Source organism: Ovis aries, chromosome 16 (genome assembly GCF_016772045.2).
Source record: "Ovis aries strain OAR_USU_Benz2616 breed Rambouillet chromosome 16, ARS-UI_Ramb_v3.0, whole genome shotgun sequence".
Taxonomy (NCBI): domain Eukaryota; kingdom Metazoa; phylum Chordata; class Mammalia; order Artiodactyla; family Bovidae; genus Ovis; species Ovis aries.
The window spans coordinates 8306351-8378439 of record NC_056069.1 but is presented as its reverse complement, the minus strand read 5'-3'; the positions used below and the strand labels follow the sequence as shown (position 1 = coordinate 8378439).

The following is a 72089-nucleotide window of genomic DNA, read 5'->3' as shown; positions in this document are numbered from 1 at the left end:
GGGCATGGCAACCCACTCGAGTATTCTTGCCTGGAGAATCCCATGGACAGAGGACCCTGGCAGGCTACAGTCCCCGGGGTCGCAAAGAGCTGGACATGACTGAAGCAACTGAGCACGCTGGCATGCACACAACACCGTGAAAGGAATAAAGTACGAGCTCAGAAAACTGATCATCAGACACACCTACCCAAGGTACTCCAGTTAGCCAGGGACAAAATTAATAGAAGAACATTCTGGGTCATTTTCGCCAAGCCTTTCCAGTATCCCTGTTTAGAAGCTGGCTCAGGCAGAAAAACCCAGAATGAATACAAAATAAAACAAAAATGAAAGAAATCCCCAAAGAGCCCCTAATTTTAAAATATCTCCTAGGAGGCAGTCAGCCACACATAACACTCCCGATGCTCCCAGCCTCACTGCCCTTGTGGTTCTCATTGCACACGAGTTTATAGTCTTGGATCGTGCCCAAAATTGTAGATGGTCATCAGTTTTAAGAACATTCATGTATTCTGAACAGTGAAACTGTTAATGGTTACGGTGTTTATAGCTTGGGTTTAAATAGGAAACTAATAAAGATAAAATCTCTGTTTGATAAGGTGCTCAAACCCCAGTCAATGGAAAGCTTCCTGCTGCACAGTGCGTTCTTTGAGTCTGTCATTGAGCCCTGGGTCCAGCCTCAGAAAACGCAATTAGGAGGGAGTTAAAACTCACAGAGCTAATGTGCTTTTCTTAGAACTAATATTGACGTGGTAAATGCTACTTTTGGACAATAATGAGTGAGTGAGTGACTGAGTGGGTCTGCTTTTTGTTAGGCACGAGCCCTATAGGGTTTGTTTGGGTTTCCTGTTTACTTTGAAAGAGCAAGCAGAATCTCTAGGGCCAAAACTGCTCTGACAGAAACCTCAGTTGATGACCTTGGCTTGAGTTGGGCAAACCCTCGCAAATAAAGTCTCCTCTTTGCTCCAGAGGTAGTAAAGTTGTAATGTATGCAGTCTTTTAGGAGTAATCATCTACAGCAGGGAACTTGGCAGAAAGAAAGCTTGAGTTTGTTTCTTAGAAGTCATTCGCATTAAAGTCTAAAATGGACTGCAAAGCACATACCCATCTGCAATAGATGTTGCTACAGGTGTAGGATGTTGTGGTTTCTAACATCTTACATGTGTTCTCTAAACAATACCTCAAGTGTCTTTTTGTTTCTGGGCTCTGTGGTTTCCTGTATTTCTGGCAGATGATCCCCTATGTAGAAAGACAGCTGCCTGCAAAGTTTACTGAAAATTACGTATAAAGACACACATGCACAAAATGGTGTTGGCTCTGAAAGAAGCTTGGAGCAAGAGCAGGATGGAGCCTGCGGCACTTGTCCAAGTAGCTGAAATAAGCAGTATCATTGACGTCCAAGCCTGAGCAGCTTCCCTGTACCTTCAGGAATTCCTCCAGTTCCCAAGCTCTTGAGCCGTGCAACAGACTGAGTAATAGAAATCTGAATTCAAAACACAGGAGCACGCTGGGGGGAAAAGATAAAGGAAGGCCCCATTAGATGAGAACTCTTGCCAACACTCCATACCCAAGCAGGAATGTCAAGAAGTTTTTGTGTGAATCATCCAAATCATACATCAAGCAAGCCTCAGCTCTGGAGCCAGAGATATGGCTGGAACACAGCTATTAAATATCGAAAGTTGACAAATGCCCAGGGTGTGCAGCTTAAGATACTAGACAGCCAGGTCTATTTTTATTTTTTTGTTGTTGTGTTTTTGGCCTTGCCATGTGGCATGCAGGATCTTAGTTCCCCAACCAGGGATCAAACCTATGCCCCCTGCAGTGGAAGCACAGAGTTTTACCCACTGGACTGCCAGGGAAGTCCCTAGGTGGTACTTTAAAAAGCAGACGTATAGGCAATCCTGAGGCCTGTCTATATAGTCAGTGCACTCAGACTTTCATCCCATGCTTGCCAAGCCAAGGGTCCTCCCTTCCCCCATCCCATGAACACTGTCTTGAGATTATGGAATTCCCACTTTGAGGATTCTCTCCCATTACAGGCTTGCCTGGTACTCATGTAGTTCTCATTTGCCCTACATAAAAGCATTAAGGGGAGTGTGTGTGTATGTCTGCATGTATATGTAAGTATCAATAGATAGTTGGAAGCCCCACATGTAAACTCACCTACAAAGAATTGACCCTATTGAGAGCTCTTGGCTTAAAAATCTTTTAAATGTTCTTCTTCTTTCTCCCCTTCCAAAGAAGTAATGCAAATGGGAGGCAGATAAGCTGCTTCCTTGCAGCCATGTCTTTATCCACTGGGTTTCCGAGAATAGTGACCTGGCAGAATCTAGCTCCTGATTCCATGGACTGGGCAGTCCTTCATGGACTACTGAAACGTGTGCTTCTCCTTCTGTCCTGGAGCTGTGAAGGTGACCAGGGAAAAGACAGGTCAAGAAGAGCAGCTGGAGGGGCAAACTCATGGCTATGCCATAGGGAGGGGAAGTAGTGCATTTCTTAGAGTTTCAGGCCCTCCTCTCCCATCCCTGTTGCTGCTGCTGCTGCTGCTAAGTCACTTCAGTCGTGTCTGACTCTGTGCGACCCCATAGACGGCAGCCCACCAGGCTCCCCTGTCCCTGGGATTCTCCAGGCAAGAACACTGGAATGGGTTGCCATTTCCTTCTCCAATGCATGGAAGTGAAAAGTGAAAGTGAAGTCGCTCAGTCGCTCTGACTCTTCGAGACCCCAGGGACTGCAGCCCACCAGGCTCCTCTGTCCATGGGATTTTCTAGGCAAGAGTACTGGAGTGGGGTGCCATTGCCTTCTCCGCCCATCCCTGTTATTACCCAGTAATTGGCTGCAGATGAAAAGAATGGCATGCTAAAATGAGAGGCTGAAATCCTTTCTAAGATTCTTGTATTGTTAGTATAGGCCCAATGGTGTGGGGCTGCCACAGGACTTCTGGCCAACATGGCAGGGATGTGAATCAAGGATGCAACCTACAGATCAGATATTAGAGAGAACTGATAAAGATATTATTTTCTATTTCACTTAGCAATGTATGGTAAGCCCTAGATTCTATACATGTCAGGCACAAAAGGGAACCTTTCTCTGTAGAACATTACTTCTATTTTTCTTTAATAAATATATCAGATTACTGAGTGAACTTCCAGTTAAAGGTAGCTGGTTAGATACACATTTGCCTCCACTTCCTCCATAAATTCCACTAAAGTGACAACTAAGGAATCAAACAAACAAAAAACAAAAGGTAAACGAAGAGAGGAGGTGAAACAATAACAAGTGCTTTTAGCAGCTGAAAAGCACTTGCAAGAGTGGCAATGACTTAGCAGACCCAAGAAATTAGGGAAGCCCAAGAATACTGGAGTGGGTAGTCTATCCCTTCTCCAGGGGATCTTCCCGACCCAGGAATCGAACCGGGGCCTCCTGCAGAGCAGGCAGATTCTTTACCAACTGAGATATCAGGGAAGCCCAAGGAAAAGCTGAGAGGTGTGAAATCCCCAATAGGTTTAAGAACTGGCAGTACCAGTTACTTCTGGAAGTGGGGATAATGATGGGGCTAATATCCAGAAGGCTGGGTGAGCTTGAGAAGCAGTGAGACCAACCCCACACCACGCCTCCTCCAATATTTAGAAAGAAGATATAAATGTTTTCTCTAAAGAGGATAAGACAAAGGATCTGCTGGGCTGAGGAACACCAAGAAATCAAGGTGGAAAATGTGTCCAAAGAGAGTGAATAAGTGAAAGCGGACACACTGAATGTTGAAATTAATCCCACAGTATTTTGACATCCTAATTAGAAGAGACTCCTTTAATAAATCTGGTCAGCCTAGGAGAAAAGACCTAGAAACTGACATCAAGGATTCACCTATGAAATGGCCTACCCAGATCACCCCAGAGTGAGGTGAAGCTCAGAGTTTGACAAGCCCTGCTTTGCATACAGAACTTCCTTTCAACTTTGTAGCATCCTACTCTTACATACCAATAGATGGCAAGATTACCAACAGTTGAGAAAGAATTCTAATAAGAAAAAAGAGGCCAAATCAACAATCAGGCAAATATACAACAACTTGGAAGAAAATAATGTAGGGAGATGAAACCTTTAACAAATGACTGTTACATACATGAAACAAGAACAAGATATTACATTAAAAAGGGGGGAATTAAATATAAGAAATAAAAATGAAAATCTCAATAAAAGTTTTGAAAATGAAATTGAAAACATATCCCTGAGGGTAAAGTAAGGAGACAGAAAAATAGGAGAATAGTAAGAAATTTTGAGGACCAGCCCTATACATTTATCATTGATGAGTAGGAGTTCCAGAAAGAGACAAAAAAAAAAACAGATAAGGGGGTAGATCATCCAATAACTCATTAAAATTGGCAGAGTTAATTACCTACCAGGTTCTGGCCAAAGTGGATACAAATAGATTCACACCTCAGCTCATCATTATGAAATTTTAACACTCTATGACAAAGAGAAGATCCTAAAAATTAGGTACAAAGTACCAGGAATTGAAATAGCATCTGACCTCTCAACAGCAATGCTAGAAATATAAAAGCCAAGAAGAAATGTCTCCCATTCCTGAGGGAAAATTATTTCCAACCTAGAATTTTATACCCAGCCCCAGAACTAATCAAGTGGGGTGGTAGAATAGAGATATTTTCAGAAATGCAATTATCAAAACATTATCACCATTTACCCCTTCTCAGAAAACTCCTGGAGGATGTGTTCCATCAAAACAATTGAATAAACCAAGAAAGAGGAAGACATGATATCTGAGAAACAGAGAATTCAACATAAGACAGAGGCCAAGGTAACTTTCAAGATAGTAATGAAGGGAAAACCCAAGACAACAGATATGTAACAAGCCTAAAGACAAAGTAATCAAGATTGGAAGGGTTTAGAAGGCTTTGGGGGTGACATCTAATGGACTATCTAAAGTGTTTGAGCTTATTAAGAGATGAGTTTCATAACTGGAAGAGAGTTTGGGCTCATTTGGTGATAAATATATAGAAAACCAAGCAAAAAAGCAGTAAGGCAATTACTGATGCCAGGGAAAACAGTAAGTTGTGGAGAAAAGAAAAAGCTATCATAGTGTACTACATAGCTCAGCTGACAATAGCATTTTAAATGGTCATAAAATGGAAAAAAATATATATATATATAAAACTAAAAGCATGTAGAAGTATTTGGGAGTGCAGGGTTGGAGACTGATGGATCATGTGAATATGGGCGATCGAAGGGGCTGAAAAAGAGTGTTTGATCCTTGTAGTCTGCTCTAGGAAGTCAAAAGATAATAGTTAAGAGTGAAAGCTCAAAAAGTAGCAATAATTTCACTTAATTTGGAGGTAAATCATCAGATGTGAATATCAAATAAATAATTGTTTGGAAAAATAGAGTGGGTTTGTCTCCAGAAAGTGAGAATGAGGAGAGACAGAGAGCCCAGGCTTTTCTTTTTCATGCAAGCCTTTTAGCAACTCCTTGCCTCTTTACAAGTGTGCACAGGTACCTTTGGTAAAACGACATCATCACAGGGCTTCTGCATAGCACATTCTTGAAGGCTGTTGGCTTTGAACACAGACTGATAGATGCTGCTTTCTAGAAGCCTTGGTGGTCTCACACACCCATTTGTTTTAATTCTAGTGGGAAACTTCAAGGGTAATTCTTGGTTTCCTAACCCAGCATGACACTCCTCAGAATCACCTCCGCAAGGTGAGGCTGATTAATTAGATGTAGAACTGGAAGCTACAGCACTCCCTCTCTTTTCAGAAAAGCGAGAGAAAGCCTCTTCAGGAGAAAAGAGAAGACAGTGACAAGAGTGGTTGATAATATCAGACCCAGAATGTTTAGGAATTCTTTTACTTTCCATGTTTAGCTATGAATACTCTGACATTTAGTAATCTTACCCTCAAAATCAGTCTAAGAATTAGGGCTATTTATGGCTTCCCTGGAAGCTTCCCTGGTGGCTTAGCTAGTAAAGAATCTGCCCACAATGCGGGAGACATGGGTTCAATCCCTGGGTTGGGAAGATCCCCTGGAGGAGGGCATGGCAACCCCCTCTAATATTCCTGCCTGGAGAATCCCCATGGACAGAGGAGTCTGGTGAGCTACAGTCCATGGGGTCGCAAAGAGTTGGACACAATCGAACAATTAACATACAGGCATGTCTTTTGCAAGCATTGTCAACTAATGTCAGCAGTCCAAAACAGTTCACTCAGAAGCACAGTCCCTGTGAAATTTTCCAGTGTGAGTTGCACAGACAATACAAGTCAGACATTGTCCAGACGACAACGTGGTGAGGGCTCCAAGAATGGACATTCCAGATTTGTTTCTGGTTCTCTTGTGAGGAAGCAGTCACTGAAAAGCCTCCACAAGGGGAAACACGTCTTTCCACGAAGTGGGAGCAATAGAGGATCCATGAGAGGATCCCAGTTTAAAAGGAAGGACTTGGGACAAACTGAGGGAGCACTTTTCCCCTCTTCTTTAAAGAGGAAAGTTTCGAGAGAATACATAAAAACAGAACCAGAATAAAAACATATTTTCTTTAAGATGTTTTGAAGGGAAACGTTATGCCATTTTCCAAACAAAGTTTGCAAATCCTATCTTCTTGACAAAATCTTCCTGACACTAATTTTGTCCAAGGCATTGTGCTAATTGCTATGGGAAATATAAAAGGAACTTAAGAGGGGCTTGCCTTAAGAATTTTACCACCTCTGACACTCTTATGACTACCTACCTCGGATCATAGATTTTCTCTCTTGAGAAAAATCCTGTCTCTTTTTAGGTAATTAATTTAATTGTGTGTATTTTGCATAGGAATCTGTGTCATTGCTGTCTTCTTTGGGCTATAAATTCAGTCTGATACCAGCAATGCTTAAAATATAATAATTAAGTTTGAATGAACTTTGTTGGTTTGGGAGATGTGAAGATGATTATGACCATGTAAAACAATACTTTTTACAGTGTACTAAAGAAAAAGATGAAGCCATTATTCTTCAACTGCCCGTGCTATAATTTACATCTCTATAAACTAGTAGAGTTTTGCAGGATTATTTCTGTAAACTAGCCTCTAATTTCTCCCATTGTCCTTCTGAAGGCTACTCTGTAATGCTATACAGTTGAAATGATTTCAGTTGATCACTTTTGTTCTAAATTTCAAGTCTACTGAACTACTCTCCCTCTCAGTTAAAATGAATTTTCACATTCACATCCTTATTTTTCATTAGGTGGTTAGAGACTGATTATAACATACACAGTATAAGCCAGAGATGCATGAACAAACCTCAGACTTGCTGTTCTTTGTAAGGACATGACACAACACTGTGCTGTTTGGGGGTCTAATTTGCAAAGGCAGAGCCTTTGAATATATGGGTCAGATTCTATTCTTCTGCATGTTTATCTTTCCAGGATATCTCTAACTTTGTGACCTGATGAGCAGGCAGTACAGAGTAAAAGCATCTAGGCTGATTCATCTACAAATGACAAGTGAAAAAAAAATAAAAATAAAAAACTCTGGCTGGGATATTTCCTGTGAAAACCAACAGTGTAGAGGAAAAGAGGGTTTCCTCCGTGTTCACAGAAATTTTCTCTTACAGCCTCCACCACCTACTCTCAGAAAGGACGGCTCTGCTCATCCCCAGCTCTGTGCCACCTGTGCCTCCAAATTATAAACGAAATGCTACTCCACCAGAAAGGTCTGGAGCATAGACTGGGACCTTCAGTTCCCAGGCCACGGTCATTATTGCTGTCTTCAATTTTAAAAGACCAGACGAATTCTTTGGTTTTGCTTTGTCCTCTCTCTGTGCAGTTTGAACACAAGTTTTCCTCTTCAGGAATCCAAACAAGTATTAGTCTGGATTTGTTAAACAAAATTTGTCGAGTTATTTACATTTTTAACTCACCAGTTGAAGATGTGTACCACATATCATCAGAGCGGGGAAAATGTAAGAAAATAGCATATATACTTAGGAGTAATTCAGCATTCACTCCTCATTTTAAATGATTTCTTTAAGTCTCAAGCCTCTAACTCCATCTTGTTCTTTTGCCTAAGAGGCATTTTAATCTTCTAACTGCCAGGGCTGTTTCTGAAGGACCGGAAGTTGTTTTACTAGAGTTTCTCCCCAGGTGCTATGAAAGTGAGCTGGGTTTTTACTCTCCCCAAAGCTGATGAGTTTAGGGAACTCACTTCTGCTTAGCAAGGAAGACCTGTGTGGAATTTTCTGCTGATGTGTATTTCTAATCTGATGTTAAAGTTTAAGAGCTATCAGAAAAAAAATTTTATTAAGTGTTAACAGCAGTGCTGTGGGGTTGAACTCTCAGAAAGGAATTTTTCAAAACATGCAGTAGGAAGCTCGCAGGAAGTTCTTCAAGTGGACCCAGCAGTTAAGCAGCACTGACTTGGTCAGGATACAGATCAGGATACAGGCAAGAAGCTCAGGCAGAGGCATCCAGGACAAGGCTCCTGAAAGTACCCACAGCAACACGCCTGCACAAATACCAGTTTTCTTCGGGAAGCTCACGAGCAGTGCCAGTTAATATTTAAACCAACTCATGTTATTTGATGTTGGGTGCTTTTTTGCAGAGATGTTATTTGTGTTAATCACACTCAACCTGAGACCTCCCGGACAATCTTAAGAGTTAGAGAAGACTAGAGGACTTCCTACTCCATCATAAGCAAAACAAACATCCAAACTGGAGGGAAGCATCTCCCAAGGTGGTCCCCCACCTCCCTTTTGACATGGTTCTGCTTCATTCTCATGCATGCATTCACTCATTCGTCAAACACTTCTAAAGCATCTGTCAGATTCCAGACACCATATTAGGACTGGCATTCAGCGGTGATCAAAACAGGCTCAAACTCCTGCCCATAGGGCACTTAGACTCCAGTAGCATGGACTCAGAGAATATCAGAGCTGGGGTCTAGCATTTCAGAAGTTATGAACTCAAACGGCTCCAAGGGCCAGACTGGGAATAAAAATGCGCAAAGGGTAGGAATGGGTGGTGGCTTCAGACAAGCAGAGAAAGTGTGCCCCAAAGGCATCCGCATGCAGTCTTTTGGAACAGTGCGCTGTCTAAACAAATCGGAGTCCTCTCAGTTGCTATTCAACTCTCCAATGTCCTCAGACCAAAAATAAGGTCCAAAAGGGATACGTGCCTTGCTCAGGGTCACACAGCCAGTAGTGGCCAAGCCAAGGCCGGAACTCAGCTGCCCTGGCCTTGGCCCAGAGCTTTTCTACTACCCTGTACTTCTTCTGGGGCTTCCCTGCTGGCTCAGATGGTAATGAATCTGCCTGCAATGCAGGAGACCAGGGTTCAATCCCTGGGTCAGGATGATCCCCCGGAGAAGGAAATGGATTCCCACTCCAGTATTCTTACCTGGAGAAGTCCATGGGCAGAGGAATCTGGCAGGCTACAGTCCTATGGGGTCACAAAGAGTCAGAAACAACTGAGTGACTAAAAAATACTTTCACTTTTCCTTCATACTCCCTCTGGGCCCAGAGGGAGTATGAAAGCAAAAACAATACCCAGCTGTGGATGTGACTAGTGATAGAAGCAAGGTCCGATGCTATAAAGAGCATATTGCATAGGAACCTGGAATGTCAGGTCCATGAATCAAGGCAAATTGGAAGTGGTCAAACAGGAGATGGCAAGAGTAAACGTCGACATTCTAGGAATCAGTGAGCTAAAATGGACTGGAATGGGTGAATTTAACTCAGATGACCATTATATCTACTGCTGCGGGCAGGAATCCCTCAGAAGAAATGGAGTAGCCATCATGGTCAACAAAAGAGCCCGAAATGCAGTACTTGGATGCAATCTCAAAAACGACAGAATAATCTCTGTTCGTTTCCAATCAAACCATTCAATATCACAGTATTCCAAGTCTATGCCCCAACCAGTAACGCTGAAGAAGCTGAAGTTGAACAGTTCTATGAAGACCTACAAGACCTTTCAGAACTAACACCCAAAAAGATGTCCTTTTCATTACAGGGGACTGGAATGCAAAAGTAGGAAGTCAAGAAACACCTGGAGTAACAGGCAAATTTGGCCTTGGAATGCGGAATGAAGCAGGGCAAAGACTAATAGAGTTTTGCCAAGAAAATGCACTGGTCATAGCAAACACCCTCTTCCAACAACACAAGAGGAGACTCTACACATGGACATCACCAGATGGTCAACACTGAAATCAGACTGATTATATTATCTGCAGCCAAAGATGGAGAAGCTCTATACAGTCAACAAAAACAAGACCAGGAGCTGACTGTGGCTCAGATCATGAACTCCTTATTGCCAAATTCAGACTTAAATTAAAGAAAGTAGGGAAAATCGCTAGACTATTCAGGTATGACCTAAATCAAATCCCTTATGATTATACAGTAGAAGTGAGAAATAGATTTAAGGGCCTAGATCTGATAGACAGAGTGCCTGATGAACTATGGAATGAGGTTCGTGAGATTGTACAGGAGAGAGGGATCAACACCATCCCCATGGAAAAGAAATGCAAAAAAGCAAAATGGCTGTCTGGGGAGGCCTTACAAATAGCTGTGGAAAGAAGAAAAGCGAAAAGCAAAGGAGAAAAGGAAAGATATAAGCATCTGAATGCAGAGTTCCAAAGAATAGCAAGAAGCGATAAGAAAGCCTTCTTCAGTGATCACTGCAAAGAAATAGAGGAAAACAACAGAATGGGAAAGACTAGAGATCTCTTCAAGAAAATTAGAGATACCAAGGGAACATTTCATGCAAAGATGGGCTCGATAAAGGACAGAAATGGTCTGGGCCTAACAGAAGCAGAAGATATTAAGAAGAGGTGGCAAGAATACACAGAAGAACTGTACAAAAAAGATAGTCATGACCTGGATAATCACGATGGTGTGGTCACTCATCTAGAGCCAGACATCCTGGAATGTGAAGTCAAGTGGGCCTTAGAAAGCATCACTACAAACAAAGCTAGTGGAGGTGATGGCATTCCAGTTGAGCTATTTCAAATCCTGAAAGATGACGCTGTCAAAGTGCTACACTCAATATGCCAGCAAATTTGGAGAACTCAGCAGTGGCCACAGGACTGGAAAAGGTCAGTTTTCATTCCAATCCCCAAGAAACGAAATGCCAAAGAATGCTCAAACTTCTGCACAATTGCACTCATCTCACATGCCAGTAAAGTAATGCTCACAATTCTCCAAGACAGGCTTCAGCAATACATGAACCATGAACTTCCTGATGTTCAAGCTGGTTTTAGAAAAGGCAGAGGAACCAGAGATCAAATTGCCAACATCTGCTGGATCATGGGAAAGCAAGAGAGTTCCAGAAAAACATCTACTTCTGCTTTATTGACTATGCCAAAGCCTTTGACTGTGTGGATCATAATCAACTGTGGAAAATTCTGAGAGAGATGGGAATACCAGACCACCTGACCTGCCTCTTGAGAAATCTGTATGCATGTCAGGAAGCAACAGTTAAAACTGGACGTGGAACAACCGACTGGTTCCAAATAGGAAAAAGAGGATGTCCAGGCTGTATATTGTCACCCTGCTTATTTAACTTCTATGCAGAGTACATCATGAGAAACGCTGGACTGGAAGAAACACAAGCTGGAATCAAGATTGCTGGGAGAAATATCAATAACCTCAGGAATGCAGATGACACCACCCTTATGGCAGAAAGTGAAGAGGAACTAAAAGCCTCTTGATGAAAGTGAAAATGTTGGCTTAAAGCTCAACATTCAGAAAACGAAGATCATGGCATCCAGTCCCATCACTTCATGGGAAATAGATGGGGAAACAGTGGAAACAGTGGCTGACTTTATTTTTGGGGGCTCCAAAATCACTGCAGATGGTGACTGCAGCCATGAAATTAAAAGACGCCTACTCCTTGGAAGAAAAGTTATGACCAACCTAGATAGCATATTCAAAAGCAGAGACATTACTTTGCCGACTAAGGTCCGTCTAGTCAAGGCTATGGTTTTTCCTGTGGTCATGTATGGATGTGAGAGTTGGACTGTGAAGAAGGCTGAGTGCCAAAGAATTGATGCGTTTGAACTGTGGTGTTGGAGAGGACTCTTGAGGGCCCCTTGGACTGCAAGGAGATCCAAGCAATCCATTCTGAAGGAGATCAGCCCTGGGATTTCTTTGGAAGGAATGATGCTAAAGCTGAAACTCCAGTACTTTGGCCACCTCATGCGAAGAGTTGACTCATTGGAAAAGACCCTGATGCTGGGAGGGATTGGGGGCAGGAGGAGAAGGGGACGACAGAGGATGAGATGGCTGGATGGCATCACGGACTTGATGGACGTGAGTCTGAGTAAACTCCGGGAGTTGGTGATGGACAGGGAGGCCTGGCGTGCTGCGATTCATGGGGTCGCCAAGAGTCGGACACACCTGAGCGACTGAACCGAACTGAACTGGGCCCAAAGTTCAGCTCCTTGAGGTATCTCAGAAAATTTCTGACATGAACTTGGTGAACAGCTCATTCATTCTCTCAATGATTGTTTATAAGGCTCTGTCATGTGCTGAACACCAAAGAAAGCTTGAGTGTTGAATAAGACCAATGTCAGGTGCTTCCCTAGTGGTCCAGCGGTTAAGAATCCCCCTTGCAAAGCAGGGGACGCTGGTTTGATCCCTGGTCTCGGAAGATCTCACATGCCACAGGGCAACTGAGCCCATGCACCACAACTGCTGAGCCTGAGCACCTACAGCCTGCGCTCTGCAACAGGAGAAGCCACCGGGAGAAGCCCACACACCACAACGAGAGAGTGGCCCCTGCTCTTGGCAATTAGAGAAAGTCTGCACACAGCAATGAGGACCCAGCACAGCCATAAACAGATAAATATAGAACTAATCCCTTTACGTAAAAAAAAGACTAATGTTAGAAATGGGCTTTAACCTCCCAGAGCTTAATAGTGTATCACTTCAGCAATCTATATATTTAATTAGTAGGAAACAATAAATTCCTTTTTTCCCCTTTGAGCACTTCTGAGGCAGTAGTTACGACTCCAGGCTTGGATATACACATGAGCTTAACCTGAACAAGAAATAGATGTAATGAGATATAATTAGTGTCATGTGTCCTTAAAATTAGCTTAGCTCCACAATGGTATAAAAAGGTTACTGTGGAATAGGAACTGGGTACGTAGTAGCTGATCCATACAGTCTTGTTGGATGTAAGTGGTCATGTGCTAAGCAATCTCAGCTGCTGGGCAGATGTGTGAACTTCTGCATCAGGATACTTGCTAACAGGCTCAGCAGTAGCATGGTCCAGGTTATCCATCCATTGCACTACCATGTGTAAGGCTGTGTTACAGTGCGTACGTAAGTGCTGCAGTATTCAAGGTCAGTGTTTATGAACCAAGGCAAGCTGGAAACCACTTTTTGCTAAGACTTTCCCAGGAGTGTGGTGGAATCCTTTGGAAATGGCCAAAGTTAGCTCTCCCAGGTTATCAGCTCACCGAGTACCACTTACCATAGCTGGAAGGAGAGGTGGGCAGAGGTGTGATCGCAGTGATTCATGGGTTATGGCTAGTGGTGTGACTGAATGGTCTGGGACTTGGACGGAACATGATTAAAAATTGAAGTCAAGGACAAGGAAACAGTATGTGGATAACTTCTCTGAATGGGCATGGAGTGTGAGATATTTGTGTCTCACGTGAATGCTTACAGAAAGGTGACTTCAGGGGGAGAGGCAGACCCTTCTGTGGCAATCAATCAGCATCCTTCTCTAACTACTCTTGGCTTTGCCCAATGGGCTCATGAACAAAGTGTCCGTGGTAGGGATAAAGATTATGCATGGACTCAGCAGCATGAACTTCCAGTCTAGGCTGATCTGGCTACAGCCACTGCTGAGTGCCCAAACTCCCAATAGGCTTTGCATTTCTAATATGGCACATTCCCCAGGGGGATTAGCCAGCCACTTGGTGACAAATTGATTATATTTGATTATTTTCAAAATAAAAAGGGCAGAACTTTGTTCTTACTGGAATGGAGGCGTTCAGTTCTTCCCTTCCTTGTCTGCCATGTTTCTTCCTAAACAATTATCCATTTAGACTTATAGAACCTAGATAGCATATTCAAAAGCAGGGACATTACTTTGCCGACTAAGGTCCGTCTAGTCAAGGCTATGGTTTTTCCTGTGGTCATGTATGGATGTGAGAGTTGGACTGTGAAGAAGGCTGAGCGCCGAAGAATTGATGCTTTTGAACTGTGGTGCTGGAGAAGACTCTTGAGAGTCCCTTGGACTGCAAGGAGATCCAACCAGTCCATTCTGAAGGAGATCAACCCTGGGATTTCTTTGGAGGGAATGATGCTGAAGCTGAAACTCCAGTACTTTGGCCACCTCATGTGAAGAGTTGACTCATTGGAAAAAACTCTGATGCTGGGAAGGATTGGGGGCAGTAGGAGAAAGGGACGACCAAGGATGAGATGGCTGGATGGCATCACGGACTCGATGGACGTGAGTCTGAGTGAACTCCGGGAGATGGTGATGGACAGGGAGGCCTGGCGTGCTGCAATTCATGGGGTCGCAAAGAGTCGGACATGACTGAGCGACTGAACTGAACTGAACTGAATGCCTATCCACTATCATGGTATTCTAAAAACAGCATTGTTTCTGAAAGGAATTCATTTTACAGCAAAGAAGTTGCAATAGTGGGCCCATGCCCATAAATTTTATGCTCCCCATCATCTCAAAGCAGCTGACTTGATATAATTATGGAATAGCCTTTTGAAAACTCATTTGGGTGCCAGCTAGGTGACAATGCCTTGAAGGGCTGGGGCAATGTCCTCTAGGATATGCATCAAACTGATGTCCAATATATGGTGGGTTTTCTCCTATAGCCTGGACTTATGGGTGTGGGAATCAAGGGGAGGACATGGAGTTGACTCTTATCACTAATTACCCCCTAGTGATTCACTAGCAACATAGCAACATTTTTTATTCCCATCCCTGCAACTGACTCTGCTGGTTTAAAAATGTTAGCTTCAAAAGGAACTAAAGGTGGAAAATGCTTCCACCAAGGGATACAGCAATGATCCCACTGAACTGGAAGCTGAGGTTGCCACCTGCACACTGTTCTTGCCAGTGAATCAATGAGCAGGGAAGAGGATCTGGTCCTGGCTCTGGGGATTGACCCTGATAATCGTGGGGAAATTGGAATTACTACACAATAGGGCTAAGGAACAATGGATCTGGAGTGCAGGAGATTCTCTGGGCCACCTCTTACTATCTCTATTTCCTAGAATTAAAGTCCATGGGAAACTACAACAACCCAATTGAGGCAGAATCACGAATAACCCAGACCCTTGAGGAGCGAATATTTGAGTCCTCCCACCAAACCATAAGCAACTGAAGTGCTTGCTTAGGGTAAAGGGAATGGGTGGTAGAGGGAAGGAATGCTGGATGCCAGCAGTGATCATGTGACCATCGTGTAAATGAGGACGGTCAGAGTTTCTTTCGCATGTTAATATTTATATGTTTATATATAATATGTATATTAACCAACAATTTTTGTTTTCTTTCCCTTCTAATCCCCATGTTACCTAACCCAAAAGGTTTTATATAGTAACTAGCTTTATACAAATATTCAAAGCACAGAGATTGTGAATCAGTTAGAAGAAAAACTAACATCAACAATCAAAAAAAAAAACTGACCTTGTATCCTCTTCTGGGGAAAGAGTCACTGTGTTTTTTGGTTGTATGTGTGATGGTTGCATCCCATCTGGCTGAAGCACAACTGTATCATGGTTTTGGAGATAAAATATGGTTTAAGCAACCGTGGATAATGTAAGCTGACAAGGGTTGACTGTGGTGGCCTTGTCATGTGTCAGCATAGCTAGGCTGAATTCTATTTCCCAGAATGTTACTGCCTGTATGTTTCCAGTTAGAATGCATCACAAGAGAGATTCTCACGTGAGATTTGGAAGGCCGAAGAGAAGCGGCAGCTGCTGCTGCTGATCTCCTGAGGTTCACCCTGATGGTGTGACGTGGGAGTCCGGCCTGAGCTACTCCTCCTTCTCCTGGATTTGCTTTCGGCTTCTCTGACTCCTGAGCCGGTGCGTGTTAGGTCTGTGATGAAGGATGTCAGCTTCTTCTGAAGACGCTCATACCATCGAGGGCAGAAACAGCCACAGCTCCAGCCGGTGCTGATGGGTTCCGCTTTATTCTTGCTCTACCCTGTTTTGCCCCCACCTTCCCTCCCCACTGCCTGCCGCGCAGACTTCGATTTCTAGCGTCAGTCACAGAGCCAAGTCTAACAGAAACTGTTCCACCAGCTACCCCAATTGCTTAAGATAAAAATCTCTGTAACAGATCCCTTATCACATTATATTTCCTTGTGTTTTTGCTTCTCCGAATGAACCCTGATTGATGCAATGGCTTAAAAAATCGGGGAGTTTATTTCCCTCTCAGTTCAAAGGTGAGCAACAGCTCCGCTCCATACGAACAGGGACCCAAGTTCCTTTCACTGTGTTGTACCACCATCCTAGGGCATTGTCTTTACCAGCTGGGCAAAGCTGAGTCTCCACATCCAAACTCCAGCAGAAGGATATGAGGGGGACTTCCCTGGTGGTCCAGTGGTTAAGGCTTCGCATTCCAATGCAGGAGGTGGGAGTTCGACCCCTAGTCAGGCAGCTAAGATCCCACATGCCTCAAGGTCAAAAGAAAAAAAAAATCCCAAAGCAATGTTGTAACAAATTCAATAAAGACTTTTAAAATGGTCCACATCAAAAAAACAAAAATCTAAAAAAAAGGGGAAGTGGGTATGGAGGAGATATATTTCACGTGGAAAGCCTGGCCCTAGAAGAGGCAGCCAGTACTTCTGTTCACGTTCTGCAGATGAGAATATGGCCTTACCCAACTTCAAGTATGATCATTAATCTGTTCTAGTGTGCAGCCATATGCCCAAAGGGAAAAGGCATTTTAGTGAACAACTAGCTGCCTCAGCCACACATATACAGACTAGTTTTAATAGTGTGAATATGACTATGTATAATATATAATATTATATGTTACTATAAAATAATATATAATGTTATATATTATATATGCTATATAATACATATACAGACTACATGTCATGCTAGATATAACTATAGTGTAATATAAAGTAGGTAATATTATATACTATGATGCTGCTCCCAAAGTCCTAAAAATAGCAAACAGAACCAAAAAAATGAGCTGAGTTACCCTGCAAACCAAAGCCAGAAGCAGCCCGTGCAATGAAAAATTGAATTGAATGCTTCCAGATTTAAGAAAATTTTTGTGCCAATAAATAAATAAATAAACTACTACTGTAACAACAAACCCCAGGAACTTCCCCAACTAAAAATTATAATTGATTACAAGCTGTTGCCTACAGTATTGAGTTACATTTTGCCTTACCAACTAAATGCTTCAGTAGTTAAAATGATTTTGTTTGAGATTCACATGGATTAAATAGCCTAGAACATATCCACCCTAGACTTAATCTAAGAGAGAGGAGATTTGGTTCAAATGTTGCTTCTCAGCATGTCAGGAAATGTTTTCTTCAATTAAGTAATCTTATTTTAGAGTTAACTCTGTGCCAAGAAAATAAACAATATATCTTTCATGAACACATCCACTCTGTTGTATAAAAACTTTTATTTTCTGGGAGGCTGCTCTTGGAATTTGTACATATAATGAGATCAGAGCTGGAAAAATCCTGTTTTCTTTAGCATTTAATGGCTTTGGAAACTATAACGGAGCCATGTGACACAGTATAATGACAGAGCTCTGTGAACAAGTGGATATCAAAGATCAACAGATAACCTCCCCCACCCCCCACAAAACCCTGCAGTTTTACAGGAACCCTGCATTAAGTACAGAGGGATGTTTCCACTCAGTCTTGAGCTGCGTAAAAATTAGTTGCAAGAGAGTCTGTTGCTGATCACAGACCAAATGCCGTTATGCTTTCAACACATTTTAAGGGATTAGGCATTACGGCTATGTACTTCCAAGATGGAGCTGCAATAATGGGAAGTCAGGCAAAAATCCCGAAGAGCCCAGCGCTTGGCTGTCTAAAGGACAGTATCATAGAAGGTAGAACGCCAGAGGGCTCTTTTTTGGAGGTCTCTGCCCATGCTCACCCCCAGAGGGTGGCTCTGGATGGAGGCTTGGAGCACCCCGGGTTGTGCTCCAGCAAGACCAAGTGCTCCCACTCTCTACCATGAGAGAGCAGTGCTCTGCTCTCTACCATGATTTTGCGTGTGCAGGTTTCCACCCCTTACACTCCTACCAGACCACTTCCAGCACCACCTCTCCTATGAAGCCCAGTTAATTACTCTGTTTCCCACTAAGTTTTCTTCTTACTCTTTTCCCTGGTGGTGAGCTTCTTGAAAGCAAGAAGACATATTAATATTGTCTATCTTACATTTCTGTTGCCTAACAAACCCAGATTCATGGTGAGTACATGAACATCTTTGTGAAATAAAGAAATAAATGTCAAATCTAAAAAAGGTGGGATAAGGAAACTTTCTATTGGCCAATTTTAGCTCCCTTTCTGACATATTAAGGGGCCAGTCCCACAGTTCAGTGAGAAAGAAAGGAAGAGGAACTCCTCTGGTCTTTCACATTGTCCCCTCAATCTGTACCTGAGCCAACCAAGACCAACAGTTCACTTCCAGTGGCCAAAAGACCGCTGTGCTCCTTCTATTTCCCGATCATTCATGGAACGCATGGACGAACATTTGCCAGTAGGGATGACATGGTAGATTCTCCACCCTTAGAACCTCGGTGGCACAATCCCTTTCTGGATGGATACTGCGGCAAACACCAAACGAAGTAGCACACTGGAGACTTCCTCAGATCTGCATGGAAGAGCTTTCATCTCTTCAAAAGGAAGAGCTGACTTTGCTCTGCTTTTGTGAGCAGAGTGTAGATGGACACTGGGGTACAGCATGGGGGTTGGGGGGCTTCCCTGAGGGCTCAGACGGTAAAAAAATCTGCCTGCGGAGCAAGAGACCTGGGTTCCGTTGTGGGTTGGGAAGATCTCCTGGAGAAGGGAGTGGCTAGCTACTCTAGGATTCTTGCCTGGAGAATCCCAGGGACAGAGGAGCCTGGCGGTCTACAGTCCATGTGGTCACAAAGAGTCGGACACGACTGAGCAACTAACACTTTCGCTTTTACTTTCACATGGGGGTCCAGCCTTAATAGATTCGTCAGACTCACATATACTGTTTCATCACTCCCAACAGTTAATCCATGGGCCTTTCCCGGGCACAGAGACCAAGATGAACAAAGAACCCTGGGGTGGGAATCAGACTGGTGCCTAAGGCCTGCCTCTGCCTCTGTTCGTGAAGCCTTCTACAATCCTTTTAAATGCTTGAGCCTCAGTTTTCTTACCTTTTAATACTGTGGGCTACAATATCCACCCAAGCACTTTACCACAAAGTCCTAAGCTTTGAAAAAGTTAGTTTCCACAAAATCTTTTAAAAGCGGTTAGTGCAACGCTCACCTTATCTGCCTCTGCTCCCTTGTGAGTATTCTACCCGTCAGCCCACCAGGACTGCTCACAAGTCCACAAACACACCTTGCTCACACAGACCCTTTTCACCAGTGGGTCAACTTCCCTCATTAAAATTCTCCTTCTTGGCTGCGATGTCTTGTGGATGTCGGGTACTCCCTGACATAGTGTGATAACAAGGGCACTTCTCTGTGATTCCCCTCAAACCCATAGTCTAGCCTAACCATGAGAAAAACATCACACAAATCCAGATTGGGGGACATGCTTTGGGTTACATGGCCACTGCTCAAGACTGTCAAGGTCATGGAGACAACCCAAGACTGAGACCCTGTTGTAGGCCAGGGGAGTCTGAGAAGCCATGAAAAGCAAACGCAGTGTGGTTCCCCGGAAAGGATCCTGAAACAGCGAAAGAACCTTCATGGGAAAACTGGCGACGCCCCCAAAGGGTGGAGTATGGTTAATAGTAACGCATCGATGTTGGTTTTCCTTTTAACAAGTGTTCTGTGGGAATGTGAGGTGTTGAGAATGGGGGAAACCAAGTGAGAAATACATGGCAATGCTCTAACATTTTAAAAACTGTGTATATATCTAAACTTATTTCTTGGCTATGATGTTCTGTGGATTTGGGGTACTCCCTGACATAGTGTGATAACAAGGGCATTTCTCTGTGATTCCCGCACCCCCAGAACCATAAGTCTAATACTTTGGCCACCTGATACGAAGAACTGACTCATTGGAGAAGACCCTGATGCTGGGAAAGATTGAAGGCAGGAGGAGAAGGGGACGACAGAGGATGAGATGGTTGGATGGCATCACCGACTCAATGGACATGAGTCTGAGCAATCTCCAGGAGATGGTGAAGGACAGGGAAGCCTGGTGTGCTGCAGTCCATGGGGTCGCAAAGAGTCGGACATGACTGAGTGACTGGACAACAACAAAACTTATTTCAAAATTTAAAAACATATTAAATAAGATTCTGCTTTCCCTTCAAGCTTCATCCAAAGACCACCTCTTCTGTGATGCCTTTCTGAATCTTCCAGTTAGCATTTTCCTTCTTCTAAACCTTCCTAGCACTTTGCTTCCTCCTTAAGACACGTAGTAATTGTGTACTGTTCAACCCTGTCAAATACATGCATATGCACACACTGGTATCTGAGCAACCTGGAGGTGATTGATGCCTTTACTCTGCAGGTGCTAGTCAAGTTACTGACGTATGATAAGTATCTAACGAGCCTCTCTGAATGGGTGAATGAATGGGCTGCTGCAGCCTGTGCTATCACAGTGTGGAGTTGCTGCAACATGTTTACCCTCTCCAGGCTTAGCGGGCCAAGACATTTTCCCCAAAGAGAATTTATCCTGTGGGCTGAGGCAATGTCTGTTACTAGAGGCATTGCCGTATGTTTGCAAAAGACCTTGCATATCTAGATTTTTAAAGCGGTTTAGAAACCACGACTTCTTAATCTTCACACCCCCCTCACATGAAATGCTTTTGGCATAATTTAGTAATTCAAACTCTACATACCACAGGAGATTTGAAAAGTGCCTAATTAAAGACACAATGCTATCCTCACCTTATCCTGGGCTAAATCCACTGAAATTAGTGGGCATTTGAATTCAGAGGAGAATTGAGGCATTTTTATAGCTATGGATTTGAAAGGATTGGAGGCATCAGTACACTAGGCTTGAATAAGAAAACTAGGCTAAAAATCTGGACTAAATAAGATGGTTGTAAGCCATACAGGATGTCAGAATTAAGAAAAATTGTAAAAGACTGAAACTGAACTGCTAAATGAAGGGTATGGGAAAGGCCAGTGGGGGTGGGGTGGGGCAGTTTGAAAGAAATGTAGGAAATGTCTTAGCCCTATTTTCTTCTTTCTAAAAAAGAGCTTTTTGAGACTTGTGTTTGCATGGAGGTAGTTTACTTTCAGAAGTGAAGTCAAGCCGTAAGAATGGAGAACTGGGGAGTAAGGACTGGTTCAAGTTTTCAGTGGGGAGAGAACTGAATTTTAAATACAAGCTGTAGGAACTGGGAAAGCCCATGCTTCCCAGGTGGTGCTGGAGGTAAAGAATCCACCTGCCAGTGCAGGAGACACAGGAGACTCAGGTTCAATCCTTGGGTGGGGAAGATCCCCTGGAGGAGAGCATGGCAACCCACACCAGTATTCTTGCCTGGAGAGTCCCATGGACAGAGGAGCCTAGTGGGCTACAGTCCATAGGGTTGCAAATAGTCGGACATGACTGAAGCAACTTAGCACACATGATTACGATAAGCTGCTATCGTATTGATAGAAATAGTAACAGTTAATCATGGTTTAGCTAAATTTTGCATATTTCAAGGAAAATTCTCAAAAGCAAATTTTGTAAGTTTGAAAACCCTATGACAATGAGTGGATGGAAAGCCACCCTTACTAATTCACTTTTCCAGGTTAATTACTGCTACTTTAAAAGTTTATGTATCTATAGACCTATAAGGGCTTCCCAGGTGGCTCAGTGGTAAAGAATCTGCTTGCCAATGCAGGAGACACAAGTGATCCGAGTTTGATCCTGGGTCAGGAAGATCCCCTAGAGAAGGAAATGGCAACCCACTCTAATATTCTTGCCTGGAAAATCCCATGGTCAGAGGAGCCTGGCAAGGAGTCCCTGAAGCCACAAGAGCCTGACACCGCTTAATGACTAAACATCAACAATCTATAGACCAAACAGATCCAAAGGCTGTAACTACTTCTATAAAAAGCATCATTTTCTTTATTTCTAAACCAACTAAATGAAAGCACAACCTTTGGTAAAATAGCAATTCCGACGACTATCGTGTTAGTGGAAGGGGATTCATTTGTCTCCCCAAATTCCCGTGACAGTGCCCTCCTCTTCCACACATATAGGACTGTAATCATTTGAATATGTACTGCTTCAGCCTCCTTCTCTGAGCTGTTCATCCAAATGTAGTCAGATTAAGAAGCTGGAGGTTTCTGAGGTCAGAAAAGAACTCCAAGTGTAGGAAATAGAACTCTTTGGGAGGTAGCAAGTCTGGACCTCAAATAGCATCACTGCTATTGTTTCTGTGGTATGGCAATCACCTCTCTCTTTGTTTCCCCTTTGCTGTCTGCCACTGTGGTCTTGGTGTGGAGTGATTTGAAAAAGGTGCTGTGAATAAGTTCTCTGTATTCAAAACCCCAAGCCAGTTCAGAAATACAGCCGCAAGATACACGCTTCAGGCCTTCAAGGCTACAGGAGTTAACACCGCTGTGCCTCAGAGACCCACTTCCTCTCCCCTGAACCTTTCCAGACTTAGAGTTCACCCAAGCGGCACACTTTGTAAAGAAGACTGCCCTTGGACCTCAGGTGATTCACAATTTCCCCAGACCTCAGTTTCCTCATCTATAAAATGTGAGTGGAAGAATAGAAGGTCTTTCAGCTCCAAGATGTTATAATGTAAAAATCCTGCCAAGGCAAATCTTGTCTTGCATTTCCACATCTCCCCCCTATACTGGACCTGCATGTGGAAAATATGTGCTGACTCACCCCTCCACACCCTCACCAGACACTTGACAAAGTTGGGAACGTTTCTTTTAAAAAGAGCTTGAGCTATACTTTCTATACTTTGGGCTCCTCTTTGCCAGTAAAAATCCATGACACCACTTCAAAACACAGAAACGAAGCATTACATTAGAAAGAGCGCACATTCTCATTCCGGTTCCTTCGGTCTGGTATCAAATTTGTCTGTTTCACATGTCTTTTTCTCTGTCATTCAGGAGGTGGGCGCCAGTCTAGATATTCATCCTGACTCATACCAAGAGGATTGAAGTAGGATGTCTCTCATGAGGGAAAAAATGGGTTTTGAGAATTCCTTTGCCTATTCCGATCCAACAGAATTCCAGTTGACAACCTCTGGGCAGAGTTGCAAACCTACATTTTTTATTTTCATAAATGCTGTTCATCATCAGCAAGTTATAGAGAGTTGACTGGGAGGATGGTACTTAAAGGGGCTGCTCTGGTGGCTCAGCAGTAAAGAATCCTCCTGCAGTGCAGGAGACATAAGAGATACCAGTTCAATCCCTGGGTCAGGAAGATCCCCTGGAGAAGGAAATGGCAACCCACTCCAGTATGCTTGCCTGGAGGATTCCATGGACAGAGGAGCCTGGCGGGCTACGGGCCATAGCGTTGCACAGAGTAAGATACGACTGAGCGACTAACACATGCATGGTGCTTAAAAGCCGCTGTTTTGTTCCAGTCTTAAAGTTTAAAGACCAACTCCTTAATATAGCTTGCTTCATCTAGAATCCCCTGAAAGCATACATTCTGATAGCCATAACAGCCTACATATACAGAACACCACAATTACAGGACATCTCCCAGTCGAGTGAGAAAGCTCCCCAGGCTACTTCCCTCTGAGTTTGGTGCCCTCTTGGAAGACAGGTACTGGCCCAATAACACATGAATTCAGCTCTGATTTGCAGTGATGTTTGTTGCTTGGCTCATGTCGGATGATTTTAATTATCTTCCTGATCATGCAAGAAGAAAAGTGCCTCATTATTAAAATTAGCCATCAGTTTTCCATGGGACAGCAGCACAGATGAAGATGCATAGGGAAGGGCTGTCAGCTCTCCACAGCAGGAGAGTAGTCAGCACTTGCTTAGATGTACTGATAGCCTGGCTCTTTGGTTCAGGAGATAAGAAGTATGTGTCAGGATTTCCCAACTTCAGAGGATCTGGAAAGCTGATGCTGAAGGGAAGGATATTAATATGGCAGCCAATGTTTTTTCAAAGAGAGATGGGAAAAATCACTGTGAGGTCTTCCTAATTTGTGTTCCAATTGGGTCCAGAGCTTTCTTTCTTTTGGATTCTTTCAATGTTTTTCTTGGCTCATTTGTGGTGCATGAAGAAGCTTCTTTTCAGTATGAGGGTGAAAAGCATTTCTCTCTCTTTAGACACTTAAGATATTAATTCTTTTTGCAATGCTGACCCAGAGAAACTGGTTCTATCCCCAGCTCCACCAGGCAAGTCATTTATTCTTTCTGGACCTCATTTTCTCATCTTAAAAAAAAAAAAAAGAGAGAGAGAGAGAGGTTTAGAACAGACCATCTTTTGTAAAACTAGCTATGTAATAATTTGCAGGTCCCAGGGCAAAATTAAAATATAGGGTGTAAAATTCCTATATTCCTATATTTATATGTAAAAATATGGGGTGTAAAAATTATTAAGAATTTCAAGAGAACAACAGTAGAACATTAAACCAAGGACAGAGCTCATATATACATAGGGCATTGTGGGGCTGGACAGGTCACATGCACAGGCTGAAAGCTGGCCAGCATCTCCTCTGTGCCTTGTTCAGCATCAAAATTCTCTGTTATCAAGGTTTTTTGGTTAACTCCACAAGTACAATTCTCACGCAAAAATCAAACAAACAGCAACAAAGCAAAACCAAAAAATTTGAACTGCATTTTTTGCCTGAAGACTATCTCACTTTTTTCAAGTTGCTTTGACCATAAGCCCTTCCTGACTTCATTTTATTCTCCAAGATGGATATTTCTTCTTTCCTGTCTAAAACATCCAAATGACCTCTGCTTTGGTCTTTTTCTAAAGCACCATATGTTAGATAATTGTGCCCAAAGGAATTACTTCCAGAGTGGTCTAAACACAAAAGAAAAACACACAGCCAACTTTTTCTCTAGAACAGTGCAAACATTTCCTTAAACCTAAGTGTCTCCAGAGGAAAACTGACAGAATAAACCTTTCACCCAGCAAGTCCACTCTGTATAGGGTTGTACCAAATCCTTCTTTTTGCATTTTTACGTCTCTGATTTATCTACTGCTTTGCCAATGAAAGCAGTCATGTCCTTTGATTTAAGTTTTTTTTTACAATGGAAAAGTGGTTAGAGAAAATGACTCAGTTGAGTGTTTTATTAATGGAAAGAACTGATAGGCCAGCAACAGTCCAAGTTCTTTGCCCCTTCTCTATCATGTTACACCATAATATAGCACCTCCCTGAGAAGTCAGAGATTGCAAGTTAAATGCTAGCAAATCAATGGTTTGTCAGATGTTAGGTTCACTAAAGTACCAACCACAAAACACAAGGAACTTTCAGCACTGAGAAGTAAAATCTACTCATGTAATTTAACAATTACAAAGCAACTACCAAAAAAGAGAGGATTTGTTAACATGTCTTGAAATAAGTTTGATTTCTTGCATGAGTTTTTCTGCTACATTCAAGTTACTGAAGTTTCATTCAGGTAGTTAAACTCACTGAACAAATTTTTACCATCACCTCAAACAGATGGAAAATCAGATTTATTATTGAAGTTAACTTCTGGAATTTTAAGAGGAGAAAGTGACTACTTCAGATCTACTCATGACTGACAACTGAACCTCAAAATGAATTTATTTTCTATTATGAAATTTTGAAGTGTTCTGTTTATTATAAGAAACAAGTACATTTATTCTTCTTTAATCTTATTTTGAAAAAGCAAACACCTGTTTGTCTCAAATATTTAAGATCATGTATGGTTCTGTTTTAGGGGACAATTTAAGGCAAAGATATTATGAACTGTGAAAAACCACTGTGAACATATCAGTCGACCAGTCACATCCAACTCTTTGTAATCTGATGGATTGTACCCTGCCAGGCTCCTCTGTCCATGGAATTCTCCAGGCAAGAATACTGGAGTGGGTAGCCATTCCCTATTGCAGGCAGATTCTTTAACAACTGAGCCACCCGGGCCCACTGTCTAGGTCATGAAAATTCCAAATATTTGAATACCAGTATCCTTCAAAATATAAGCAAACAAGTCTAGAAAACAATACATGCCTATATTGAGAGCTCATCTACTTCTCTAATGGCAGGATTATTTCTGAAACATTATATTAGTCACTTAGGGCTATGATAACAAAGTACGACAAACAGTGTGACTTCAAACAACAGAAATCTATTTCCTCGCAGTTCTGGAGACTAGAAGTCCAAAATCAAGGTGTCCATGGGCCTTGCTCCCTGAAGTCTCTAGGGAGAATCCTTCCCTTTCCCTTCTTAGCTTCTTGGTGCATGCATGCTAAGTCGCTCCAGTCATGTCCAACTCTTTGCAACCCTTTGGACTGTAGCCTGCCAGGCTCCTCGGTCCATGGGATTCTCCAGGTAAGAATACTGGAGTGGGTTGCCATGCCCTCCTCCGGGGGATCTTCCCGACTCAGGGACCACACCTGTATCTCTTATATCCCGGGCAGGCAGGTTCCTCACCACTAGCGCCGCCTTGGTGGCCGCTGGTAATCCTTGTATTACTTGGCTTGTAGCTGTATCGCTGCCGCCTTGGTGGCCGCTGGTAATCCTTGTATTACTTGGCTTGTAGCTGTATCGCTCCAACCTCTGCCCCTATTGTCACATGGCTTTCTCCCTGTGTATCTCCTCCTGTTCTTACACGGACCAGGTTTATTAATCTGCCTGAACTGCTATAACAAAATATGATAACTGTATGGCTTAAGCAACAGTCATTTTTTTCCCTCACAGTTCTGTCTACAAGAGCTAGAAGGCCAAGATCAAGGTGCTAGCTGATTTGGAAGGTCATGAATGTGAGAGGAACACTATTCAACCTGGTATATTCCCCTAAACAAATAATCATCTCTTATGTGTTTAAATGAAATAAAGCAAAATGTCTTTATAAGGTGTACCAGAAAAAGAAAGCTCAGTGAATCCCTTAAGAATCCATCCTATTCAGTCATCCATCCCATCAGTTCTCAATGTGCGATTTAAGGACCATTTAACCCAATCCAACTTGGGGAGGGGCTGATTAAAAATATAGGTTACGGGCTTGATCCTGCAACAAATATACTAAAATTGGAATGATACAGGGAAGGCTAGCATGCCCCTGCCCAAGGATGACATGCAGATTTGTGAAGGGTTCCATATATATATATATATATAAATGCAGATTATTAAACACAGTATAAAGTGAGAGATTTTTCTGGAAGGAGATTTCTCCAGGTGAGAAAAATGACTGTCCAAGTGAATCTTATTTTCTATCTCTATCACCAAATCTCAGATACTTCCAGAGTTATATTTCTTCTGCCTATGCCATGCCTGGCCTCATGGAACACCCAGTTCCTCCTCAGCTCAGCCTGGGCACAAGTAAACCCCCTTTCTTGAGTGTCTCTTCATGCAGCTAAGACAGGCTGGCATTCAAAACTGACTTAGCTGAATATGATGGGAAACCAAAAGAAAATATAGGCGACACAATAATAGTCACTAGGCTTTCAGGGTATAGAGAGAACTCTGAGTCAATGTCAACAGCAATGGAAGGACTAGAGGCCTATCAGAAACACCTTCCTTCCCTGCTCCCTGGAGATCTCTGCCAAGTGGCCTCAGGCCATAGCTTGATTTCTAACCTCCAGGAGCTGGCCCTTTCCTACCAAACTAGAGTTTCTAAAGCCTAGCCAGGGGCCTCCCTGATGGCTTAGTGGTAAAGAATCCGCCTGCCAACGCAAGAGACTCAGGTTCAATCCCCAGTCCAGGAAGATCCCACATGCCACGGAGCAACTAAGCCCACGCGCCCCTACTGCGCCTGCGCTCTAGAGCCAGGGAGCCACAGCTCCTGAAGCCTGCTCACCCTAGAGCCTGCGCTTCGCAGCTGCAGAAGCTGCCGCAGTGAGAAACCTGCACGCTGCAGCGAAGAGCAGCCCCCGCTCGCTGCAGCTAGAGAAGAGCCCACGCAGCAGCAAAGACTCAGCACCGCCAAAAACAAAAAAGTGAAAACAAATAAAGAGCACCCAGAAGCACTCGTCTCCTCAGTCAGGCACTTGTGGGGGCTCGGGGGGCGGTGGCCCACAGTCATCCACTGTGAGCAGAGGATAGAGGCTCTTCTTTGCTGCCCCCTTGCGCAACGCAGTACCTGGCACATCCTGGGGCTCAGTGTAATGTCTCTTGGGTGAGAATTTAAACCTCTGCCTCACACAAATGATCAGAGCAACCCAACGTCTTCCCGCTTAATCCCGCTTTTGGATCTGAGGGCCGCACTTTCTTCAAGTTGTTGGGGTTGCCACGGCAAGCTTTGGGGCTCTGGTTATCTGCCCCGCCCACTTCGGCGGCACCTTAGGGCCTTTCTCTCAGGGAAGTGTAAAGTCTCTTCATGACTAGACAGCTCTATTCACCAAAGCTCTTCAACCACATGTTGAAGAGTCCTCACGCCACCAGACGGGAGCTGACATACTGACCTGGGATCAGCAGACCAACCTCTTCATTTTGAAAGAAGGGAGCTGAGGCCCAGAGAATGTTCAGGAACTTTCGCAGGCTCTCACAGCCATTCCATGGCAGAGATGTCCCCGGAACTCAAACTACTGAATGCCCAGATCTGGACTTGCTTCCCTCATCGCTCAGCATTCCTCTGCCCCTCCACTCGTTTTCTCTAGAATGGTGGCCTCTGAGGAGCGAGGCTGCTCTCACCAGGGGCCCTCTGTCCCTCCCCTGCCCTCGGAGTCTGGCCAGCCTCCTGTTGGTTCCCAGATGCTGCACCACACCTCTGTGTTCACCCCGAACCTTCACAGTTTGAGATGTAAAAGCAGATGCTGACCTAGCCTGGGCTCCCCTGCAGAAGTCCCTTGGCCCTGGAAGAAGATGGAGTTGTGTCATAAATACCAGAAAGTGCCTGTTGAAAGGAACGCTATCTTATTCATACGTGTGTCTGACTCTTTTTTTTCTCTGTTTTATTTGCTTTTTTCCTCCATCGGCTCACCTTCACCTCCCTGAATAAATGCAGGCAGACCCTCTGAATGCCTGAAGATTTTGAACAGATAAACCAGACAGTAATTTGGTACCTTTGCTGAGTATGCTGAACTGAAATTAGTGCAGATCTCAAGAGGACCAACATTGCTTAAGAATAACCTTGTTAAAAACTAATTTTATCTCTCTCTAAAAATAGCTACACTCCTTGAACCAAACTTGGGGGAATGTGATAGGAGAAAAAGCAGAGAAATATAAATAAATTTATAAAAATGTAATCTCGCCACCACTGCTAATGTTTTAGGGCTGCTGCTGCTGCTAAGTCACTTCAGTCATGTCCAACTCTGTGTGACCCCATAGACGGCAGCCCAGCAGGCTCCCTTGTCCCTGGGATTCTCCATGCAAGAACACTGGAGTGGGTTGCCATTTCCTTCTCCAATGCATGAAGGTGAAAGTGAAAGGGAAGTTGCTCAGTTGTGTCCGACTTGGCAACAGTCCTCAATCTTTTTGGCACCAGGGACCAGTTTTGTGGAAGACAATTTCTCCATCGATTGGGGTGGGAGTGGTTTGGGGATGATTTAAGCACATTACGTTTACTCTGCATTTTATTTCAATTAGTACTACATCAGCTCCACCTCAGATCATCAGGCATTACATCTTGGAGGTTGTGTGCTAAGTCACTTCAGTCACATCCAGCTCTTGCAATCCTATGGACTATAGCCGGCCACACTCCTCTGTCCATGAGATTCTCCACACAAGAATACTAGATTGGGTTGCCATGCCCTCCTCCAAGAGATCTTCCTGATCTAGAGATCAAATCCCGTGTCTCAGCCTTCTGCATTGACAGGCAGGTTCTTTCTCAGAGGTTGGGGACCACTCTTTTAGGATATATCTTTTCTATCTTTAAAAAACACAAAAAAATCTATTATATCATTTCAGGAAAAGTAATGGTTAAAAAAGAAAGTCTCCACTCACCAAAAGAGGCATAAGAAGAGGCCTGCCTGCACACCCCAGGAACTGCTGACACATGTCTAAAGATAGGAAATGAGAAAGCTACATTTTTCAACTTGGGAAAATAAAAGTTCATGTGGTATTCACAGTATCATTGTAAATGATCCTTTTCTATTAAAAAAAATGATATTAATGAATTTGTGGGTGAGGATGAGAATAAGCATTCACCGTTTTCCCGAGAACAGTCAGTTTCTGTTCTGCTGCTGATGCTGCATGAGGTATCCATCTTTTGGATCCATGTGCTTGTTGGTTGGGACTGTGGCAGAGGCGATGGCAGCGCCAGCCTGAACACAGGAAATCACCTTCTAAGGGAAGCTCTGGGCTGGCAGAAGTGTATTAACCTTTCATCCATGTCATTGGGTTTAATATGTTAACTTTGTAGTAAAAGCTTCTTCTTTGAGCTCAGGGTTCATAAAAAGTGTGACTGGTCCTTGATGTTCCCAGTTGAGGATAGTAAGGAAAACAGAACCCTGAAAGCTCACATTGATTGAAGCAAAGACAGAGCTAGGGGGTCAGCCCAGTGCCCCAGCGCCTCCCCAGCCTGACAGAACTGAACGGCTATTCATAGCCGCTGGAGCACTTCCAAGCTGTGAGTGTAAATTTACTTGTATCATCTCTGCAGAGAGGAACTGTGTAGTCCCCAGTGCCTCCCGGTTGATTCGGATCGACTGTTTATTTGTTTAGTCCTGTAATGATATTATCCACAGGGCTAGAGCCACACAGGGAGGATGAGGAATTCCTGGAGGAGGGGAGGCTGCATGTGTTTATTACCCTGTCAGCCCTTCACGACAAAAGACAAAAGTTGCTCTAATTTGTGTGTTCCCACACACGTGATCCATATGGACAATATCGAGTATAGGTGCCGATGAAGACAAAAAAAATGGGATTACCAGGAATCAAGATGCCAGATGCCCTGTGAGGAATGCAGAGAAATGCTCTCTGATTAAACCCCACAGTTCCAAAGCTGGAAGGAATTCTGAGATGTTATCCATAACCAGAAGAAAAAAGAACCTCCAGCTCTTGACTGACTTGTGCCTTGTGTTGCCTTGAACCTTAAGCCTAATTTCTTTTCAAGCTCAGTGGTTAGCAGGTTTCTCATGGCCATGCCTATTGGGGGGAGGAGGGACCATCCTTTCCCTCATCCTCAGCACATTTATTTTTAGCTCAGTTTCAATGGAGTTCCTTGCTGTGGGCATATTATTAGTGCCAATTCTAGTTCATCTTCTCAGCATCAGACTGAAACCCCTGAAATGTGTGGCTAGTAGGTTCCTGATTGTTTTTCTGGAAGCTTGCTGCTCTGAAAGTTTTTACCTCAGGAACGTGCCCTCTGTCCAAGAAATACATGACTTGAAAGGACAGAATGAATCAGCAGAGTCCGCCTGTCACTCAGTGGGCTGGCAAACACTGATCTGCTGAGGGGCAGCAGTGCCCAACTTCTCACTGACTATGGGACCATTATGGCCCTGCCACGTGGACGGAACCATTGCACAGTTCGAACCCTACCACCTAAGGGTCTCACATGGTTTACTGATGCCAAGATGGCAAAGGGCACTGCAGTAAGGGCTGACTGGAAAATAAATGCAAGTAGAATGGAGAGCTGCCACAGGCCTTGAGAAACAACACTCAAGGACCCGCCCAAACCACCCCAGCAATCTGATCTTCAGCTAGATGTTAGTGAGGAAAGATGGCACAGTGGGTCAAATCAGACTGCCAGGGCTGACTAACAGGACAAGGCAACATGTTTGAATCTCCAGTGGCAATGGTCCCAGAAAATAGCCACTTGTGGTTCCCAAACAATGGAGACATTTCATGACCAACAAGATGGAAAGCAATATGAAGATCCATCTCCGCCGTCCTGGCAGCAGTATTCACTATAGAGTCCCTGCCAACTGACACAGATACTTCCAATGTATATTTAATGAAAGCTAAACTGTGCCTATGTAATTATAAAATAGTAGGATTAAGGAGGATAATGCTTACCATGTAGACCAGAGGTCCATTAGTAGTCCTCAGTGAGAGCAAACTGGTGGAACAGGCAGCAGTTTCAAGATAGATGCTGCTATGCTTTGTATTTGGGCTTCCCACGTGGTGCGAGCGGTAAAGAACCCACCGGCCCATGCAGGAGACAGAACGCGGGTTAGATCCCTGGGTAGGGAAGATCCCCTGGAGGAGGGCAGGGCAACCCACTCCAGTATTCTTGCCTGGAGAATCCCGTGAACAGAGGAGCCTGGCGGGCTACTGTCCATAGGGTTGCAAAGAGTCTGAGCGACTTAGCATGAACGCATGCTTTGGATTCAACTTCAGGCGGGTTGGTATCCATTAGCCTCGAGTTTGACTTCTCAGTTCTTCTAAGTAGGAAAAAAAGCCTAGAAGAATCGCCTCACTTTGCTTATTGGGTGTGAATGGGAGGCGGGGATGGGAGATGAGGGCATAGACTTGCCCTAGAACAAAGCAAACAACCATATTAAACAGAGGGGCTGTTATAAAAGCAAAATATAGACAGTGCATGTATTTTTAATGACCAGGACTAGGGTGCCCTGTGCAAACATAAACACCTCCCTGCCTGCGGAGGGCCAGAAACCCTCCAGGCATGGAGTTTGGGTTCCCTGCCACCCCCTCGTAAGGGTGCCTGGCCCTGCCAAAAATCATTTACAAATAAAGAGCTCTCAGAAATGTGCCCGACCTTCGGCCAAAGAGAAGAACCTCTTTTCCAATAAATATTTGGCCGGGAGTGGGGGGAGGGGAGCCAAGAGTAACAAAGGGAGCCCGCGGCCGGGTTTGTTTGGATTGCCCGGGCGGCGCGGGAGCGGCCGGGCGCAGCTGACCACGGGTACAGATAGGTTAATTTCCACATGGAGCGGCAGAAACCCAATCCGCGGGTTGCGAAGCGTGGGTCAGCCAAGGCACGTTAATCTGTTTAGCATGTGCGCCGCGCGGAGGAGCCAGACCACCGGGGCGCAGGAGGCGCGGCCGCAGCCGCGCTGCTCCGGGGGAGTTAATAAAGAGCTTAAGGCAAGTAAGTGTAGCGAGGTGGCGGCAGCCCGGAGCCGGCCGCGCCCGCGGGCCCCGGGGAGGCCGAGGTCGCCTGCTGCCCGCCGCCCGCGCCCCGCAGGCCCTAGGCTCCGTGCGCCCCGGAGGCCGGCCGAGCGCCGGGCGGGCGAGGATGGGCGCGGGGCGGGGCGGGACGGGGCGGGGGGCGAGGGAGCCTCTTCTCCGCGCTCGCGCCGTTGGGGAGTGCAGGGGCGCGGGGGTGGGGGGTCGCCATTTCGAACATTTTAAACTAATCAAAATATTTGCTGATGAGTATTTATTTTTACAAGAACTCGGTTTGGCTGGAGACTTCCCGAGCAACAATACGGGCTGCCGTATTAGGTTTGTGACGCAGCCAAGTGCGGTTGGGCTTATTGAATCTGCGCGCCGGAGATCACTCGCTCCGGAGACATTTCTCTTTTCTGGGGAGGAAGCTTTCCCAGGACATCTTTCTGCAGATGGCGCTTAGAAACACAACCACATGTTCCCCCAAAGCACGGGAGGCTTCGTGTATTATGTTTTGTTTTGTTTTGTTTTTCGTGTATTATGTTTGGGCTGAGTGAAAAGAGGAACGCACCCCGTTTCCTATCCGAGCAACAAAAGGGAAAATAGCGGGAAATATACCAGTCTTGAGGCAGGAAAGCCAAGCTCAGAGGTTCTGTGGTAAACACTAACAACGCAACTGGATTCATACAACACGTCTACTTCAGTACATCCTTCCAACGTGCTGTTTTCCTTCCTCCCTGTCGTTCTGCCTGCCAATACTCGACACTTGTTTTTAACTTCACTGAAGTACAGTTATTGAGTCTACTCGAAAGCATTCACTGAAGCAACGACATACTAGAATTCGAGTCATTGCAAAACCACCCATGACTATAGAGGAAACCCTATGAAAGATTAAGTTGAATCAAGTTTGAAAACGGACAAATGATGGTGCATAGTAAACATCCTAGGACTGTACAGATATCTGCAACAATACTGGATGATATTAATAATTTTTAAATGATGTTGACTGAAAAAGATTTAAATCTAATTCGTAGCAGTAACGGTCATTAAGAGAAAGGACTGCTGTAGCATGAATTAATCTTGAACAATTTAACAAGGGGTTAAAGAATGTTTCCTAGAGAAGGACTTCTCCTTGGCTCTGCCTTGAGAAAGGAGGAAGTTGGGCAGGGGTTCTTCTGAAAGGAGGCCTGCAGAGCATCACAGTCAAGGAGTACCTGCAGAATGTGTAAATGAGCAGATGTGTAAAATATGAAATTGGATCAGAGGAGCAGAAACTAAATTTATCTATCACAAAAAAGGAAAATTTATCAAGTGCAAGATGAGACAGGACTAGTTCAAATACATACAGAAATAAAATACCTAAAAAGCTATAGAGATCCTAAGCCAAATATCACTCAGCATTGCAATCTGGTCACTTTCAAAAGCAAACATAATACTGGAATAAGGAAAATGAAATGAACCATTGGGAACCACGAACCCACTTCTCCCTTTTTTCAAGCTTTTCACTCAATTTGGGGAGCCACAACTGAAGAGATCTAGAGAATTAAAACAGCTTCCCTTCTCTCCTGTACCTCCTTCACTTTCTTGATTTACATTGGTCATTGAGTGTCCAGATCTTAATGATTTAGTGACTTTTGCCACTTGTCTAATTTTGGCCCAAACACTCCCCTAGATCAAAATTAAATTATCGGTGTCTCCATGAAGTGTGAAAAGACCTTGTGACTTCTTTTGATCAAAGAGATCGATGGCCTTGAATTTTAAAAAAGGAGAGGAAAGACAGCTTTAATAAAAATTGCCCACATTTCATATTATTTTGAAACCAGTTGGCAGAGATGAAGGGACTAAGGAAAGCAAAAGTTTGAGAGAGCCAAAAAAAATCATAGCTGAGGAACTTAAATTCTTTGGTATCAAAGAAGAGAACAGGTTTCAATATTTCAAACTCAAATTTCCTTTACTCAGTGACCCCAGCCAAGAGAGGACACTTTGCTCCTGCCAATCAAGAGAAAGACATCAATAAAATGCCTGGATGTCCAATAAACCAAGGAGACTGCCTATCTGGAAGGTGACACATTCCCATGCCCAAGCTGTTTTTTGATACTCCTTCACCTTCATGTGAGAGTGTCTTCGCTCAGACCTCTGTAAATATCAAAATATCACAAACTGGATTACTCACACACAGACATTTGTATCTCAGAGTTCTGGAGGCCAAGAAGTCCAAGGTCAAAATGCTGACAGGTTCATTTCTTGTGAGGGCCCTTTTCTGGCTTGTATACGTCTCCCTGTCTTCACAAGGATGTGGGGAGGAAGCTCCAGTCTCTTCCTCTTCTTATAAAGGACACTAACCCATCATGGGGGTCCCATCCTCATGATCTCATCCAAATCTAATTATCTCCCAAAGGCTTCACCTCCAAATACCATCAGGAATGAGGCTTTGAACAGATGAACTGGGGGCAGATGGTCAAGGACACAAACTTTCAGTCTCCAACAGGGAGGCACTACCTTGTTGGTTCAAAGCAGCTATAGAACTGGTAGGACAGGACTGGGTGGCAGACCCCACTTCAGGGTGGAGACCACGCCCACACGGGGCCTACCTCCCACTTTGAAGCATTGTCCGTCTTCCTTTTCCAAAACCCCTTATTCCTCTGTTAAAAAGCACTTACTTTTGCCTAGCATAAGCTTCTTTGGATTAGTTATATCCCATGCCCCCAGCTGGAACATTATGTCGATAACTGGTGATGTGATGAGGACAGCAGCTGACGTTGATTCAGTCTGTCTCCTGTGCCAGCGCTTTGCATGCATCATATATAATGGTTTCACGACACACCTGTGAGGTAGGTATTATTTATTAGTGCTCTTTTACAAATGAGAAAATCGAGGCTTAGAGAGGTTAAGTAGCATATTCACCAGGTTAATAAGTGCTAGAGCTGGGTCTCAATCCATTGGCCTTCCAAGCCTTAGCTCTTAAGCTGCGCATTGTCATAGGAGCCCATCCTTATGCACACGGCGCCTGCCCCCCTGACAAATGCCTGTGGAGGATGGTAATATAAAATTTCATTTCAGTGCCCTTGGGATTTAAAAAAAGGCTAGAATTTTGCACATCAACATTTTTTTTTTTTTACTGAGTGGAAAAATTGTATTTTCAGCCTCTAGAATGTATTCATTCTAGGCCCCTTCCATTTTTAAAACTAAAGTCTCTCTCCATCACTTATAACCAGATTCAGCTGTGTACCTTCCCTGAGCCTGCGTCATTGTTTGCTGCAATGAGTGATTGATAGCTTTAATTTTTAATGTATTAAACACCAGACTAGTGGGAAATTTTACTTATCCCATTTGTTGTCCTTAAAAGAAGATCTAAGACTGATGAGATATATGGGAAAAATCAGGCTTCCATGAAACTGAGTTTCCCAGGGCCCCAGGAGGTAGCAGGAAGTGAACCCGGAGCGTATGAAGAGCTTCAAGGGAAAAGAGTGCAGAATCCCAGTTACAATGCGCAAGGGATCTGGGAATGGCTCCTGCTGTAACAATCCCTGGGGTTAGGGTTGGACATTCATCAAGTGGAGAAAGAGAACAGGGCCTGGGATCTTGAATAGCTCATGGGTCTCCTGCCTACACAAGTGGAATTGGTAACAGTGGTGCTTCTCTTCTAAGTAAATATGCTGTCAAGTTGAGAGGCAAATCTGGTCAAGTACCTTGGGTGCCTCTGAGGAAAGCATGGCAGGAAAGTTCTTTTTGAAAATGACATTGCCTTACTCCATCACCAGAAAGTATTTTTTCTCTGATAATGTGATTGATGAACAGTTCAGTTCAATTCAGCCGCTCAGTCGTGTCCGACTCTTTGTGACCCCATGGACTGCAGCACTCTAGGCCTCCCTGTCTATCACCAACTCCTGGAGCTTACTCAGACTCTTGTCCATTGAGTCAGTGGTGCCATCTAACCATCTCATCCTCTGTCTTGATGAACAGAATCGCTTTCAAATCATGATGAATCCATGTCATTTAGATAAGGCTCTGGGGCTTCAAATGGAAAAGAGGACCAATCTCCCCAGAATCCCTCAAACACGAGGTGCCCATATATGGGCCAGACTTGCCTGGAAAGGAGAACAGAGTGATGCTGCTGGATGAATCCCCCAGGCTTCACATTCCAAAAGTGTCCTGTTAAGTGAGTCCTAGCAGTTGCTTCTGAAATCATAAATTCCAAAGACAATGAGCATTGCAATCACAAGGGGTAACAGAAGCCAAACACATTAGGAACATGTTCCTTGAGCAAATAGCGTAATTCCGGACACGCGGGAACACATGGTTTGCTTCAAACATGTTTCATTTTGTCATCGCACTGAGTCCACAGTATTTCTCTTTGGGTGCAAGAGTGATTGATTTCGCTGGAAGAATTGTTTGTAAGAACATGCAAGTTGCCAAAGCAAACACGTTGGAGGGAAGTGTGGAGAAGGGGAGTTAGAGTATTTGGAGTAGATGGGGGTTTGGGAAGTTCATGCAGAGGTGAGACAGTGCGATGTAGAACAAATAAAAACATTCTGCACACTTCATCTACATAAATTATGTGCAGAAATTCACTCTGTGTAGACATTAGCTGTGCAGCTACAAGTCTCCCTGGTGTGCCTCTAGAATGTGGGCATAAAGCCAGTTTTTAAGTGAATGATTTGTAACTTTTCCTTCACATAAATTAATCTATTAATATTTAGATCATCCTGATTTTAATCTACAGAAGTCATGTAGTCACCATAAAAAAAAAAAGCCCTATAATCTATTTGTCTTTCACGATAAAATTCTATTGCAACTTGCATTAATAAATTGTCTAAAGATATGCTGACAAAATGAATGAAAAACATTTAAGAATATTTTCTTTGATCTGTTTCTCTACCATGGGGAAAAGAAAAGAAAAATCTAAGACTCTACCTAAATAATATACAGCAACATTTATAACCATGTGAGTTGAAATGTTCCCTTTGGTCATTTGCTTTACATGTAAATTTTTTGTTAGAGATGAGAAATTTCTTAGCTCTTACCTGTCTATGGGTATTAGCTTCTAAAAGATATAAATTTGTTATAAACTACTCGTGATTCTTAGATGCTTAAGTGTGCAGTAACACCACAAACCAACAGAGTTTTGTTTACTCCGTTAGCATTTTTTTCAGATAGCAGTCCTTAGAGTGCAAAGAAAAAGCTTCTAAAAATTAGCAATAGACTATCTGAATAAATAGTCTCATTTAAAGATGAGACTCTAAGAACAAAATAAGCTAAAACTGAGAGAATAGGGACTTTTTAACAGGTTATACAGTACCAATGTAGCTTGGTGTACAGGAAGGCTTCCATTAGTCATGCTCAGGCAGTCTCTGCCTCCCACACGTGTCCTGCCGCCCATCTAGTACTTCATCGAAGGGCAAGAGGTCACTTGTATTAGTTATCTATTGCTATATAACAGATTACCCCCCAAACTTAGAAGTTTAAGACAACAACATTTATTATCTCAGGGTTTCTGTGGGTCAGGAACTGGATCTTCTGGCTCTGGGTCAATCACGTGGCTGCAGGCAGATCTCATGACATGACTGGGAAGGATCTGCTCACTAGCTCACTAATGTAATTTTTGGCAGGATTCAGTTCTTTGCTAATTGGTGAACTGACACCTCAGTTCCTCCAGGGCTGTTAGCTGGCAGCCTCCCTAGGTTCCTTCCCACATGGACCTCTGTGTTGAGTGGCTCCCACATCAGCTAGCTGCATCAGAGTGAGGAAGTAAGTCAGAAAAAGAGACCAGCAAGATGGAAGACAAGGTCTCTCATACCTTGAGCATGGAAGACACCTCTGATCACTTTTGCTGCATTCTCTTTGATGGAAACAAATCACTATGACCAGTTCACACTCAAGGGGAGGGAGTTACTTCCTTGGGAACCATGTCAGAAGCTGCCGACAATTAGGAGTATGTTTCCCTGGCATCCTAGGTCCCACTTCATATGCTGACGGTAATATTCACCATGTGATCCCTACACCAGCAGCATCACTTGGAAAGTTGTTACAGTTGCTCACTGTCAGGCCCAAATCAGATTTACTGAATCAGAAACTCTGGGAAATGGGGCCCAGCATGCCAACAAGCTCTCCAGGTGATTCTGAGCATTATGAGATTTGAGACGCATTGCCTTCAGAGCTGATTGGACCTTCCCAGTTTCTCTCTTACAAGACCAAGACCTCAGTCACAGGAAGATCTACACACATCATCAGTGTACTCATGGTTACTGATGGTTTATAATGATGATGATGACTTGCAACACAAATCAAGAGCCATCTCTCAGCAGTACCTCATATGGCATGTCTAGAAGAGAGTTTTGATTTTTCATTTACCTCAGATTTAAGGTTTTCAACATAATGGAGCTCATGGACCTAACCCCACAAGCTGGTGCTTTGTAGGTTTGGGGACCAAAGAGAACTTTATCACTTGAACAAAGCTTCAAAACAGCTATTTTTTCAATAGGAAAAAATTCATCCAATCATCTCCATGCCAGATTGTTTACGTATCTTGACTCTCTAAGAGGTTTCTTTTTAGATTCTGTAACGGATCTTAAAAAAAAAAAAAAGTTTTTAGTGGCCACAAGTGTGCTTCTAAAGTATGAAATGGCTAAGAAAGCTGATTCTATGTATTAGGTCCTTCCAGTAGGAATGCAAACTCTGGAGTTGCATCACAGCCACAGAATGCTGTGGAAAATTCTCTACGCCTTTGGTCTCTATACTATCCTCTCAAACTCATCTTGGGAGACCTCCATGATGCTGTTAAAATACCGATTCTGGGGTTAAAAGATGTGGGTTCAAATCTAAACTCTGCCACTTAGTATTTGTGGCCTTAAGCACGTTTTAACTTTTCCAAGCCTTGAAGAATGTGGCCCTACTTTGGCAATTCTGTGGCCAAATGCTAAAGCAAAAGCCTGTGTGTTAGTCACTCAGTCATGTTCAACTCTCTGCAGCCTCATGGTTTGTAGCCTGCCAGGCTCTTCTTGTCTGTGGGATTCTCCAGGCAAGAATACTGGAGTGGGTTGCCATCTCCTCCTCCAGGGGGTCTTCCAGACCCAGGTCTCCTGATCGGCAGGTGGATTCTTTACTGTGTGAGCCACAAGGCCTAAATGACTGCTATTCCAGTCATCCTATTAACTGACTTCAATGACTTCACTAAAAGGTGCATGTTAAAATGAACAGAAGGAAATGTAGCAAATACTGAAGTGCAATTTTATAATATTCTTTCATTTTAAAAATATCTTGTTGGATCAACTCTTTGCCTTATAATTAAGAAGAACTGTAAAATACTATAATGCCCCAAACACACGTATTGTATGCTTGTTTTTCAGTTATTGATTTGTAGATGTGAAAGTATAACTTTTGTTCACTTAATACAAATCAACTTTTAGCAAGCAAGTAAATGAAAGTAGGAAGAAAAAAACCTGCTCATTTTGAATGGGAAGAGCTTTAAAAATTCTTGTACCCCAAAATGATAAGAGGTCTTCTTTCCTGTCACGTAAATGGAGAAATGGAAACATTCATACTGTCTATGACTTTGGTCAAACCACTCAGTGGTAGTAAAAATGTCAGATACCCAGGAATAAGAATCATCATAACCCTACTGCTCTAGTTGGATAGTATAGATCCATTAGTCTAAATTTTATGGTTACATCAGTTTTTTCACTGTTTTGCCTCAGTGCATGTGTGCGTGCCAAGTCAGTTCAGTCGTGTCTGACTCTGCACCGTATGGACTGTACCCCACTAGGCTCCTCTGTCCGTGGGATTCTCCAGGCAAGAATACTGGAGTGGGTTGCCATGCCCTTTTCCAGGGAATCTTCCCAACCCAGGGATCGAACTCACCTCTCTTATATCTCCTGCATTGGCAGGCAGGCACTTTACCACTAGCACCACCTGGGAAGCCCTTTAAATCAGAGACAAAGCCAATCAACTCCAAATTATTCTACCCAGACTTTTCAGTTGAATGATAGATTAGTTAGTTTATTCATCAGCTGGAAAATATTTATCAAATGCTAATCATGTACAAGATATTAGAGGAATACAGAGAATTACAAGGTATAGGCTTTCTTTTAAGCAGCTTAAAACACAGTGGATACTTAATAGAGGACAGTGCATATGAACACATCATAAAAGCTCTTAATAGATATCTCACCAGGGTGATTCTCCCAAAGAATCACCCTCCCTGATTATATAATGTATTAAATTTGTTCATCTAAATAGTTAATTCAACAGCCCTATGTGATTTATTGGTGATGGTGTCCTATAGAATGAATGCCAATTAAGTAGTACATTTAATAAATTCTTCAGGTTTGGAGAGACAAGTCCTTCTCTGGGAGCATGAAGACTAATGGTGCCCAGGTTCTGAAATCAGAACCTCACCTTAAGTAGCTCATCTACTTAAGGATATATGACAGTGACAGGCTGCTCAATGTTATCATGCTTTACTTCTCCCCTGTGAAAACCAGGGATGTACTTTATAGGATGGTTGTGAGAATTAAAATGAGATTATTTGCATAACATAATTAGCAAAGGACTCAGCAGAAAGTGCTCCATACATGTTAACTATGTAGTAACAGCATTCATGTAATAACAGTATTTGTGTGGCCTTGCTTTTTATGTAGTAGTGGTATTCTTCAAGAGGGGAAGTATCTCAGCTAGGTGTGGAGACCATAGAAGAAGAAAAGATGGTACAGGTATGGAGAATAATAGTGTGAAAAGCAGGAAGACTGTAGTGTCTGCTGAGACAGTAAGTTTGGCCCAGTTGTGAAAGATCTTGTTTATAAGGTAAACTTACTACTCCATCATGCAACCTATAAAGAATGACTTTTCATTCTTGGGCAAAGTGTGACATGATAAAGAGGTTTGGGAAAAGGTAATCTGCAGCATATAGTGGACAGTGGGGAGACTGGAGATAAGAAGACCAGAGGAAAAAAATTACTTAAGCGGTACAGGCACAGGGTGATAGGGGCTTGATGTCTGAGTGTGAGAGTGGAAACAGGAGGAGTGAGTCTTTGCAGAGGAAGAATTGACCAAACTTGGTAGATGAGTGGATGTGAGAATTAATGTGAAATAGAGGGAGATTATGAAAATGTTAAGCCTGGGTTAATGTGAAAATGGAGTACTCTTGTTGGAAGTAAAGCAGTCAGAAAGGGAAGCCAGTTATGGAAAGAGGCTTATTTTAGAAATGTTAAAGTTGAGCCTTATTAAATCCTGGGTATGTCTAACAGTCATTAGAAAACTAGGACTAGAGCTTAGAGAAGTTGGGGGTGACATCTGGTTATCCCTCAAGTAAGAGGCCTGATGGAATGGCTGTGAGTGGTACCACAGTGACCCATCAAAAGGATCCCCTGGGGCCTGGCTGACTCTCTTCACTCTTTCCAGCAGGCCCCAGGTAGTAGTCTCGCCCCTCACCCTTGTATCCCTGTCCAGCTTTTATCAAGGTGGACATTAAGAACAGGCTCTAGATGTCTGAGACATCTCTGGAATCACCCTTCTCCTTTGCTGATTCAGAAAACCATACGCCCCGTAGAACTTTTCCATTTTGAAGTCAGGGTAATAGAAATATGCTGGAAGTGTTAAGTGTACAAGAATTAACCACACACTCAAGCTAAGGGATCCCTAGTCCACCCTTTCCCTGCTCTTCACCTCTGAAGTGATTCTAGTCCCTGTCAAAGAAACCTCAGATTTTGTTGACCAGACTAGGAGTATCCATTGATTACAGGCATTTGGTTGACTCCATGTGATGAGATTTTAGTGTTCAATTATCTGCTCACTGAAAACATCCTGCTTTTTATCCTGCCCTCTCATGCTGCTATTTTTTATAATTCTCTTCCCCTGTGTAATATTCTTTCTTCTTCAAGGCTCATCTCAAACATTCAGTTCAATTCAGTCGCTCAGTCGTGTCTGACTCTTTGTGAGCCCATGAACTGCAGCACGCCAGGCCTCCCTGTCTATCACAAACTCCCGGAGCTTACACAAACTTATGTCCATTGAGCTGGTGATGCCATCCAACCATCTCATCCTCTGTTGTCCCCTTCTTCTCCCACCTTCAATCATTCCCGGCAGCAGGGTCTTTTCAAATGAGTCAGTTCTTAGAATCAGGTGGCCAAAGTACTGGAGTTTCAGCCACAGCATCAGTCCTTCCAATGAATATTCTGGATTGATTTCCTTTAGGATGGACTGGTTGGATCTCCTTGCAGTCCAAGGGACTCTCAAGAGTCTTCTCCAACACCAGTTCAAAAGCATCAATTCTTTAGCGCTCAGCTTTCTTTACAGTCCAACTCTCACATCCATTCATGACTACTGGAAAAATGAAAGATTTGATTAGATGGACCTTTGTTGGCAAAGTAATGTCTCTGCTTTTTAATACACTGTCTAGGTTGGTCATAACTTTTCTTCCAAGGAGTAAGCGTCTTTTAACTTCATGGCTGCAATCACCAACTGCAGTGATTTTGGAGCCCCCCAAAATAAAGTCTGTCACTGTTTCCCCATCTATTTGCCATGAAGTGATGGCCCAGATGCCATGATCTTAGTTTTCTGAATGTAATCTCAAACATTACCTCCCCTACAAAGCCTTTCTTGATCCTCTTAGCATAGTTACTTCTTTCACTGTGATCTTACATGAATCAATCCATACTTCTATTGAAGCTTATATTTGAATTAGTATACATGTCTTCTCCCCCAACATCTCCAACCAGATGTGTTATTTTTTCTTTGTATCCACAGCACATCACACCATGGCTGAGACATACTGAGATGTCCACTCAATGCAAGATGGGTAAATGAATGAAAAATCAAATGTAGGTCTTTGGCTAGCCTTGATCATTTGTTTTAATTTTAATATCTATATTTTAATATTATCTTTATTTGTACTTTCTTCAATCTTTAATATATGTTATGCTTGTAATACTATATAGACCCAAGAATCTGTAACAAATTCCCAAGTTTTGACACTTTTATAGCATTTCATAAGAAGTGGTTTTAGTTTGTTATTACTTTTTTCATGTATTTTATTACAGTTTTAAATGAAAATGTTTACATTCTTTTCAAGAAGTTTGGCTGAAATGATGCCAAGTAGTATTTCTTAAGTTGCTTTATTTTTAAAATAATAAACTGTTTTCAAGTAAATCAATAAGTGAGAAAAATTTTTTGATAAAGTACCTGAGAGTTTTCTATAATAAAAGTAAATTTTTGTCAGATACTCATGACCAAGTTCTTCTGCTGAAGTCTTAGATTCTGTGTGGTCCCTTCTTGCTTCTTTAAACAGATGGGAGCCCATATATGTGAGCAGGTAGATGAATGGATGGAATAAAGAGGCCAAGCTCTCTCTCCACATATAAATCTCCAAAAATAATAGGATACATGTGTGTAAAAGTGGTAAACCACTAATAATATTTAGAACTCCACAATTCCTAGAGGAAATAAAATAATAAAGCAATAAAACAGTCAAGGGAAAGAACAAGTACCATAGTTAAAACAGTGGCATCAGGACTCAAAACTGATGTGTCTGAAATCCAGTCACTCATGATTGGGTCTGCTTAAGGTGGGAATTTAAGATTGTTTCTATGTCGTGGTCCACTTCACTTACCGATAGGCAGACCAGATCTCCTGGGCGGGCTCTGCATTGAGTCCGAGCCATATTGGTGCCAACTGTTGATTATGAGGACTGAACACACTCTTCGTGTCAATAGAGATGTTTAACAACGTAACTAGTGGTAGTACTGGTTGAATCACCTTTAAACACTTTGGTAGAGGGAGTAAGAGAGTCACAGCCATGTCGCAAGTTAATAAACGTTAACGTTTCATTGGCCATAGTTCAATTACAAAACAGATAAGGTAATGAGTAGTGCTTTGCTTAAAGAGAGATTGGTAACTGCTACCCTTTGAACACTCCCTGTTTTGTTTAACATACTATTTTTAAAATAAGACACACATTTCCAAGGACTTAATTTACAGCCATGCTCTAGAAATGAAACCAGATTTTTAAACCTTTGTCAGATCTTATGTATGAAAATGAGTGTTTCCTTTTGAGCAGTCACCATAGGAGGTCACGTGATACCAGCGATGCTCTCACTCCCAAGGCCATTTTGAGGACTCTTTTTGTGACCGGTTTACACTAGATGATAAATCTTCAGGTACACTTTGGCTTTGCAAAAAAGCTGTTTCACCCCATGTAGTCATCTGTCTTATTCATGGTATTTAACTCTCAGTGGCATTTGGCTATTTGCAAAAATCAAATCCACCCTCAAAGAATGAAGTTTTTCAAACAAATGGGCGGATTATTTTAGTTTCCAAGAAATTTTCAGCATTGGGCCTATCAATAGAAAATTCAGTGTTAAATGATGTCTTTTAAACATTGCTTATAAAATATCTGTAGCAAGGACAGGGCTAAATTCATTGTTATTAATTATGAGAAATCAACCAATGAAAGCTCTTGTCATCAACAGAGCCTTCTACTAACAGGACATTGACTAAAGCATCCCTTACTTATTTTTAAACTTTTTATTGTGAAATAATTGTAGACTCAGAAGAAGTTGCCAAAATAGTACGTAGAGTTCCATGTGCCCTTCTCTCAGTTCCCTCCCCTCAGTTTCCGCCACTCAGTGGTGACATGTCCTGTAACTGACTGCAGTACAATATAGAAGCCAAGAAACTGACATTGCCTAGCACCATTAAGTAGCTTAGAGGTTACAAGAGGACTTAATCTTCACCAGTTTTTACACGCATTCATGTGTGTGTGTAGTTCTGTGCAATTTTATCCCATGTATAGATTCACATAACTAAACAAGGCACGGAACTCTTTCATCCCTAGAACTCCCTTCTGCTTGTGTTGCCTGTGTGCCTAGTTGTGCCTGACCTTTTGTGACCCCATGGACTGCAGCCCACCAGGCTCCTCTGTCCATGAGATTTCCCAGGCAAGAACACCAGAGTGGGTTGCCATTTCCTACTCCAAGGGATCTTCCCAACCCAGGGGTCAAATCTGTGTCTGCTACATCTCCTGCATTGCACGTGGTTTCTTTACCTCTTGAGCCACCGGGGCATCTATAGAGTCATGTAACTACCACAGCAAACAGATCACAGAACTCTTTCATCACGACAGCTCCCTCCTGCTACACTTTTGTTTATGAACCCCTTCCACCCTTTCCCCTGTCCCGTGACAACCAATGTGTTTCATAGTTGTGTCATTTCAAGAACCTTATATAAATAGAATGATCCAATATATAATCTTTGGAAGTTTACTTTTTTCAGTAAGCATAACACATTTAAGATTTTTTTTTTTTTTTTGCATCACTAATATGTGTGTGTGTGTGTCGCTCAGCTGTGTCTGACTCTTTGCACCCCGTGGACTGTAGCTCGCCAGGCTCCTCTGTCCATGGAATTCTCCCAGCAAGAATACTGGAGTGGGCTGCCATTCCCTTTTCCAGCAGATCTTCCCAACCCTGGGATCGAACCTAGGTTTCCCACATTAAGGCAGGTTCTTTACCATCTGAGCCACCAGGGAAGCCCAATAGTTAACTCCTTGTCATTGCTGAGCAGCACTGCACTGTATGAATATCCCAGAATTTCACCCCCTGGAGGACGTTTGGGTTGTCTTCTTTTTCCTTCTCGCTATTACAGATAAGTCTGCTGTGGACATTTATGCACAGATTTTTCTGTGAACATAAATCTTCATTTTCCTGGGTAAATGCCTGGAGTATAGTTGCTGGGCTGTATGATAGGTGCATACTTAGTTTTGTAAGTAACTGACAAACTCTTTTCCAGAGTGACTACCATTTTACAGTCACACCCGTAATGTATGAGAGATCCAGTTTCTCTGCATCCTCACTAGCAACTGGTGTTACGGTTCTTTTCAATTTTGGCTATTATAATAGGAATGTAGTGTTTTTCTTTGCCTATTTCTGGAAATTACTGATTCAATTTCTATGACTGGTACGATGAGAATTCAGTAGAATGACTTTTTGTCTTCACAGTGCCTTCCTGAATATGAAGCTCATGGCTTATTTTATATCTATGTTAACTTTTTAGATTTAACATTATAAAAATATATGTTCTCTACTTCAACTTTACCAATATCCACTAATAAGCAATCAAAACCTCACTTTAGTCTCTTCTATCCCATCTCATAATTTATCCCATGGCACAAACATGCCCGTGCCTAAAAATGCTGTTCTTCCTGGGCAAAAAATCAGTAGTGGCTGCATTCTACTGCTTCTTTGGAGGGAAGGAGCACTAATGATGGGCTCACTGGTTGTCTCTGGTTGGTCACCCTCATGAATTCGTGAGAGAACAGTCTTTGTGGCTGGATTGCTGGGGATCCTAGGGGACAGCAGGACTGTCATAATCCTATAGGTTTGCTGTGCTTCTTTCATTCATAGGGTGCAGTTTTCTCTGTTCAAAGTTAACTGGCTTGTATGATGACCCATGGATGAGACCCAAGTATAGATGGCTAGATTAGTTGCAAAATGAACACTTTCAAACAAAACTCAAAGTGCACTTGACAGGCTGCTGCACTAAGTACTTGCATGTCTGAGATAAAACAAGCTGGATGCATTCAGGTCCCCCCCTCAAGTTCATGCCATTCTTTGTGAAGAGGCCTAAAGTACTTCCTACTGTTGAAATGGTGAGTAGGAAACAGAATCCAATGACAAAAGCAGCTTGTGGCTTCTGCTTCCTCTACATTCACCCACAATTACATCTTGATAATGATGTAACTAACAGTTGTTGCAGGTAAACCATTTCATCTTATTTGTTTACTTATGTACTTGTAATCATAAAATTACCTCTGCTGGTTGATAATGATGTATTTTGGAGGAGGAGGGGTAAAGCTGGGAGGGATGTTTGTTTTTAATTTAATGTTGCTTGTTTTCAATTTGGGAGTAAGTTAAAGCTTTCCAGTGTCTGTCTGCCCTTCTTGATCTATATAAATTGACTTACCACTTAAATTGTCTTATAAATAGAAGTTTTAGCAGATGAACCTCAAAAATATATTGATGAGTAATAGAAGCCAAACAAAAAGCTATATACAAACTGTATAATTCCATTTATCTGAAGTTCAACATTTAAAAACAATCTGTGGTGATAGAAATGAGAATAGTGGTTGGGGGGGTGGTATTGACTGGAAAGGAGCATGGAAGAATCTTCTGGGGTGTTTAAAATGTTCAATAACTTGATCTAAGTAGTGGTTACACAGTTTACCAAGTTGTATGCTTAGGAGTTGAGTACTTTAGTTGCTGTTATTTAATTAAAATTTAAATTAGCAATTGAAATGAAAAAGTAAGAGGTTTGATGATGTAAAATCACAGACCAGAATCAGTTTTGGCTTCTCACTTCTATGCTTCCAGGATTTAAAATTTTGCAAATTATAATTTTCCCCATTGTAAGTGAACCACTTTGCTTGTCTCTGTTCATTTTCTCTGCCCCTCCCAGCTTCTTAACAAGTTAGATTTTTGTTGCAAAGTTATGCATATTGTAACTGTTAAATTAAACTATTATGAAGCAGGGTGTGGAAGCAATAAAAATTTATTAAGATCACTTTAGACCTTTAAAAATTCCACAATTCCTTTCATTCACATGACATCCTTCATTCCTTTTTTTGAAGTTTGGGTCCAAGGAATTTTGCATGCTGTGGGTTGACATTTAGTTAATAGCATCTTTTGCTGAGGTTCCACTTTTCTAAATTAACAAGATCACGAACAGTGACCTGATGATATTTCTTTGTATACCTGGCACTTTTCCAAAAAGAAGGATTAAGGTAACAAAAAGGGGGTAGCGGGGAAAAGAGAGAAAAAGGAAGGAAGAAAAGGAAAAAACTCAACCCTTCTCAATCTACTTTATTCTAGGGCAAAATGTGTTTCAAATTTTTTAAAATATCAGATATTACCCTCTCACCAAGAAAATGAACAAATAACCCTACACACATACACAAAATCTGTAGTTGAAATGTGTCTGCTATTTCACATTTCTATCACTTGTTCCTAATACCTTGTGTCTTGGTACCTTCCTACTAAGCCATGAAAAAGCTAAAATCTGCATATAAACCTGTGGGCGGGGGGTGGCTAGAATGTGTAACTTGCTTCAGGAATTGAACCAAGTCAAGTTTAGCTTCCTCAGGCGTATATGAAGCGTTTGTCTCTGAGTCCTGTCTGACTCTGCGAGCCCACAGCTGGGGACACTCCCCTGTGCGTGGAATTCTCCAGGCCAGAATACTGGAGTGGGTAGCCTTTCCCTTCTCCAGGGGATCTTCCCAACCCAGGGATTGAACCCGGGTCTCCCGCATTGCCTTTGCGGGCAGATTCTTTACCGTCTGAGCCACGAGGAAAGTCCCAAGGCGTATCTTGGGATGTGCCAATACGGAAGGAAAAAGGCCGAAGTGTACAGTAAGAATCTGGCTAGGCACATAATACACGTTTATTTAAAAGCCTGGTAAGAGGAGGTACAAATAATTATGTGCGTGAAGAACTCCTGTAACAGCGTCCCATGCTAGCATAGTAGATCGAGAGGGCACCTGAGACTCCCATTCCCAGAATCTTGACTTGGAAAATTCACGTTTTAACAGAAAGGAAAAGAGTGACCTATACAGAGGCAGTGTGAAAATTCCCGATGATGGAGGGGGAAATCTGGAGCCTGCCAAATGCTAAAGGGTGCTTTTCCAGTAGGCTGCCTTCAACTTCTCTGCCCCGCTGCATGCCCTACCGCAGTTGTCTGGGCCCCCAGCCTGGGCAGACTGAGGGGCGAGCGGTGCGCGGGAAAGGCAGGCCAGCAGCAGGTGGGAAGGTGGCGGACTTCTGTCTCCGGGAAGGAAATGGACTGAGATGAAAGGGCGGAAAGCAGTGGCGCTCAGGGCTTGTGTCTGCGGGATCCCGACCTTCTCGAAATCGCCCCGGGCTCCTCTAATTAGAGAAGGGACGCAGGGTGGGCGTTAGTTCCCAAACGTTTTAATCGAGCCTCTTTTCAATGGCCAGGGATAAATGTTGCCACTGTTACTGTGTGCTGAATGGGTCGCGAAGACCCCCGCCCGGCCCCCAGCGTGGCCATTCAGGGCTCTTTTCACAACCTCTAAGCGTTTCAGTCCCCGGGCCTAGCGACACTCCAGAGCGCTCCTAATTAGTCTAATTAGAAAGGTGGATTGATAGATGGGAAGAAGACAAGAGTTGAGTTCGGAAGATGCGCAATGCTGCCAATTTCGGCTGGGTAGCTGCTGACTCTCTCCAGAAAGAAAAGGCCGGAAAGAAGGAGGCTGGAGCCGGAGCCAGCCAGCCCGCCCTGCAGAGGCTCGGCTCCCGCGGGATCCGCGAGCTGGGCGGTCGCTGACCCCGCGCTTCCCTCGCTCTGCCGGAGCAGACAGCGGGCACCTCCGGCTTCTCACAGCCTTTGCGGAGAGAAGCTGGAAGGAAGGGCCGAGGCCGAGAGCCGCACGGCCTCGCGCCCCGGCCTGGAGCCTCTCCGGCCCGCTGCGCCCCGCCGCCGCCCCTTCCTCCCGCGGAAAGCGGTGCAGAGGCGCGGCCTGGGCGGCCGGCGGGCCGGGCAGCGGGGCCTTCGGGGGTCACGACCGGAAGGTCGGTGCGGGGCCTCTGCGTCCCGCCGCGCCACGTGGCCACTCCCCGCGCCCTCCCGCCCCGGGCCTCGCGGGCTGTCCGAGCTGTGTTTCGTCTCAATAAAGCCGAAACCCCAAGAAGGAAAGAGCTTTGGTTTGAGAAGGAGGCTTAACTGCGTGCGGCCGTACTCTGGGTGCGTGCGAGGTTCCTTCGCCCTGCTCCGCGAGCAGGCCCCTCACCCGCGCCGCCCGGCGGCCGCGCGCTCCGGGTTGTCGCGCGCAGAGCGGCAGGGCCCCGCGCATTCCTGCGCCCGCCGTGGCCCGGAGCAGCGCGGGTGGCTTCAAGAACACTGAACCTTTAATTGGGCCATAAATCAGACAGGGGAGTGCGGTGGAGTTTGTGCAGGTGTAAAAACAGAGGGGAAAGCCTGGGCTGAGCAGCCAAAGCGCCCGGGCAGGTCAGAACCTCCAGCAAACTAACATCTTGATAAGTCCGCTGACAACAAAATAAACAGTGGAGAGGGCCGGGGGAGGCGGGGAGCGCGGTTGCCCGCGGCCCGCGCGCAGCAGCACGGCGGCCGTCTGCTGGGAGGAGGCAGGCCTCTTCTGGGTTTGTGTATGGGGCTCTTTTTCGGGGCAGGGGGGTTCTTAGGGAGGAAGGAGAAGCAAAATTATCTCCCTTTTCACCCTCTCGCTTTCAGCATCGCGTTCTGTTGGACAGAGAACCCAGGACTGTCAGACGGCGAAGGGTTAGGAAGTGCGCGCAGCCTCGCCGACCCCTGCCCCGTCCGAGAGCCGGAGCTGTTGTCGATCGAGGGCCCGGCCGTTGCGCCCGGGGCGCGCGGGCCTCGCAGAGTCGCGACGAGTCCCTGCGCCTCCTCCCAGACGCGGCGCCACCGAGAGACAGACCACCGGCTCCCGCTTCATTTCAGGGGCTGACGAGGGGAAAACACTGCTGCGCCCCTGGCCGAAGGAGGTAAACCCAAGTAGAAAGGGCGATCAAAAATTAATTTGGTGCACTGTTCGGGAGCAGCTCCCTGTCAAAACTCTACGGAGACGTTGGCACAAGCGGCAAACGGATTCACAGACAAAGGAAAACAATACAAGTCTCGTTAGATCATTTTTCTGGACATTATTTAAGGTCTGAAAGGGACCAAATCGTTTCAAAATGTTGCCAGTAAAAATTATCCTATGTGGAATGCAACTAATCCTTTTAGGTTCCTGTCAACTGTTTCCACAAAAGGAATCCGATTTTTCAAATCAAAGATCCAAAAGTCTTTGGGGAGAGATTTATTACATGCCAGAGCTTTAGTTACAGAATAGAGTTACAATAACAACTCGCACCCACCAACTCCCCAAAATAAGGGATCCCGTCCCACACAGTTCTAATGACGTGTGGGGGATGGTTTGCTGGAGTCCTGCTAAATATGCAGATAGGAGGAGAGGGGGGGAAGGGGGAGGAAGGCAGAGAAATATTAAATTCCTTAAATAGACCAACAGAACGCAGCGCCTCAACATCTTATTTTTGTTCTCTGTACCCCCGGTTCCTTTTGAAGAGGAAAACAAGACCCAAACTTGGTGACCTGCCCCCCAGTTTAGAACTTTAAGGTGAGCTTAATGCTTGAGTCCTGAAAAACTCTTCCGAACCCTCTCTGAGTTTGCATATTAGTGTGTCTACAGTGTCTGCAAGTGGAAAATATTTAAAAATGAGAAAAGAATACAAGAAAATATTTTTTCTTTAAAATTTTTAAAAATTTAAAGTTTTTCTTTGATTTGGAATACAGTGTTTAAGAACAAGAAAAATGTGCCCCAGGGCTTTTCACTGTGCCTCTGTATATGAGTCTTTCCACAAACTCATGTGAACAGAAATGCATTCCCTGTAGGTCACAGCCTCAGTTCACCGTAGTATGAGCATTTTGTGATGAGCCTGATCATGAAGATCCTCCGCCTCCTTTTCAGTTCTTCACTGATTAGAACTGGTGGCTAGGGATAAGACTGATGGGTGAATGACTGGTAAAAAGCCTTAAAAACTTGAGAAGAAACTCAAATTCCTAGTTCTCTGAGTGGAGGAGTTTAGTGCCTCCATACCATATAGGCACCAAGCTCTTTTAGGTGCTTTGTGAATGAACTGCCACACCAGTAGTTTCAAGAAGCAACTTCAGTTTAGTTTACAGACAGTTGAGTTTGGGGTTTTTTTGTTTGTTTGTTTGTTTTATGGTTCTGTTAAGTGGAGAAGTGAAAATAGATCTTCCTAGCCTTCCCTCCACCCCATTGTTTGCTGCTGAAATGGCTCGTTCCTCTTGCTGCCTGAGTTTCTGTTATTAGAGGCAACTTGGTGGTGGGAATTCTTGCATTTGTTCCCTGTATTTAAATTGGGAATAAAGGGATTTGCATTATAGCAGGTGCTCAATAAATACTACAGACTCATCCCACTTTTCAAAGCTTAGAGGTTAAAGAGATGATTAGTAGGTAAATAATTAGAGAAAAGAAATAGAACAAGAGACTAGAAGAGGGATTTAAAACACCATCACTTTGTTTATTTTAGAAGGGAGGAGAAAGTTATCTGTCCAAATATACATCTGACTGAGGTAAGAGAAAACACAATGCCACCTCTTTTTTCCTCATTTCTAGTAAGGGTTAAATAACAATTTATTTCCTAGATAGGGTGGGAATGTTGAAGAAAGATGAGCTTTACAGGAGGCCAAAAGTTTCTCTTAACTAATTTAAGGATTTGGGTATACTCCAAAGTTTAGAGGTTTTTCATTTCCTGGAAGAATATGGATGTGGAAATGAAGCCACAAAAGAATCATCAGTCTATATATGTGTGGAGGTTTTATGTCTTCCAAAAATATTTTCATATAAATTGGCTTATTGATTCTCAAAACCCATCACCACACTCCCCCCCCCCAAATATAAATGAGTGTGAAGAAAACTGATCTAATATTTATTTTTAACTGAGTCTTATTTCTTCTGTTGCAATCTCTGGAGGGTTTTTTTTTGGTTTGTGGTTTTCCCCCCTCATTTAACAGAATACAGTCTTGTCACAGTCATTTTCATATATATGAAACTCTGCATAAAAAATAAAAATAGAAATCAAAAACCAAATTATTGTTCATTCATAATAATCCTTCATTATTGACTTGTCAGAAAATGCTTCACACCTTTTATTGCTGAAAATATCAGCCTTTTAGTTATATTAAAGGAAATTCCTAAGCTAGTGCTCAAAGAAGCTTCTGCTCTCTGCCATAATTATTATCTGCTCCCCCTTTCTTTGCCAGTCTGTTATCGATCAGAGTTGCAATTAAGAGACACTCCGTAGTTTGTATCTGTCTTCCTCTGGGACAGACAGACCCCAGCAAGGCCCATGGCCTCAGATCCGTTCTTTCCTGGTGCTCTAGGGACTTGCTGGACCTATGGATGCATTACATAGAATTCTGCCTAATGGACCAGATAGATTCTCCTTAACGGTAGCATCTTACATAAAGGGAAACATCCTATCTTGAAAAATAGAGACACTCTCACTTTAAGATTAGAAAATTATCTTTCCAGACTTAATTTCAAATTCAGAATTAGAATTTTCCACATTCCTGAAGATTCTGATTTCAATACACTGCATTTCTTCCTGAAATGGGGTTTTGTTGTCTTTTACAACTTAGAATTTAGAAGGGGAAAAAAGCATTTGCAAAAACACTTTCTCTGATGGATACATGTGTATGTTTGGCTGAGTCCTTTTGCTGTTCACCTGACACTATCATAACATTGTTAATTGGCTATACCCCAATACAAAATAAAAAGCTTAAAGAAATTATGTATGTATGTGTATGTGTGTGTATTTCTATAAAAAAACACTCAGGCTAATCTAGTGAATCCAGACTTGGCATTTCCTTGGTTACCCATTTAAAGATGGAAGCATTAAATATAGTGTGCTTTAAAACAAAAAAAACAAAGACACTTTTTCTCTGGAAAATCAGTGTTATCTTGCATTAAGCACTGTTTCTTGAAAAACTCAGCACAAACACTTTCCTTCCTAGTCTGCAGCTCACAGTTAGACGAAATCCCCACACTGGCTCCAGCCTGGGTGGCCTCATAAGGGACAAGGAGTGGCTCCAGGGCCTGCCTGGAGGAGGCTGGGCTTCAGTGAAGCTTCTGGTGGTGACCCGCAAGGATAAGCTGGTCACATCCAGGGAAAGATGTAATTCCAGCAGGTGGTCTGGAATTCCCTCCCAACTCCCCCCCACCTTCAAGGCATTTCAGGGAGACTGGTGGCCAGGAAGTTTGGAGCTTGAGGTAGGATTGCCCCTCAAGAGACTCCAGTGCCTTGTGTTCACTGCGAGGGAGCTAAAAGAACCCATTCAACACCTGATATGCAGCTGTTCAAAGACAGTAAAATCGCTGAGAGGGTGCAGGGTGGGCATATTCTCCGGAAAAAAAAAAAAAAAGACTTGCTTTCTTACTAAATGTTAAGTTAGTTGATATGACTCTTGACATGCTCATTTCTGCATGAAAAGGATGAGACCCTAAGTCTGGTTAAAAAGACCTACTGAACAGTTTAGCAAAAAAAGTTCTGCCAGTTTGGTAGATTTTAAGCATTAAAAATGCTTAAAGTACCAGCATTTTAAGCAAGAAAAGCTGAGGAAATGGACAAACAGTACAGCAGTGAAAAAGATAAGTCATCTGTGTGTGTGTTGTGTGATGTTTTAAAGATTGTTGATGTGAAGAAAAAAAGTGATGCTAGGAAAAAAATATACAGAACTAGGTGGAGGAAGCTGATATTCCTGAATAATTGACTTTCAATTCCAAATGCATCCAAAATGGGCGGGGTATCTCTGGGAAGCCCTGAGTACAGGTGGCAGGGAGGAGAACCTAGCAAAAACAAAAACAAAAAATGTATAAAAAATAAATGACTCTTCTACACAGCGACCTCTAAGGCAATTGCCCTACCAGGGTGGACCTTTAATCAATCACAATGATGGTAACACGGTGGCAGTGTGATGTATTGGAAATAAAATGAGATTTAAATCCTGACATCTCAGTAGCTGTGACCTTGGGCAAGTCATATCATTTGAGCCTTTATACCTTTATTTGTAAAGTGGGGTCAATAACAATTATTATCCTATTTCACAGTGTGGTTGAAAGAAATATTAGTGAAAGTCCTTTGAAAAGTTAATGTGTGCTGTGGGTAGTAACTGGAATAGACATGAAAGGGGTTCTGGGGTACTGGTAACATCTTCTTGACTTGAAGCTGGTTACACAGGGGTGCTCACTTAAAAGTTAAACTAGCTCAAAACAGTTTTTAAAATTACGATTTAATGCTAAGGACAAGGAAAATTAGAAATAAGAAGCTTACATATTTAATCCTCACTTCTCTTCCTTCCTTATCAGACCCAGAGACTGGGGACTCAAAATGGGGGTTCAGTGATAAGAATCAGTTGTTTTCTATGTGGGTTTTTTTTTTTTTTTTGCTTGTTATTGAATAGTATTTTCCTGGTATAGAAGCAGGAGCGAACCAGGAAGTTTCCTGCACACCAGAAAGGAACCCCAAACTGTTCACATTAAAGGAAAGATGTGATTAGAGAGGTGTGACATGCAAAGAAATTATCTGAAAAGTGAATTCAGTTGGGAAAGTATAAGACCGAAAGAGCCCTGAGCAGCTGGTCATGATCAGATTCTCCATCTTTCTGTCAAATGTAACTGTATCTGAGTTGGCAGGGTATTTATTGCTAAAGTCGAAGGGCCAGATTTTACACTAAACATATTTACACGTTTACATTCGTTGCCCTATAAACACTCCACGTTTCACTGGCTGTGACATCAAACACATTTACCAACAAAAAGCATATGCCTAATTACAAAATCATAGGGGGAAAAGGAGGCAAGTGGCAGCTGATGGGCAATGAGCATGCATTCCTGTGTGTGTGTATGTGTGACCCAACTGTAACACTAGGAAACCAGTAAAGACAAGAATTTATACTGACAACACCGGGCCCACTTCACTTGTCCTCTGCTCCCCAGGACTATCCTTGTCTGGTTCTGTTCGAAAGGGGGAAGGGGACCCCTGGCATTCCAATTAGTCCCAGGTTACACCCCGCTCCCCTTGGAGGAATCCAGAGAAACCAAGGTGCTTCCTGGGCAGATTTCTGACTTGGACAGAGTTTGATGCTGATTGGCCTTTAACTGGCCCCCAAATGACTTCTCAGTCCATAATAAAAACAGGTGTGAGCAAAATGTGTAGCCAGCAGAGAATTTCTCAACGAAAACTAGAGTTGTTAATTCCTGGCTTGAGATAGTAACATCAGATCCCTACCCATCAATAGCAGTTGTAATAACACTGTTAGCTGCTCCAAGCTTGGTCCTCAGTCAAGCACGGAAATCAGAAGCACCAGAGCTAGAGAGAAAAACAAAACAGGCACAACCGCTGGCCTCAGACAGCCTTTAATAAATGACACGGACTGGTATTCCATCAAAATAATCACCTTCCATCAGAATAACCACCTCTCCCAGTGTTCTCAGAGGACAGGCGAGAGGAAGAAATGGTGGATTAAAAAAAAAAAAAAAAAAAACCTGTGAAGGGTAGAAACCTCCAGCCCCCTTCGGATGGATTTTTACTACATACACTGTAAGAAGTGTGATAACAAATAGATCCCAAACTCCAATTCCATCAGCAGAAAGTTTGGGCAGGAATAGGCCACTGGGTAGGGGCAGCGAAGGAGAGATGTGCAAACTAGATGCCTTAGTAAAGCATGAAGAAAGTCCTCCTGATTTTTTTCCCTTCCCCTCCTCAGTTTCTTTTCTAAGAGGAAGGGAAGGGCCTCTTAAATTCACAGGATGAGGATGGAGAGGAAACACACTGTTGAGCAGAAGCGCCAGCTTCTTATTTTAAAGAAATAAAATAATTACCCAATAGAGGGAAAAAAAAAAGAAATCAACCAAGAAATGATCTAAGGTCATGACACCATGTGTGATACAAGGAACAATTCAATCCATAAGGGCTTCATTACCCCCGCAATAGATAACATTTGGCTAAATCTAGCTGCAGATTAAATCTCCGCAGCATAACAGAGTCCTGAATGGAGAGGCTCCTTTTTGTGTGGTCCTTCTCCGGGAGCTGCCTGAACCATTAGCCCCAATATATCCCTCTCCCTATTAACTGCAATTCCCTCCCGACTGCGCTTCGGTCATTTGTCTCCAGGCTCTACGGGGGCGTTTGATGAGCAGAGAAACAAGGAGAAGGGGAGAAAAGCCTCGGGTTAATGAGTTGTAGCAAATCCACACTTTGTAGTCGGGAGGAGGAGAGCTGGTGTCCAATGTTTGTCCAACTGGTTTATTTTTCGAGACCCAGCCTATTGAGGAAGGCTTGTTCAAGCCGGTTTCGTCCTTACAAACACACAAACATCCTTCTGTTTGCCTTCAAAGAAAAGGGGACCAGAGCTGGATTTGCATGCGAATGAGGAGCCTCGGGAGGAGACGTCCTGGCCCATCAAAGCCCGCGGTAGCCGGGCGGCCTTTGTTCCAGCACCTGCTCGCCCCCGCGGCCTGACAGGGCGCGCCCCGAGCTCCTGGCTCACCGGGCCCACTGCCCGTGGTTCACTCCTCGCCTGCCCCGCGGCCCTCGCCTGGCGGCCCGCGGCCCACCCCTCGCCTGTCCCCGCGGCCTTCGCTTTCCCATAGGTCGGCCAGCCGTCGGCCAGGCCCGCGGAGCCGGCAGAGCCGACGAGGGAACCCCAAACCCGGCGGTAGTGGAGGAGCTGCACTCGCACGACGCAAAGCTCGAGACAGGCAGGCGGGTCGGCTTCACCTTTTCTCAGGATTCGGGACTCAAGACGCACTTGCGGGAGAAGCGGGACCCCGGCTCCCGGTCCCGAACCGAGGACCGCGCTGGATCGCCCAGGCTTTCTTGCCGTTCTCTTAAAAGCACCGACAGCCTGGGAAGCGGAGCGCGTCCCTGCACTTTTTTAAAGATGCGGAAATTTGGATAGAGAAAGAAATTAGCCAGGACTCCCAGGTTCAGGATACCCAAGCATCACGCAAATAGTGAGACACACGATTTTTATTTTCGTGCGCTCTCCCTAATTACTTTCAGATAAAAACTCAGATCTATGCTTTACAGAAGGCTTCGAGGCCCGCCAGCAGTGCTTGTGCGGTTTGGGCTCCTCCTGCTAAAGCCTGTCCACCCAGGGTGCCAGTGACATCCGGACCTTCCGGGTTCCAATGTCTCCTCTTCCTTAGGTGGGCCAGGGTAAACGTAACTTTTCAAAAAAAGACTTTGGTCTAACGAATTACAACTTGTATCTAGGCATAAACTTGGGGGGTGACTGTGTTTACTTTAGCCTCTTATTTTCCCTCTTTCAAATATTTCATAGGGTAAAAAACGCAGAACTTAATTTTGAGGCTATGAGGGTCAGTTTTTTTCCCTGAAGGACAGGGCATCAAAGAATGAACGGCACTGCAAAACAGTGGCCTACAATGTGGCCTTTGTTAACTTGCTAGTTGAAATCGCCAGCCCTTCAGATATATACCTGTCCAGATATTTGAAAAAATAACAATTCACTGATATTAAGCACGAAAATTACTATGCCTTCGTTTTATCTGAACCCCACATTACTACCAAAACTAGTCTCGTCTTTTTAAAGAACTACAAACTACCCGCAATAACTAGTTAAGGAAAATAAAGTTTGAAAAAAGATATCCTAGATCACCTAAATTTTTAAAATATAAGTAAACACCTGATGCATTTCAGTCTTTAAAGAGTATAGTATCTGAAAATTAAAGATTTTCTTTACATACTCTAAAGTTACTCATTTCAACTAGAATTTTGAAGTTAACACTGCCTTTTAGAATAAAAACTTCTTTATGCAACTACTGGAATTCTGTCAAAGAAAATAGCTTTAAATACTAGAGCTTTCAAATACAATTTAATCTATGTATTTTCTTGTTTGATTAAAGCTATTTAACTGATGATGAGCTCTATTAAATTTTTCTAATAAATTTTTAATTCAAAAGTCACAGATTTGTTACTTACTCCCATTAAAACATAACCTTATGTTGCAGAGTTTTTACAGATTTATAGGAATTTGTGCTCAGAAGTGAGTGAAAATTAAATGGAGTGGAAAGCTCCAAAATAAAATTTAAAGTTCTATAAAATTATCTTAGAGAACTGTGGCTTTTAAGTGTCCTCAGTGCTCTTCAAAATGGAATCAAATAAGATTTGGAAAGGTATACCAAAGAAACTTTTATTTGTAGTCATTTAAAAATAATTTCTGATCTCCTGCAATGGTTTTGACTTAGCATAAATAAAAAATCATGGCATGATGTTCTTGTTAAGCTGTCTCTGAAAATATTACTTTTCTCTTCTATAACGGGTTCCTACTTAGCCCACAAGGAAAGTTTAACAGAAAAGAAAATAAACTAAGAAGGGGATGACTAAAGTCGATTCTTTTGGAGAATTTTCTTTGAAAATTAAGTATTTATTTCTGAAAAAGTGTAAAAATCTTACATTAGAATAGTACAATAATTGCCAGTCAAAATTTACAATACTCCTTGTAAAGAATACGAAGTACAAAATAAAAATTCCGCATGTCTATTATGATACAAAACACAGGTTAAAATAAGAAATGATAATTTTGACTTTTTTCCTTGTGTAAACATGTTAATCATTTTTTCCTTTTCATGAAAAAGCACACCAGACAAATGTCCTCAAATAAAAACTATTGCTTCTCTGGCATTTTTCGGGACCTTTACTATTTTTGCATTACTCTTCTGTTGAACATTATTGGTCTTTTATTTTTAACGCCTGGACCTGAGACTCTCTAGACCTCAAAAAGGCTTAGATTTTCAAAAAATGTTCCCAAAGTCAAGGAAGCCCCTTGTGCCTAGACAGAGCGGATCTCCACCAGCACCCTCTTCCTCCCCACCCCAGGTTGGGGGGCTGCAGCATAGGGCGACTTTGCATAAATAGAGGGACCTGCAGAGTCGAAAAGAGCGCCCGAGAAGTTGCCAAACACAGTCTCGTCTGAGAATCCCAAGCGGCGAAATGGGGGCGCGAGGTCGGGAGGGGCCGCGCCGGGAGGAGGGAACAAAACACAAAACCACCCAGATGAAAATAGGAGCCATGATTCCTACCTTCTCTTTCTCAAGCGCGCTAACATAGCGTTATTAACAATTTGAGATCCTAGCAGTAAAGTTCTCGACACTGGACAGGGCAGTCCCTTGGTGCAGAGTCCCCAGGGCGGCCGACGAGGAGACGGAGGAGGCGGCGGCGGCGGCGGCGGCCACGAGCGAGCGGGTGAGCGCGGCGGCCGGACCCACGGCCGCCTGAGCCGCACAGCCGCCGCCGCCGCCGTCGCTACCGCCGGCCCCGAGCGCGGACGGCGTCCCGGGAGATGGGGAGGGCGAGGCCTGCACGGCCACGGCGGCCTGCGCGGCGGCGGCGGCGGCGGCCGGGCCCAGGCTGCCCCCGATGATGCTCTCGATGGAGAAGGGCGAGCGCGCCAGCGCCGAGGCGCCCGGGCCGCCCGCCTTGGCCGCCGAGGCCTGCAGGGGGCCGGGCAGGGCGGCGCCGAGCGGGTGCGGCCGGTAGCCGAAGGCGGTCCGGGCCAGCTCGGCGGCCGCGCCGTGGGGCGGCGGCGGCGGCGGCGGCGGCGGCGGCGGCGGCGGGGGGGGCGGCGGCGGCGAGTGCGGGTGGAAGGCGGCAGCGGCAGCGGCCGCGGCGGCGAAGAGGGCGGAGGGCGGCGCGTAAGGCGGCAGCTGCAGGCCGTAGCCGCAGCCGTAGGGGCCGTAGCCGTAGGCGTGCGGGGGCGGCGGGGGCGCGGGCGGGAAGAGCGCGGCGGCTGCGGCGGCCGCGGCCGGGTCCCCTGCCCCCCCCGCGCCCCCCGCGCCGCGCAGCAGCAGCGACTCGGCGGCGGCGGCGTTGGGCGGGAGCAGCGGCTGCCGCTTGAAGCGCTTCCTCCGGCGCAGGAAGCTGCCGTTGTCGAACATGTCGGCGGACTCGGGGTCGAGCGTCCAGTAGTTGCCTTTGCCGGGGTTGCCGGGCTCGCGGGGGATCTTGACGAAGCAGTCGTTGAGCGAGAGGTTGTGGCGGATGCTGTTCTGCCAGGCGGGGAACTTCTCCCGGTAGTACGGGAATCGGCCGCTGATGAACTCGCAGATCTCGCTCAGCGTCAGCCGCTTCTTGGGGCTCTGCAGGATGGCCATGGTGATGAGCGCGATGTACGAGTAGGGCGGCTTCACCAGCGGGTTCTTGGCGCCGCCGCCCGCGCCCACGCCGCCGCCGCCCGCGCCCGCGCCGCTGCCGCCACCAGCCCCGGCCCCCGCCCCCGGGGCTGGACCCGGGGGCGCCGGGGAGCCCCCCGTCCGCGGAGCCAGCAGGATGTCATCGTCGTCGTCCTCCTCCTCCAGGTCCTCCAGCTCGTCTTCCCCGGCGTACGAGCGCCGCCGCCGCCTCCGCCGCGCGGGGACAGCCAGGCGGTGCCCGCCGCCGCCGCCCTCGTCGTCGTCCTCCTCTTCCTCGTCGTCTTCGTCCTCGCCCTCCCCCACCACGTCGATGTCTGTCTCCTCGGCGAGGCCGGAGGCATCGGACATCTCCGTGCTCAGGGTCATAGCTGTGGCGCGGCGGCGGCGGCGAGGCGGCCCATAGGGGCGCCGGGCTCCGGGTTCCCGCCGCACCCCAGCCCAGGTCCCGGGTGGCGGGCCCGGCCCGGGGGCGCCACGCTGGGCGGGGTGGGGGAGGCGGGGGGCGGGGGACGGTGCTCCGCGGCTGCGGGAGCTGCGGCGCTGGGGCTGCGCGGCAGCCGCCGAGGCTCGCGCTGCGACTTTGTAACTCCTGCGCCGCCGCGGCGGTCCCGCGATCTCCGCGCTGGTTTAGTTAGGCGCGCACCCCGCCTGGGCGGGGGACTTGACCTTCCTCTCTCCACCAGCAGCCCCTCGCCGCGTCCGTCGAGGAGGGGGTGGCGGGGTACCGAGCGAACAAGTCAATAGTGGCGGGCGCCCGGGAGGGTGCGAGACGGTGGAGAGTCTAGGGACAGAGCTCGGCGAAGAGAGGGCTGAGTCCAGGAGAGGGCGGATCTTTCCCCGGCTTATAGCTGAAGGAAGCCTGTCACATGGTGTGCACGTCAGAGCGCTGCCAAGGCTAGGGAAAGAATGCCTAGAGAATCAGCCCTGCTCCGAGAGAAAGTTCACCGTAGGAGGGAGCAGCAACTGTGAAGAGGAGGGAGGAGGCAGGACCCCATCATTCCTTCCCAAAGGAGCTGAGACCTCTGAGTCTCTCGCAGGCTCGTGGTGGTTTGATCAAGGGCCGCGGCATGAGTTCGAGTTCCCAGTCTCCTCTGCAATGAGCCCTCAACCCGAACCCCAGAAACACTCCTGGGACGCGACAGTTTGACCACCCGATGGCCCTTCGGAACCATCTCGCCAGGACATGACCATCCCTGAGGGTCGTCTGAGGTGGTCCCTGGGGAACGGCCTTGAGATTTGTTGCGCTGTTCCACATCCTCCAGATAGAACGAGCGGCTCCCCACGGAATCTGATAAGAAACCGCCTCCCCCCTCCCTCAGTTTAAGCGCAATAATAATTGTTTATTGACCTTTTAACCTGTCCCTTTCGGTTCTTCTTCAAAGACGTTTGTTTTCCACCATCTGTTAATAGAAATGCTGTTAGGGTGGCGTTTTAGTCAGTATCTGAAATTGAATGCCCTAGAAACTTGACTGCTAAACTAAGCCACTCTAATGAGAGGATCTGATTTCGTGGGAATTTCGTGGGAATAAAGAAAGTAACCATTGAATGCAGAGAAGAAACAAATTTTTAGTGGAAACCCAAATACACACCAAAAAAAACTGCTTCTAGGAGTGACTCAAAAAAGTTCTTTCATAATGGGGTAAGGGATTCTATAGTTGTAAGTTGGGATGTTCTAATCAACACTCCATAGTAATCTAGAAGTGTTTAAATCACTAAACAAATACACATATCTCTACACAGTCAGGCTTAATAATAGAAACTACAATGATAAATTTGAAACTTTTATGCCAGTTTTTTTTTAATGCACTAAATATTTCCAATAGGTATTGGTGAGAAGAAACGAAATAATTTTTAAAAAGAAGATTCAAGTTCTGTTCAACTCTATTTTCCTTTTCCGGTGACAGAGTAGTGGAAATAATCCAACGATGGTATTTTAAGTACACCTATCTTTACCACCAGCTCATTTTTACTTTGGCTAGTGGAAAAATGCTAATAGCTTGTGGACTTCATACTCACACTGCCATACATCTTGGATTTCTGCATTTCCTAAGACACTTTTATTTCAAACTGGGGACTTGCCTCAAAATTTTGTAAAATGATGGCTTGACAAGAACTGAGGATCAAAAATGAATGGCTGCATGTAGGAACAGTGAGCTGCCCTTACATATTAACATATCACTTTATGGACCTAACAATTTTCATGTTTCCAGATGTTTCATTGCTTCTCTTATCAGTTACAGAGTCCCCAAAACAAACTGTTAACCCATCTAAGACTTCTTTTTAAATCGAATTTTTGTTGCTGAGGACAGCTATCAACCAGTTATAGTTACAAATGACCCATAAAGTCCATCACAGATCTTTGAAAGATCTATGAGAATGCCTCAAAGTCTTAAATAAATTATTTTTCATTGACTCTCGTTTGATATATGGCTGACTCATTTAAGTATTGTAATGGGCATTCACCTGAGCCAACACTAATCAGCACTATTAATCAGGCATTACATTGCTTTGTTGATGCAGCCAGGCGTCCTTAACAAGGAGTTCACTTTTACGTTTGAAAGTTTAAGTTTTATCTAAATAAACACCGTGATTTTCTCTGCACTGAGGGCTGGTGTGTGTCGAAGCATTTAAAATTGAAACGGAGAGGAAGAATTTGTTCGCAGACCATTCGTTACTTCAGATGATCAGTTACAGCCGTCATTCCCTTCTGTTACCACCGCTGTGAACGTGTATGACCAAGAAGGGCTCGGGGATTGACTTTGCATTCCATTTGTACTGTCCGAAGGTCCTTCCCGAAGGGGTTAAGAGCTTTTCCCTGGAAACCTTTGGGGAAAAAAAAAAAAAAAAAAGTGGCCAAGTTATCTTCTGGCCACTCAGGAGAAAGTGTTAGGATTTACTGAAGGTCAGAGCGGAAAATCAGTCCGGGAGGAGCGCTGCAGAGGCAGAGTTGGGTGAGCTTTACTAAAGCCTCGCATTTGGGCACCCCACTTGTTTTGTTTGCTTTAGTTAAGCTACACATTTGTGTACCACCTCTAGCTCCGCGCTCGTGAAACTCCGGGGAGTTTCGCGGAAACCGTAGCATTCCGTTGTCCGCGCTTCCCGCTTTCGCCTTCTTTGATTCCCTACCCTCGGGTCTCCAGCCCCAAAGGCTCCCAGCTCTCGGCCTCGGATTGAAATAAACTCCGTGACGCGGGCGGGGACCGTAGCTGCGACCCCGGCCACGGCACGCCCCGCTCGGGCGGACGCGGAAAGCGGCGGGGCTCCTGCGGGCCGGGTGGTGCCCCAGTGGGCGAGGCCTGCCTCCTGGCGGCGGCGCGGCGCGGAGCCAGTCCCGAGCCGGAGCTCGGGAAGCCTCGGGCGTTTTGCGCGTGCGGCCGGTGGGCTCCGGAGCTTCCCTCCGCCTGGGCTTCGGGCGGCAAGGCTTTTTCTTCCCCGAGGTCCCCACGTCGCCTTCTCTGGGTCAGCTGGGTGTGCGCGGAGTCATTTCCCTGGACTGTATGTTTCGGCTATTTTTCCTCGGCGGTTTGGGTACTCCACGAGCCCTCCCGGAGTTATGCGGGATGCCACGCCGGAGGGCAGAGGAGGCGGCAGGACCCCCGGCAGGCACCGCCTCAGTTCTTTGCCCCTGGGCCCGGGACCTCGAGCTCATAAAGTCCAGGGGCTTCCTTCGTGAGGACTGGCACTGACTTGGGGGCGTAAACTCGCAGGCGGGAACCTGGACTACTCGCTTTAGGCCCTAGCGCATCCCGGGCGTTTACCCGGGAATGTGAATGTGAGTGCGGTTCCAAACTCCGGTAATTTGGGGGCCTTGTCCCGCCTCCAAGTCATTCGACTTACCTGCGTTGAGATACTAATTTGTGCCTGGCACTCTGGTTTTTGGAGAGAGTAACAGAAAACGGCGAGTTTCTGGGTGACTCACGGAAACCAGGTAAATAGATAAGTATTGTGCCTAACTGAGAAGCTTTTCCTTGGTGGCTTAGACCCCGTCCTGCCAGTGCAAGGGGCACAGGTTCAATCCCTGGTGGGGGAAGTAGGATCCCATAAGCCCCATGCCCTGGACCGCCCCTCCCCCCAACCCCAAAGTGCTTTCTGAGACTCCAGACGGGCGTGAGCGATGCTTCTGGGTTTGTGTCCTTTGGGGACTCTGTTTGATTCTGAGCCTCCCTTCTTGTGGCTTCTTCCCTTATTTTTGTAAATTCAAGCATTGGGAGGTCAAAAAGGACTCTATTTGTTGTTTTCTGTTTGTTTTCCCGTGTGTGCATGTTAAAATATACATAGCATATAATTTGCCATATTAAGTGTAGGGTTCAGAGACATTAAGTACGTTCAGTTTGGTGCAACCATCACCACTATCCATTTACAGAATTTTTCCATCATCCCAAACTGAAACTCTGTACTGGTTAAAGAATCACTCCCATTCTTCCCCACTCCACTCACTTCAGCATCTTGGAAACCTCTATTCTACTTCCTGTCTCTGTGAAATTAACTGTTTTTGCTACCTACCTCATATGAATGGGAGCATAGAATATTTTACTTATTTTACTTAACATAATGTTTACAAGGTTCATCCATGTTGTAGTATGTATTAGTATTTCATTCAAGCTGAAGAATATTCCATGGCTTATTATGTATGCCACATTTTGTTTATTCATTCATCCATCAAAGGACATTTGCTTTGTTTCCTCCTTTTCTGTTTATTTTTTAATTTCCACTTACCTAGCTCTTTGTAACACTCTGCATGCAGTAGGCACTCAGTAAAGACGTGCCTGTTCATTTTCCTACATATTTCTACCCCAGAAATCCTCAAAGGATTCTCATTGTTTTTTTTTGCTGTGCCCTGCTGGATTTGTAACCTTAACTTGCTCATATTTTTGAGACTTTCAGACTCTGATGCTGCATATTATCTTCAGTTAAAAAAAAAAAAAGTAGGAGTTGAGACTCTGCCAAAATTAGTTCCTCACACACACACACACACACACACACACTTTTTATATCCTTTTTGTGTCTTCTTACCAATCCTAAATCCTTGAGGGCCCACCCAAGATGGTTTTGAAATGTTTCTCTGGCCGTCTAGGCCCTTCATTTCAGCATCACCCTGTGGTGTAATACTGTTTGCCATGAGTGTTGGGTCACATGTGCCACTAAGCTAATTTCAAAGTCACAACAAGTAGGTACCTCCAGTATGATGGCTGAGGAAGCAGGCTTTGAGAGTTGCTGCAAGTCGTTGGGGAGGCAGTAATGGCAGAGCAGTAACGTCCATCATCCTGTCCCAGGTCTGGAGCAATGGCACCCCACTCCAGTACTCTTGCCAGGAAGGCCCCGTGGATGGAGGAGCCTGGTAGGCTGCAGTCCACGGGATCGCTAGAAGTCAGACACGACTTCACTTTCACTTTTCACTTTCATGCACTGGAGAGGAAATGGCAACCCGCTCCAGTATTCTTGCCTGGAGAGTCTCAGGGACGGGAGAGTCGGGTGGGCTGCTGTCTGTGGGGTCGAGCAGAATTGGGCACGACTGAAGCGGCTTAGCAGCAGCAGCAGCAGTCCCAGTTCTACCAGCCGCTCAAAACATAGGACTCCATGGGCCAGGTTCTTTCTACCCCTACCACACCACAGTCTGTTTCTTCAGGACAAGTTAGGTAGTCTGAAGATAAGTTCAAGGCAGGGCATTATTGGCTGACAGTGGTTGGCACCTCTCCCAATAATAGATGCATTTTAACCCAGAAATTCTGTTGATAAACTGGCATAATCTGGTTTGAAAAGGTGTTGTCTTCAGGCATTGTAGTTGGGAGGTGAGATTCCTCTGTGAAGAAGATATTTTAGTGGTCTCCTGGGTCTCACTAGGCAGTCTGTGCTTGCACAACAGCTCCTTAAACAAGCATTTCGTGGCCTGAGCAGGATTTAGAAATCCTCAAGAATTCAGAATGTCAGCAAAGGTCTAAATCTGTGTTTTAAAACAGTAAAATTATTTACACTGACTCAGGAATTTTCATTACTGCAGTTCACCTGGACTAGCCCTCCCATCCCAACACATACCAACACAGACCTGCTCAGCTCTGGACCTCAGTGGTTTGCAGTAGCATACATTTAAATTTTGCACCCCCAAATCAAAGTTATTTTTTATTGTAAATGTAAAATATACACAACTCCATTACAGAAAGAATTCCTCTGTTTTGGAGGTTGTCTTCAATACAAGACCTTCAGGAGTTCGTGGCTCAAGAGTGTGTGGCTTTCTAATCATCTAGTATTTATTTACATTGTTTAATAAATTAACTTCCTGGAGATATACTTAGTATTTTTTATTCTAATGTAATAATTGAAAAAAATAATATTACCACATTTAGAAAGAGTGCTTTTATTTCTTGTTGTTGTTGCCTCAGGGGTTGTTTGTGAAGTCTCTCTGTTTGGGAAGAATGGGGCTCTCCAAAGTGACTCTAGGGATGCAGCTATCCACAGGACACACTGAAAATGAATTCTTATAAGACCATGAGAAAGCCTTGTCTTGAAGTTGTTTGTGCTTCAAATGTCAAATGTATACAGTAGAGTCACCAGCCCCCCCCATGTCTGCCCTCAGGGGCAACCCCTGCACCTGATACAAGGGTCTGACCTCAAACTGGGGGAGGTAAGCAGAGCGAAGCAGAGGTTTGTTGCAGTTGAGTACAAATATAGTCCCCTGTGCAGAAAGCACTTTAGATGTCTTCCCCTAGAGGCTCCTGTGAGTGAATCGCCTTTGCTAGAAGGCTTTGGTTGCTAGCCTTCCAGAGCAGCAAAAACTGAGAAAGGTCCTGAACTCAACATTTACAGATGAGTAAATGCAAATAATGATCACTAGTTAAAAAATTTTAAAGGACATGTAAATTTTAAAAATGATGAAACGTAACTTTCCCTTATCAAATTAGCAAATTACATGAAGATGATGGGCGTGATGGTAAGAACTCAAATCACTTTACATCTTTGTAAAATGTAAACTGGTGAAACCTTCTAGCAGACAATTTGGCAATGCAAGCTTGGATCTTAAGTGCCATTCTCTTTGATTCATTTAGTCCAGGACCTTACCATAAGGAAAGAACCAGAAATATGAACAAAGTTTTATGTACAAAAATACTTGTTGGAGTGATTTTTTTTTTTTAAGGGCAAAAATGGGAACCCTTCTAAATGCCCAGGAGTTAAATATATTACTATATTTCCTTAAGATGGAATATTTTGCAACCATTAAAAATTGTGAACAATTTTAATAACTTGAAAAAACGTCAAGATTAATGGTAAATGAAGAGACCAGAGCAAAAATTCTATGTAATACTTACTAATTATATTTAATATACTATATGCTCTATACATGTAGATTGTATGACTGAAAGGAAATGCACTAAAATGTCAACTGGTGATTCCCAAGAAGTGACAGTATGGCTAGTTTTTATTTAGCTATTTATATTATACTCTTCTATGTTTTCCCAAATTTCTCACAATGAGCAATGTCCAAATTGCTGAGTTCAGACACCTGAAGAGCACTGTTAAGTGTGAAAGGAAGACTAGAAACTGAACGGACACCAAGGTTTTAAAGCAAGCATGATAAACATCTTAAGGAGGAAAGGGAACTTGTTAGTAACATGAAGCAAGGAAAATAAATATCTTTTTAAAAACCTAGTGGAAACACTGAAGCATGTAATAGATGAAGTAAAAAGAACAAATCAATGGAATAAATAGCAGAACGGATACAACTGAAGAATGGATTGAACTTGAAGATCATTTTAAAGAAGTCTCCCCAAAGCAGCTGTAAGTAAGTAAGTGAAGTCGTTCAGTCGTGTCCGACTCTTTGTGACCCCGCGGACTGTGGCCTACCAGGCTTCTCCATCCATGGGATTCTCCAGGCAAGAATACTGGAGTGGGTTGCCATTTCCTTCTCCAAGGAATCTTCCCAACCCAGGGATCGAACCCAGGTCTCCTGCTTTGGAGGCAGATGCTTTAACCTCTGAGCCACCAGGGAAGATTGGAAAGCAGCTGGAAAGGACAAAATTCTGGCTCATGAAATCAAGCAAGTGAGTTCCAGTCAGCACTGAGAGAAAATAGAATTGGATGGAATGTGACGAGATGGGACAGGAGGCAATGGAGTAGAGTAGAATAAAAAAATAGCATCAGATGACACACCATAATGCTAAGAATAGTTTGTGAAACTGTTACTTCAGTTGTTTTTCTATTTTTTAGTGCATGTGTGTGTACTGAGTTGCCATGTAAAGTGAATCTGTTAGTGTGGGCGCCACAGTAAAAAAAAAAAAAGTTTGACAGCTACTATTTTAAATATATATATATGTTTACATCATGATCTTGCTATTCTTTTCTACCTTCTCTGGAACTTGGCTCATAAATTATCCTCTTTTTCTCTTAACACTCATCTCAGCTTACAAACATGTTCCAACCTCTTGTATCTAAAAATAAAAATGTGCAAACATGTTCTTCTCTCCTGAGTGTGCCAATGCAAGAGAGTTCCCCCCGCTCCCCTTCCTTTCATCACCTGTTTTCAAAGGGCTAGTTTGTCCACATTGGTTCCAACATCATCTCTTGCCCACTCCTTAGACCCTCATTCCAACTCTGAACAGCACTGCTCTATTAATTAGTGTGCCATGGAAAAGCCTGGCCATCCACATTTAGGAAAAACTGAGTTAAATGAAGAAAGCAGGTGCCTTTACTGTGGCACTTGGAGTCTTTTTGGTCTATAAAGTCCATTGTGATACTTCCAGAGGGATACAGATGCAATGTAACACTTTCCAAGTTTATTTTACCTTGGAACACCAGTTTGGAAAATGGAGCTCACTGAAATAATATGATAAAGAGTTAACAATGGCTTTCTGATTACCCAGAGCAAGGATTCTTCTCATTTATTCACGTAAGAAATCTTTATTATCCACTATGGAGCAGGTACCATTCCAGGCACATGGGATATGTAAGTAAACGGGGAAAGAGATCTCTGCCCAGACTTCCCTGGTGGTCCAATGGATGAGAATTCACCTGCCAGTACAGGGAACATGGGTTCGATCCCTGATCCGAGAAGATTCCACATGACACGGGGCAACCAAGCCTGTGTACCCTAGCGCCTGTGCTCCACAGCAAGAGAAGCCACCACAATAACCAGCCCGCTCACCGAAATGAAGACGAGCCCCTGCTCGCTGCAACTAGAGAAAGCCCACACGCAGCAAGGAAGACCCAGCGCAGCCAAAAATCAAAATGTTTAAAAAGATCTCTGCCCCAGGGAGTTATATATATTTAGCATAAGAGAGACAGACCATAAGAAATAAATAATATATTAATTAATAGATGACTTCTGTGGTATGATAGAAGGTAGTGGATACTGTGAGCGAAAAGAGTGGGGGTTACAGTGTTGGAAGTGGTGAGAGTACAGTATGGAAGAGACAAGGGGGTTACAGGTTTCAGTAATGACCAAAGACGGGAATGGTAACACAGCTGCAAGTCTGGAGGAGAAGAAATCCAGGCAGAAGGATGATTAGCATGGAGGCCCTGAGGTGGGGAAACGGAGCGGGACCTTAAGGTCCTTCCCCACCTCCCCACCCCATGTCCTCAGCCTGCCTTTTGTCTGTGGAAACGCTTCGGCCAAAGAATGAGTTTAATTGGAGAAATGAGAAAACGCAGAAACAAAGGAAAACAGTCCAAGGAGCCCGAGTGATAATAGGTTAGTCAGTAAGCGAAGTCAAGGCCCGTTCCTCCCAGGGGCTGTAGGTAATATGCTGAGCCGTGTCCTGTGAGCTGTTTCACAGATAATGCAACCTCCACCAGGTGGGGGAAGACTTGACCACATGATAACCAAACTGTAGCCATGACGTAAGCTGTCACGGCTCCTAGAAACTTGCCTCAAAGAAATGGAAGCAAACTGACGCTGGAATTGAAGGGTTACTGTACCTGAAACAACCGAGATAACACTGGTCAGCTCACCACTTGCCCAATCTCAAGATGACTGTCAGAGCTAACTGTACTGTTTTTGCATGTAGCCTCCTCCCTCCATCTATAAAAGCTCTTGCCCCCTGATTTTCGGGGTGTAGGGGAGAGTCGGCCTTTGGACAGGAGTCCCCCCCCATCTGCCCCAAGTGCCAGCATCCAA

At 44.3% G+C, this 72089-nt stretch overlaps 1 protein-coding gene and 2 non-coding genes across 3 annotated transcripts; 1 reads left to right on the top strand and 2 right to left on the bottom strand.

Annotated features, from left to right (window-relative positions):
* Positions 1–27256: 27256 nt before the first annotated feature.
* On the top strand, positions 27257–27358 carry LOC114118797 (U6 spliceosomal RNA). The gene has a single exon (XR_003591960.2). It is a non-coding gene; the product is annotated as a U6 spliceosomal RNA (small nuclear RNA).
* A 13823-nt stretch (positions 27359–41181) lies between these two features.
* Positions 41182–62801, bottom strand: FOXD1 (forkhead box D1). Its single transcript, XM_027979947.3, has 2 exons — positions 60875–62801; positions 41182–43524 (listed from the first exon to the last, which is right to left on the bottom strand). Exon 1 carries the CDS (start codon positions 62348–62350, stop codon positions 60908–60910), a length of 1443 nt encoding a protein of 480 aa, XP_027835748.2. The 5' UTR covers positions 62351–62801; the 3' UTR covers positions 41182–43524; positions 60875–60907.
* A 7092-nt stretch (positions 62802–69893) lies between these two features.
* On the bottom strand, positions 69894–69965 carry TRNAW-CCA (transfer RNA tryptophan (anticodon CCA)). The gene has a single exon. It is a non-coding gene; the product is annotated as a tRNA-Trp (tRNA).
* Between the last annotated feature and the right edge of the window lie 2124 nt (positions 69966–72089).

Excerpts from the sequence above, each read along its gene's own strand:
- FOXD1 (XM_027979947.3), bottom strand. The coding sequence starts at position 62,350 with ATGACCCTGAGCACGGAGATGTCCGATGCCTCCGGCCTCGCCGAGGAG.